Consider the following 72,089-nt stretch of genomic DNA (forward strand, 5'->3'; position numbering starts at 1 on the left):
GTAGATTTTAAATGAAACATCTTCAATTTTGGTTTTGTTTTTGCTTCTTTTTTTTTTCCACTTTTGTTTTCAGGTTGACAACTGAAATGCCACTGCCAATAAAAGATCTGAACACTCTTGTGATGAGTTCTTCTGGCCATTGATGTGCATGACATACTTTTGGCTCTGTCTTCCTGTCATTTTGTATGAGATTCTGGTCACCACTACCTCAGAATTATCCCTCTGCACAACACGGCTGACCAGCAAGATAAATCTTTGACAACTCTCTCGGGTCTTTGCTCTGAGGCCACAAAGCTGATGTGTCTCAGAACAACAAGGAAAGCTTTCTACAGCCATCTTTATAGTGAACCAAGTGAATGAGGAAGGAAGAAGGAACTGTAAAAATAATTTCATTGGGTTTTCTCCTATGTCTCTGATTGTCCACTCAAACCTCTTTTACTGATGCTTGTTAAGCACTCACAACACACTTGAACAAATTTAATGCATGGCTACTCAGCTCCTCTTTCCACATAACTTATGACACAGATTTTCTCTAAGTGATTCCTGACTTTAGCCCTGTTTTATTTCTTTCTGACAGCCTCCTCTGATTTCATCAGACACTAGAAAGACTATGTTCTTTCTCCACAGAACACATTTCTGGTTTAGCTTACATGGCCCACAGCAAGAATTAACTCATCACTGGAGTTTGTTCACAGAAAAGATATACTCAAGAGTGACGATACTTTTCAGATACATTTTTAAGCTGATGGCTCAAGGAATTATGCCATGTATGATGTCCCATAAGTCACTGTTTTCCTTCTGAACCAGAATCCAAGTAAATGAATGTCATTATTTTATGTGACTTTGTGGCTTTTATATGAATGACAGGCATTTGCATCATCAAAGCCACTATATCTAATTGACACATTTGCTATGAAATTTGGAAGTGGTTGGAAGCTGAAGATTACTATTAACCACTAGAAATTATTATAATTGCTGAAAATCAGCAAATTTTGGCAGCACAGGTTTTCCACAGATTATTCTGCAGATGAACTGAGAACTTTGGATTTGAGATTTAGCAGCTCAGCATATGTCATAGGGGCAGCTCATTTTTTGAACATGTGATCTTTTAGTATGCATTTTAAACCCAATGGATGTCTTGTATCTCTCAAAACTTTTGTCCTGTAGGTACAGGTGCAGATAAGAATAGTACGGAGGGAAAGGAAAGGAAATTTGCATCTGCATCATTGCAAACACAATCATAAAGAAAAGGATGACCTGCTCCACAGCTTGTAATTGTTGAAATGAACTTAGAGGCCAATTCTTTCTTCCTATGTGTTGTGCTCTAACCCCAGCTAGCAGCTAAACCCCACACAGCTGCTCACTCAACCCCCCTCTGTGGGATGTGAGAGAGAATCAGAAGAGTAAAAGAGAGAAAACTCATGGGTTGAGATGCAGTTTGTTAAGTAAAGCAAAAGCTGTGCACGCAAGCAAAGCAACACAAGGATTTCATTCACCACCGTCCATCGGCAGGCAGGTGTTCAGCCGTCTCCAGGAAAGCAGGGCTCCATCATGCGTAATGGTTACTTGGGAAGACAAACACCATCACTACAAATGTCCCCGCCATTCCTTCTTCTTCCCCTGGTGTTATTTGCTGAGCATGATGTCATGCGGTATGGAGTATCCCTTTGCTCAGTGTGGGTCAGCTGTTCCAGCTGTGTCCCCTCCCAACTTCTTGTGCACCACCAGCCCGCTCTCTGGTGGTGGTGGGGGGTGGGGTGGGTGAGGAGCAGAAAAGGCCTTGGCTCGCTGTAAGCCCTGCTCAGCCATAGCTAAAACATCCCTGTAATAGTCAGCACTGTTTCCAGCACAAATCCAAAACACAGCCCCATATCAGCTAGTGTGAAGAAAATTAACTCTACTCCAGCCAAACCCAGCACATTCTCCATCTCTTATTCCATACTATTTACATCATGCCCAGTTCCCACGCTATCCAATACATCCTCACTAACCACCACTCCTCTTCCCATCCTTTGATACAATACACAGACATAATTCCCTCAGTCTATGGACCACCCATATGAAATGCCTGTAAAATGTCCATCAATGTCCACAAAATATCCATTGAGTTTGGGTTCCATCTGTTATGGTGGTAGCTCAGGACAGCAGAAGTGTTGTGTTGTGTGGAGTTATTGTCACCAAAGCCACCTCAGGTTGTGTCACTGCTGCACTTTTCTGCTTCTTGTAATACTTGTCCTCCACTGATTTGGGTGGTTCCTGATACAGTAATTCCTATAACATGCAACTCAGATACTTGGTTACAAAACTTTAAAGGTATATTCATTGCAGTCTCCACTCCTGGTCCCTCTGGGCCAGGTCATAGAGCTTAACTTTGCACTGAATTCTTCCCTTGCTCTGAGTCTGGCTAACAATAAGAGGTTCTTGCTATAGTAATTCCCATAATATGCAACTCAAATCACAAGTTACTACAATTTAAAGGTATTTCTATTACAATTTCCACCCCAGTCCCTCTGGGTCACACCATAGGTTTTAACATTGCAATGAACTCCTCCCCTTATCCCTGTTCTGGCTTGTATTTATCCACAGACTGCAGCCCCTTAGGGATGTACCTGCTCCAAGTGGAGCCTCCTGTATGTGCCACAGTCTTTTCAGGGGTTTACCTGCTGCAGCATAGACTTATCCACAGCCACAGTCACTCTGAGGTGCACCTGTTCCAACACAGCCTTCTCCGTGGGCCACAATGCCTCCAGAGACATACCTGCTCCAGCGTGGCTTTATCCACAGCCATAGTCCCTTCAGAAGTAAATCAGCTCTAGCATGGCCTTACCCATGGCTACAATCCATCCAGGGCTGTACCTGCTCTGTTTTGGATTTATCCATGGCCACATGCTTTGAGATGCTCCAGCATGACCTCATACACAGCCACTGATGTTTCAAGGTGTAGCTGCTGCAGCATGGACTTCTCCACAGCCACAAACGCTTTGAGCTGTACCCTCTCCAGCTTGGACTTGTCCTTGGGCCATAATCCCTTCAGAGGTATACCTGCTGTGGCATGGACATAACCACAGCCACAAATACTTAGAGATGTACATCCTCTAGCATGGGCTTATCCATGGCCACATATGGTTTAGGGTGTTCTGCTCCCATGTGGACTCATCCACAGGTCACAGTCCCTTCAACTTGAGCTCACACTGGAGTTCCAGCCTGTCCAGTACAGCAGCACAGAAACAGCAGCAATGCCCTGGCCACCTGCCAGCCGAGGCACATCGCCATTGCTGTTATCAAAATGTTCCCAAGCATAACAGAGTAAGATGATAAGCAGTACAGCAGTCCAGCAAGCATTAAAAGCAAAAAGCAGACACTAACTCTAATATACAGTAAGGCAAGTAAGTCCCATGGCAAGCACAGAAGCCTGCCAATTAATAGCTAAACACCATTGACAACTATAAATTCAATCTAGCACATTGAAATAAAATCTGTTGTTGTCTTGAATCCTTCATGCCTCACGTTAAGCACCACAAAGAACTGTTCTGGTTTAATTCCAGCTGGCAACTAAGCGCGGCACAGTCACTTGTCCACTCTGCACCCCCCACAGTGGGATGGGGGAGAGAATCAGAAGAGTTAAAGTGAGAAAACTCATGGGCTGAGAGTAAAAGTAAAGCAAAAGCTGTGCATGCAAGCAAAGCAAAACAAGGAATTCATTCACCACTTCCCATCGGCAGGCAGGTGTTCAGCCGTCTCCAGGAAAGCCGGGCTCCATCACATGCAATGGTTACTTGGGAAGACAAACATCATCACTACAAATGTCCCCCCCATTCCTTCTTCTTCCCCCAGCTTTATATGCTGAGCATGATGTTGTATGGTATGGAATATCCAGCACACCATAGCAAATCCATGCTTGCTCCATGTTTTCCTTTTGTGGTTTTCTGCTTTGGATATGACTTGTTATTAAGATTGGCTGTATTTTTCCATGAAGGAATGACTTTGTTAAGTGAAAGTTAATCTTACAAAAACAAAAACAAACATCCAACCAAAAAGACCAAAACCCCAAATCAAGGATTTTTCAGAGGTAATCAGCCTATTTCCCTGTAGTGAAGCTTCTCAGGCTTGAATGAGTGTAACTGCAGACCTATAAAACAACGAAGGAAAAATAAACAGAAAAGAAAACCAAATTAAATCTTTTCACTTTACAGACCTAATATTTTAGAAGTCTGAGTTCCATATGACAAAACTAGAGGGAACAGGTGTTTTTCTCCCAGAGCCTTGGGTCACATGTTATTTGTTATCAGATGTTGTAGACATATTCCACTTCTATATGCTAAGCTGGCTCATCAAAACAGAGCACCCTTATTATGATGCCTGGAGTGGTTTATCTATATGAAATCTCTCTCAAGTATGTGTCTTAGCTGCATCTTTTTCTCTGGCTTTAACAAAGTCAGTATGGCCTCAACCATATTCCATCATAAACTAATTTGTGTAGTATTTCTCTCCACTTCTAATAGTTTTCAAATAGTACTGTACTGTGCCTAATGGGTAGAGTAGTGTTTATGAATATATCTTTTTCTTATCTGTCATTCTTGAATATCTCCATATGGTATTCCAGAAGCTGTTGCTTTTCACCTGTGGTTTAGTACAACACTTATATTTTGAAAAGTGACCTGTGGTTGTGGCTATTTGACTTGAACTGGTGTCTCAGAGATGAATGATCTACTCTCTAAAGTACCCTCTCTCTCTGTGTGGAAAGGGAGCTTGAATAAGAAGTTCAGACAGACACTAAACCTTCACAGAACTGAAAATAAATATGATGAATGCCACTATATGCATCTATATCCTACATATGAGCACGTTATAGAACAATGCAAATGAATACGTGTTTACAGGAGTGATATGCATTCCCAAAACTGGACTCTTCACAGACTAGGCATGTGACCTACTGGACAAGCCAAGTTTCTCCATCTCTAACTTTTCTTTTTCCCTTGCATTTGTGCATACGTGTATTTGTGTCAGTCTGTTGCTTTTATTCTAAACTTAGATTGCAATAGTGAAATTTACCTTCTGATTAAGAGACCTACATTTAATTGGAGTTGACTGTACTAATAACTTAGGGACTTGCTTGCAGGCAGCTATGTGAAGACAAGTAAGGTATCTGCCCGGGTCTGACTCCTAACCAGCAGCAAACATATGTTTTAGCCCTAGTGTTTTTCCACCACAAAGCTCACTCAGGATTCAGCTCTCTGAAGTGTTTGCTAACTTCACCAAATTAGAAAGACAAGTATCCCTCTAAAACTCTTGGAAGAAGAAAGTGGACAAAGACTTTTTCCTTATGTGGCCTTTTGATATATCTATTTATACATTACTATCCCTCAAATATCCTTTGGCTTTATACTCGGGTTAGAAGGGCACTGGATCTGGTAGGACAGATGGGAACCTGTTAAATATGATACATATTCTGAGTTAGTTCATATATCTCTAAGTGATCATTCAGACAGAATTAGAGCTCTAGGTGTGCAGAGATTTTGATTGCTCTGAAGTATTATATTTCCTACTTACACCATAATAGACAAAATGACCCCTGGCGTTCAGTGGGAATGAATTAACTCAATGATCCCAAGTACCAAAGCAGTAGGACCGTGCTTGTCAGTGTATGTTTGGAGGTTTTTAGACAGGAATTTTTCAGATCTTCATTTCTTTCTCTATCAGTAATTGTTATGACATATATTTAATGCACCAAGTTGCACCAGGTGACTTAGAAATGTATATCACTGACAGTCAAAGCTGTCACCGTGTCCTTTCATGGAACTGAAAGACCTGGTCAAAAGAGAAGGTAGCCTGAACTGAAGAAAGGGAATGTGAGGGGTGCTCAGTAGGGGCATCATATTTGCCTCTACATGCACAACACATATCACATGCAGACACATGCATATTACATCATATCATATCATATTGTATCGTATCGTATCATATCATATGGCATAAATAGAATCCTCTGAAATCCCATCCAGCAAATCAAAAACTGTTTTTACAAACTGTATGTAGAAGCCAAATCCTTTAGAAATTACTGTGTTTTCTACACAGGATAGGGGCATACTACAGAGATATCATAAACTAGGCTGTAGCAGTCCTGTATTGTACAAGTTAGAAAATAAATTGCACATTTTCTAGAAAGCAAATTCACTGAAAAGAGTTGTGATTTTCATATTGAAAGGTGAAATGTCCTATTTTTAGCCAGAATTGCAATTATGGCTGAGAGCCATAGCTGAATAACTGACAAGTAGATATATCACAAGCAGATTACTATGGAAATAGCAATTAGACCGACAAATCCTTTTTTTGCCAAGCAGCGTTCATGGTTTTTTACAAGCATTCTTCCTTCACTTCCCCACATATCTATTTTTAGGTGTACATATAAAGAACAAAGAAAAAAAAAAATTATACTTTTGGATGTTCTACCATTTTTCAGAGAGAGACACTATGTACAATCATAAGTACACCAGGAAACCCCTAGGAAGTCACCAAGCAGGATGTAAATGGCTGAACTCCAAGGCCAGGAAGCAAATCAAGAAGCCCTTTTTCATTCAATGAAATATTTTTTCTTTCTTAAAATATTGTTGGGCTTTATTTATTCTGGGATCAATGCACTTATATTAGGCATGAGAAGAGAGAAGTTATTATTTGTCCTAATTTAGGAGTCTCTCATATTATTCTTTTGATTTTGTTGTTGTTGTTGTCTTCATTATCATCTCCAGCAAGCTAATCCTCTTATGTTTTCATCTTGCCTTTGTCCATGTGGTACGTGTGCAATTAATACCTTCTTCGGTGCACAGCAGCAAGGCAATAATTTGTTCTTGACAGATGGTGAACTGAGAGCCAAAAGTGCAGAAAGAAGCTTCAATACCATGGTGCTGAGCACTGGGACAGCTAACAAGGTGACTGGCTTCCCTAGACCTGGGCGTGTCTGAGAATGAAATCGATCCACACACAGTGGCTTGGCCACTGCACAGTCCTGGGCATGGGGTAGATTTGAATTCTGCCCCCCTCTGTAGGGTTTAGACCTTAGTCCACAAAACACAGCCTCAAGCCTTTTCCTGAAGGAGGAAATTTGAACCTTTCTTTTGAAAAAACAGCATGCGCTAGAGGGAAGTGGAAAAAGGAAACAGGACAGAACAAGAGGAATATTTTTTCTTTTAAAAGATACTGAGGGGAAAGTGTTTCCCCACAGATCAATAAGAAAACATCCACTTAAAATTCACAAGCCTGTGTCCAGGGATCATTCTGTGACTGAGGGATTTCCAACCTGTATTTCCTAACTTTTAAGATAACTATAAAGGCATAGATTCAACTATGAGACCACACACATCATGGCTACTTTTGAAAAGTTGGGTTATAAAATAATTTGTTACAAGACAGATCCAGGAATGCCTTTCTGAAATTATCATGAACAATGAATAGATAATAAGGATATGTATTCAGGTATCTCAGCCAATCTTTACAAACAATATAATTTTGAAGGGATAAGGAATTTTGTGTAAATGGCCAAATGTCAATAAATAAAATATAATCTACTCAAAACAAGTGATTGACTTGGTAGCCTACTGGAAGTCTTACATCTGTACTTTATTCTCCATATCGATACAACTAGGACTTGTACAAAAGACAGTGGGTATTTCTGTCATAGGCTTTTCACTTCAGTTTCTGAACAATACCTTTCTATATCACATCTTGAAGTATGGAACAGACTAAGTTGTAATTATTTTACTTTGCAAAGTCACCCAGAGATGTCTTTGTTAGCTGAGTCTTCATACTTAGACACATTTTCAGGAATTGTTACTTGAAAATGAAATTACATGAATCCTTTCAGAGGAAGTCTTCAGGCTGTTACAGCAGAGTGGATTGTTACTTAATTTTATGATCCATGATGCTAATGAAGCAGATGATTTTAAGTAGTACTTCTCATACAGTAACAATAAGAAAATCCCAGAAGTATAAATGACTGAGCAAACCATCTTCCCCAGAAAGCCATGTAACTTTAGACCCACAATTACGTTTCTTCTGTAAGCCTCCACACAAGATAAAATTCCTCCAAAGCCAACACTTAAAGGCTTCCAAGGGAACTAAATGTAGAAGTGTTTCATTTGTTTTCTCAAACTGCACTTGCCCTTTTCAGGATGCAAAACCATGAGATTGACAATAATTCTTGGTAATTAAATGAACTACAGAAAGTACAGAATAGATTAAGGAGAGGATAATAGTTTCTGCTTTGTTTTCACAAAGCAGTGTGTCTTCAATTGCTTTGTTGCACACTATAAATCCTCTACTTGCTGTAAATTATGTCACATTGTGGCTGCCATATAAGAACAAGCATGCATAACATTGCAACGACACCAGCTACTATCACTGCATTTATAGTGGCTTGCGTATCTTCATTACAAAATCCATTTTAAACTCCTTATGTATTTCTTAATAAAATACGTATACCTCAAGATCTGGAGCTTTGCCGATTTGAGGAACTCTATAAATTCAGACAACTGTGATTAAAGAAAGAACACATGTATTTGGCAAACCATTATGTTTTTAATGGACTCACTTGTGGCTTTGCCAGAAGTTTTGTGGAGGAGCTGGCTTTGTAGTGCTGGATGCCTGGACCCTATGGAGAAAATATAAAAGCACAACCAGCTTCTTAGGTCCTCTTATCTGAGTGGGAAAGAAAATGGAGTTTTCTATGGATGGAGCCAGCAGTACCTTGCGGTATTTTCCCTTGGCTCAGCTCTGCCCTCAGTGAGGGAGGAGACAAAGTCCTACCTGCTCCCTGATGCCATCTGCATGCCTGGCTGTGAAGTACCTGCTGACCTCTGCGCAAGAGCCCTACACCTGCTCCCAGGCCCCAGAGGAGAGGCAGGTCTTCCTCTTGTGCTCTCTACCTTGCTTGGGTAGGAGGAAAAGGAGGGAAGGAAGGGAGAAAGAAATGAAGGGAGGAAGGAACAAAGGATAAAAGGATGAAAAGATGGAAGAAAGGATTCAAGGATGGATGGAAAGGAGGAAGGGAAGGAGGTTCTGGGATTCCTAGCAGTCTACCCTGCAAATAAAACACAGCCATTTTCAGTAGATTGAGGCAAAGATAGTTATTATCAATATTGTTTTCTTTAAACCTTCCTCTGTGTTTTGTTAAACACTTCACAAAGCATTTCCTGAACATTACATCTAAGGAATTATCACATCAGAATATTTCTGAGATTTACTATTTTTATTTACTGAGTCATCCAGATGTCACAAGTGTAATTTTAAAAACGAGAAGAAAAGAAACATAACAACAGTTAGCTCCATCACTACATACACGCAAGCTAACTGTGAGAGTCTCCAACACATCCAACAACCCAATGAAGAGTGTCAGAAGAAGGAATCCTCTCATCCTGAGATAAAAGCATGAATTAGCATTCTTCCTTTAGGAGATCCTTGCTGTTGTACACTTGATGTTCTCTGGGTTGCAGAACAAGACAGGTATAATCTAGGCTCTCCTCTACCTTTATGTCCCTCTGTATTACCTTTGGTGCACTTTATATCTCTGAGGAATAAAAAAAATTAATTCCTAAGAAATAGAGCAAGAAAAATAGTAATACTACTTAAGATGCAAGTATTCTTGTATACTTTTATATACAAAATATAAGTTTTTTATGCCAGCTGTGATTATGCCTCTGGACACAATATGGTCACTGCAACTTAAATCCTGTTTTATAAACTACAGATGATATCCCTGGGGTTGCAGCCGTTGGTAAGGATGATTTTTTTTTCTTTGCTTTCTGAATCGTGTATAAGTGGTGTAGAACCCACTGGATAAATAACAGTTCTGTCGTTTTGGCAGATATATTCTGTATGCAAAACTGTCTCTTAGTACTCTTGATTTTAAAGAAGCACATTGAACACTGAAAACGCTGAGTCAGCAGAAGCCAAGTCAGCAAATGAAGCTTTAGTGCCTGTCTGTAATTAGTTTAGACATTCAGACAACAAAGGATGCTAAGTTATTCCTCTTTGACAGTATCATAAAAAGGGAGAGTAAAAGAAGCCAGAGCAGGTTAGTGTACTACATCAAATGATTTCCATGGGGAGAAATGCAGTCATTGTGCAACATGCTATTGAGACACCTGAAAGTTACTGGTCAAGAATTCATTACTGAACACATACTTTTATCTCAATGAACCCATTGCTAATTATGTCTTCACCTAATCCATTATGACATGGCTTCAAGCTAATAAAACCATTTCCTTTGGGGTACAGCAGTTTAGGTACCTCAGTATTAGTTTCCTAATAGAAATAAATGGGTTAGCTTGTTCACTTAGCCACACCTAGTTGTGTTCACTAGAATAAATGAGAAAGATGTGTATCTATCTCCTTCATCATCCATGCAGTATCAGCTTCACAGGCACATAGTAATTAGAGATCATAGAGCTTGCTGATTAATATCTAATTTTAAAGCTTCTCACGGTGAAGCACCTCACACTCAGCATAATGCTCGTATTCCTGTGTAAGCGGTAGGGCTTATTATAGACAAAGCATGTGAGCTGATTTAAGGGAAGCTGAATTTTTTCATGTTTATGGACTTTCATTTTAGCAGAGGACAGAGGTAGAAACTCAGGAATAACCCTAAATTCTTAATGCCGTGCTAGTAGAATAGAGGGAGCTGAGTCTGATGCATTTATATCTCCTTGCTTTCCTGCCAGTTATGTTTCAGACACCTAAACTCAACGCACACCATCAATATTTAATACTTCAGTTCACCCAAGAGCATAGGATCTGCAGATCCCTAGTGGCTCAGTGTAGAGCTAAGCGATGGCTGGTTCATTTTTAACCCCCACTTTGGGTGCACAAACAAGGCATTTCACTGCCACGCTCATCTGGGCAGCTTGTGCCAGTAGGTGTCTTGGGAGTCTACTGAGTAAAAACACTCAGTGAAAGCCAAAGGTGGTTATCAGTGTGTCCTTCAGGTATCTGGTTGGCACTACAGCTGCAGAGTTGGGGGTCTGATTTAGCATGGGACAGGTATGTCTGCTTTATAGACTCTTCCCCATGAGCATTTTCTTACAGGCACCCCTACATGGCTCGCCACTCTGCACATTAGCTGTCAAACAGCTTGTTAGGAGGTGTATAATACCCTTGGGTGTTGTACAGGAAGCCCTTATAATTGTATTTCAGGGATACAGACTCTAATGCAGAGATCACATCCTAAAAGCCAAAATGCAAGAACGTTCCTGTGGGTTTTTTTTCTTAGACCTGGGACAAAGTTGCTGTTTATTTCAGTGACAGTGCATAAGGTATCAGGGGAATAGGGTCCAAAGTAATTGCACCCCCATCACCATAGGCCGTTGAAGAAGTGGTAGAAGAAAACAGCCTTAAGTTATGCCACGGGAGGTTTAGATTGGGTATTAGGAAAAATATCTTTGCTGAAAGGGTGATCAAGCATTGGAACAGGCTGCCCAGGGACATGGTGGAATCGCCATCCCTGGAAGCATTTAAAAAATGTGTAGGATGTGGTGCTGAGCAACATGGTTTAGTGATGGACTTGTAAGTCCTGGATAAATGGTTGGACTTGATGATCTTAAAGGTCTTTTCCATCCCAAATTATTCTATGAAAATGCATGTGTCCTGAAAATCACTGTAAGTAAAGATCTTGTTTCTCTGAGCACAGACATCTGAAGACACAAGGGTCTAGGCAATGCCGCTTGCATCTGCTATATGGAAACAGATCCTGGGCAAAATCACATGAAGTTGGTAGCTCCTTTTGTAATTATTCAAGAAGAAAGTAAAACTTTTTTTGAGATGATTGTTTCAGTATGCTTGTTAACTCATTTAATATAAACTAGGATATGTGATCTGCTCACCAAAGAATATTTAGTTCATACGTAAAGCTTTTTTGCCACATAACCAAATCTAATATTGGGTATTCATGAGCAAAAACCATTGATGTCAGAGATTCAGCTGTGGGTTTGGTTTTTTTTATTTTTATTCCCCTTCGTATAAACAGAATAATCAGGAATAAAACAAAAGAGCCTAATACAAGAATGAGAAAATAGGAATAAGAAATTAGTATTGTTCTTATTACCTATAAAGGAAAAGCTTTGACAAAAACTTCTTGTAAGTAAGGCTGGAGGGAAAAAATAAAATTATTGTGGTATTGTTGTAAATTATCAAAATTGTGTAGGCAGAAATTAAACTGTGTACAAAGCAACTGAGGGATACATTGTCTAGTCCACAGAAATATGCTCTCTTGGACACAGGAAGCAGGCTTTTCAACTCTGGTATTTCTGAGACTACTATTTAAGGGAGCAGGGATTACCTTTCCCATAGAAGAAGGTGTCAACCTACTTTAGAGATAAAGGACTTCTATTAAAGGGGTCATTGATGTCAGAGTCCAAATACGTCCATCACATCAGTGACTCTTTTAATCATTAGTCCCCATGTTCTAGCTAGACTCTTAGGTCATACAGCTTGTTATGTCTAAAATAATTAGGATTATAATTAGTAGGTCTCATTACCATCATAGACCAACCTTATTGGTTGCAAACTCAGGCAGGGAGATAGAACAGGTAAGACAGTACTTGTTCTGCCTATAGAAATTTATATTTGCTTCCTTAGCAGAATTTGGGGACAGTTGTTTTGTCAAATCTTGGGCAGACTTTTCACACTCCTACCTTGTATGTCACCCATGCTGCACAATATTTACAGATGGCTACTGAAGAAACTAAGAGAAGAGTATATATTTCTGCGATGGAAAATTTCCCTATCCTCTCACTTGATGTGAGTCTAAGGGTCCTTCATACATATGCAAAGCATATAGGAAAATCTGCTTCTCAGTGCTACTAGAATTTACATGTCCTGAACACAGCGCTTGTTCCAGATTAAACTTGATTCTACACACTTCAGGCAGGAAAAGCTTCCATAAAATATCACCTCCAGCTCCTTTCCTCCCCCCTTCACTTTATTTAGTCTTTGCTCTTTCTTATTTTTCTTTTCTTTGATATCTCTGTTTCTACAATGGCATAATAACAGACTCCACACAAGGTATCTCTTTAAACATATTGCAGAATAAAAGTGTTATTTTCCTTGGTTTTAACCTGGTCAACAAAATTTCCAGCTCTGAAAAAATCTTTCATCCACAATGCATCGTTCTGCATGTGATTTCTTGACGTGATGAACTCAAACAGTAAGAGACTCCAAGACTGATCCTCTACTAATGGAAGTGTTTCCCACTTGGTTGAGGTTAAGTGAAGCTATGGAGTTTACAGCAGCAACAGATTCTGCCTCATAGCTCGAATGCATCAAATGTTATTTTTCTGCTGATTTGTGGCTGGGCTTTCTTCTCTAATCCACAGTGTAGTGAAGATCAAAAACTGTATATTAAGTGTTGTTCAGTTTTTTGGATTTTTTTTCCCCCCAAGTATTGCTGTTGGTTTTACTCCTTGCATGAGAGCAATGCCCCGAGTTCCCAATGGAAAGGAGGGACCCTGCTGTGGCAGACACTGTACAAGGCTATAAAGAAAAGATAGTCCCCACCTCAAGGGCTTACTTAACCTTTTTTATTTACTGATTCATTTTAAGATTGCAGTTCTCATGACTTGAAGTATTTTCTCTCTCTCTTACTCAGTCTTTTCTAAGAACAGAAAGACTAGACTGTCCTCTGGCTTATAAAATGACTAAGAATTTTTCTGTAATGCTCCTTTTTCATCACATTTTACATCAGTCATTTCTTATATGGGTTAGGCCTGAAACACATATATTACTCACCGAAATAAATGAAGACACATGACACAATACTATGAATTCACTCTTCCCCCAACAAAACCCAAGCCATTTGAAATGCTTTAATTTCTGCCAATGAATTGCACAAGCTCAGGCATTGAAATAGGTCCTGTGAACACAGCATGCCTTGCAGAGTGTTCGTATTGCAGCACAGAAACCAATGGGGTCACTACTAAACCAGAAGTGTACTCCACATATAAAGGACTCTTCTTCTTTTGTGTCCTTAGAGACTGCAAAAATATTACTTATCTGAGGTTAACAACCTGGCTTAGCCTTATTTTAATAATTCAAGCTTCATTCCATTCAGAATTAGGAAATTAATATCCTACTCCTCTGAACAGAAAATTGAAGGGAATTACTATTATTTCACATCTGAAATATATTTCAGTAAAAAGATCTCTGTGTTTGGAAATAATGAATAGGTTTGATTTTGGTTTTTTAGAAAATGGCAGGGTATTTTCTCCTGACTTTCACTGGGGAAAAAAAAGGAAAATTTCAAAACAAATGAAAATTTCTATTTAGACCAAAAAAGAAATTAAAGGGTGTCTTCACTAAACAAAACAAAACTGGTATTCATTCCTTTAAAGTCATAAGCTGCTCTACCAAACCATTACTCATCAGAATGTATTGTTTGCTGATATTGCAAATATAAGGAATCTTTGTCTGAGTGTAAAACTTGCCACAGGGAATATTTCTTTGTCTTAAACAGCATTGTTTTAAAGATCCATTTAAAAATTATTTTATTATCTGTGCATTTAATTAAAACTAACATTTCACCCTTTTAAATGGGAAGCTTGAAGGGGAACAAATATAACTACCATTTCCTATCCCTAGGCCACTTATTTTTGAAAAGTGGGTTATACTGAGGCACTTCAGTCTCAGTAGAGGGATCTTGGATTTTAGAGTGTGGACAAGACCAAAATTTTCATTAATTAAAAACAACAGCAAGAATACCCACTATAAGCAACACTTTCTTAGGTTTACCACTGAAATGCAGCTATACCTGGAGTATACAGCATCAATACACCTGGAGTATACAGTATCAAGCTGTATCAGTGTTAAACAACATGCTTTTGGATGCCTGGTTCAGTGATCAGTAATTTTACGATGTTCCAGTAATAATGTATTTACTGGAGGAGGGGAAAAGCTAAGGAGGTAGGCAGACTCTCCTTGCTTCCCCTGTATTATCACTGATGAGTGCACAGACCAAGCTACGGTCCTTACTGACAGCACATTTCAGCCAAGCATTGAACCCATTCTAGGCCTTCAAGCAGTGGTCTGAAGCCAATCTTCCAAATGTCCTCTGTCAGAGCAAATATTGATTGATACAAGCCATGGAAACGACAAAACAGGCTGAACAGGCTGTCTGTTTGATTTGCAACATTTTTCCACTACATCTTTGCTTAACCTCCCCAAGCACTTTTACCAGGGGAAAAGTAAAAGGTTTACACATTAAGATTTATCTTCTTTGGTTCTTGAATATTTGTGGCTTTGAAAAATGAGCAGCTACAATGTCAAAAGACTGCCATTTGTGTTTTAGGGCAAGCTGCATTTTTGGCATTGTCTAGTTTGTTTGACAATAGGAATGTTAAGCACAGTGCAACTGCTGCTCCATCCTAACAACATACTCCATACATCACATTTTATAGCCTCCCAATGCTATCAGAAGCAAACAATACGGATTAAGTAGCTATGTGGTTAATGAAAAGCCATATAGTAACTCCGCTGTCCCTGAAGATGGCATTGGGTTATAACAAGGCCTCTAGGGCCACCAGGAGTTGTTTTGGGCCTTCAAGCAAGTAAAATTCTTGCTGCTGTTCACTTCAGCTATTTTCTTTCTTCTCGTCTTCAATGTTGCTTGCTGCCAGGCTCGACACTCCCTCCCTCCCAGCAGCATGCAAGCCATGCCCAGGTGGCAGCAGCTACCAAGGAACAGAGGAGCGGGGACGGGCAGGGAGTGCAGCAGTGCCAGCACAGTGACCAGGGCAGAGGCACCCCTGGTCCAGGCACAATTCTGGTCCAAGGGCATTGCCTGAAACCACCTTCTCCTCTCCCTTGCTAAGACCAAGGTTAAAGGAGTTTGACTACAGTGTCTTGCAGGATATGGCACTATAGGGTTAATAAAACAGAGGGATATGCAGACATCCCAGAATATTTTTTGCTGGTTTTGAAATGGCAGGCTGGGTGGGGAGCTTCTTGTCCTCCTCTTCTCATCCTTCTCCTCTTTTGATCCTTCTTCTGTGTCTGTTTCTTCACACCCTACACACATGTTCAGAGTGAAAGCTGAAAAACAAGTTAATAAGTAAATTCTGTGTATTTCTCTTTTCCTGAAATATTCTTTGCCATACATAAAAAGATGACTGCTTATGCAACGAAACTCTCAAAGCAGCAGCAAATATGGCAAACATATTAATCTTGAAAACAGGTGTGCTTTTCTGTTATTCTTTCTAATCTAAAATGGGTATTTTAACCTTAAAGACAACATAAGTCACTTTTGGAATACCCTGGTAAGTAACAAAATACATGCTTGCACTGTCTTCTGAATCATGATGCTACTATACAAGGCACAACACATACCATCTTCTTTCTCTGCTTAGCTTCATAACAAAGAACTGTCAAAGCTGGTAAAACCAAACTGTGAATGATTTCACTGTCCTGCATCTGTTTATAAATTAGTGCATTTACTTTGCCTCATGGCAGCCAATGACATGACAGTAAAGGCCACATTAAACTTTGTAGGGCTTTGAATCAGGGCTTTGTGCGGAGAGGAGTGTAGGGAACTGGGGCAGGGTGAAGTTTCTAAGTTTCTAAGAACTAGTACAAGTCAGTGTGGCCTCTGGACTACTTTAGCTCATTTTGCTGCTGAAAGGCTTAGCATTTGGGTTCTTGATGAGTATGGAGGAAGAAAGGAAATCTACTGATATTGGATAAGCTGTCCTTTCCAAAAAAAAAACCAACTCAGCCCATCTTTAACATTCTTTTTGATTTGCTGTTGCTTGCTGATGCACAAGGGAATAGACCTGGCTTCATTTGATGCTGCAAAGGGGATAGTCTTGAGGACTTGCCCTTTTCATGGTTTTTATATTCTTTCCTTAAGCATTCACTTTTGCTAGGTGTTACAGAAGAGATACTAGACTAGATGGACTTTGGTCTCATATATTATCACTGTGTACTTGGAGGCTAGCAGCAGTTCTACAAGAAATAATCATGTGTATTCTAGAAAGCAATTATCGTGCAAAACATGGTTTAGAATGATAAAGACACAACAGTGAAAATTAGTCAGTGAAATGTTTTCAAAATCCAGTAGCTCTTCCTTAAGAATAGCCTCATTGTTATCAGTTGCCCTTAGCAACATTAAAGGCAGAAAGGTTATATACTATGTTGGATGCTGTAGGACAAATAAATAGCACATGTGTAACTGCCTAATTGGAAATTCAATTGCAGTTATATATATATATTCAGTGATAAAAACAAGTGGAACCTGATTGACTCCAAGTAGGTATGGCTCCATTGACTTCAGTGAGCTACACTTACAGGAGCCAGCAAAAGATCTGTCATCAATTTCTCGGTAGTTCTATCTAATTTGTATCAGTGTGTAAAAGGAATAGGATTAATTTTATCCCTACTATAACTCCAAAGACTTCAAAGAGGTTTTGTGAAATATCCAGGAGAAAATGAGATACTCCCAAGCATATATTCCTCTCAGAAACTCACTGGATTCCACTTGAAAAGCACTGCACAACTCCGAATGTCTTTTTAATGGGGCTGTGCTACAATAAAATATGCCTGATTAAGCGCTCTAAGAAACATTATCATTAAGGCTGTATGTCTGGTGAATATCATTCTCAAGGCTTTTCCTTCCATGATTGTGATGAAAGGGACATAATGGTCAGTTAGAAATGAGTTCTGAATGACTGGGCCTGATTTACTGTTGAATCTCTGCATTTAATGTGAGCATTAAGTCACATTTTATTCTGCTACATATTTTCTAACAAAAAAAAAATATAATAAGACTTCTTGGTTTCTTTGGTGCTTATACCAAAGGAAAAATACAGACTAAAATATCTGCACTATCTGATACTCTCTACATCAAGAGGTTGCTAGCAAAATTAAAGTTGTAGTATTTTTCACATTCCCGTTAGCTTAGATAACAAGCAGGATGAAATAAAAAGTACGATTCATTACTGTAGTCTTTTAAAATATCTTTAGACTGCCATCATAGTCTGCATATAAACTCTGGGATTTCTAGTTTTAGGATCAGATATGTGTGCTACCTACCTCTTGGCTTTATGTCAAACGACGTCCAAAAAATTATCACCTTCCCACTACCATCCACGTTGGTTTCCACTGCAAGGAAAATCAGTCATGCCAGCAGGAAAGAAGCCACAGCACACTTCAACACCAGGTGCCCTCACCTGGCTGATCAGAAAAACTGACGACTTCACAGAGCACTGTGTTGCTGATTGTGTTCAGAAGCAGTCCCAGCCTTTCAACACAAGTCCAGGCTATGAAAATCATCAGGAGAAGGTTCACTAGAAACATGACTCAAGTGAAAAATTTCAGGTCCAGGCTTTCTTTATGCACAGAAAAAAATATGTTCTTCCGAGTTGTAAAGGTGAGTCCAGCTCGGTTTTCAGACAAATTTGAAACCTGGAATTAGAGGTGCTTGACTGAAGTCCATGACTAACATATGCAGAGCTTTTAGATAGTATTCAAGTAGTAAAGCTCCAGCTATTGCCCTAGAGACACAAAATCTCTTCAGAGTTTGCGTGAGTACCTGAGCATGTCTGATAATCTCTTACAAGGCTATTGAGGGAGTACTAAGTAGGTAGATAAACCAACCTTAGCCCTCAGACCTGTGGATAACCAGGGTACTAGAAAATCATTATAGATTAACTGGAGGAATAGTTAAGAAAAAAATATTTAGATCCTAAATCAACTTATCCTCAAGTAATATTTTTAGTTAGATCATATAAATAATCGCTGTCCATTGGCTGTAATAAGGAAGGACTGAGGGCTGTGCAGTCCTTTCTCCCCACGTCACACTCCAAACAGCTACAATATAATGAACATGTTCATCTGTGCTAGCAGCCTCTGAAGTGGGATGTTTTGCAATTAGACAATGAAGCCTTACAGATGTCACCAAGGAAAGATGAAGCAGTGTCCCACGATGACGGGTGCACCTTCCCAGAACGGCTGCCTCTGTGCTAGACAGAAGCACTGCTTGTTTCTCACAGGCACTTGGTGCCCACACGTGTGTATGTTCATTGTGCCTCCAAACCTTTTCTTAGCAGAAGACAGGAGAGAGACAGAAGTGTGATTTTGAAGTACTCCATACCAAGAGCTTATCTAATTTGTAGGGGAAAAGAAAATTATTTGACGAAGATTAAAAAAAAAAAAACAAAAACAAAACAAAAAAAACAAAGCCAGAATGCTTTTGCCTGACAGAGTAGTAAAAAGAACGTCTTTGTCCAGGTTGTATTCCAACAGTGGTGTGAATAATTCCATAAAGGCAAACTGGTTAAAATATGAATAAATTCTTCTGAGGAAAGGCTTAAACCTGATGACTGAAAACAGGAAATGGCAAATGTTCATTATGATGGAAGAAAAGGCTTTATAAAACAATATTTAAAAAAAATAATTGTGATATAAGGCCTATATCTTCTGAGTTGCAGTTAAAGCCATCAGCACAGAATTTTCAGTCATGGTGTGTTTTGTTTATTCCAGTCAAAGAGCAGCTTATCGAGACAGGACGTCTAGGGCAATGTTACTGCCTGAAAAATTGAGAAGTTTAGTTTGTGTAACATGCAAAAATTCTACAAGAATGAATGCTTGCTACCATAAACCATTTGTAACTAAAGGACAGGTGAGAATTTATTAGTAATTTTGCATGTAGTATATTAATTATAAAAACAATTTGTACTTTTCAAATTAAAATCATGTGTACAGCCACTGATGTCACTATTTATGGGAAATACAAACTTCACCAGATTCACAAAATACTTGAGTCAAATGAAATGGAAAGACCTTAAGGATGAGGTCAAAAATACAGTGTGCAGAAATATTTGGCTAAGAAAAATAATATAATATCTGCATGTAAATAAAAAGAAATGAAACTACAAACAGCACCTGTAATGTGCCTGTAGCCTGAAATGAAATGCTTCTAAAAGAAGAAAACGGTTGATAATACTATTTGCAGCAGGACTTCTCCAGAAGTGTTAATGAATTTCTGCAATTCATCAAATCCATCCATAAGGCAATTTTCAACCTCTTCTAATTTGACAAGCATGTAAAATTTTACAGCAGATAAGCTAAACCTTCTGAAGAAGTTTAAGCTTATTGACACTCCTTTTGCTTTTTGTAGTTATTTTACACAAATCCCTTGGAAATATATGACAAATGTGAAAGTATCCATGGATCCTAGCCTGAAAATTACTGTTCAGTACTCAAGGTAAGTTGATTCAGTTTAGTAGGGGCGATGGTGAAGGAGGTGATTTCTCTCAAGCTTTTGAAAAAGTTATATTTAACATTCTAAATGGAGGAGCTGTGTACAATACCATATTAAACATATGAACATGGGTCATTCCTCTCTGTACTATGTAGAAATATAGGGTCTGGTAATGATCTAGATAAGATATTCATGCAGGGAGTGGTGACCTGTATCAAAAAGTGAACAGCTGTGATTCTTACAATATTAGGTATTCCATTAAATAAAAATAAATACTTATTATATAGCCTTAATATTGTAAATATGGTATTTTGGGGTCTATTTGAAACATAATCTTGTTGTTTCCTTGATTTACACAAATGCATTTAATTTGTTTTATTGTGTCAGCTGAACTGGAAGTATAGATACTAGTTAAGCACAACTAATATTTCATGAATACTTTGGTGTCTTTTTGTGTTAGACATGCAAATGGCTTTAAGATATCTGACCTTTGGCATAAAACTGCTCTTCAATTTTTTATGGACAAAAATTTCAAATCAAAATAGAAATGAAGTGGTTGTATTAACAGATAAACCGATAAAAAATCACTTGGGTATGAGGATGTTTTCTGCTTTCTGCTGTTTTCTGAAGTGCTTACACTGAATACACTTCAAAAAATCTTCATGGCTGAATGAGAAACTGAAATTAAATTCCTTTCCTCTGCTATTACCCATATTAACAATAAATTATGCAAAATATATTACTGTAGGTGGTATGATACCAGGAAATTCCTGACCACCAAAATATCAGACAGATATGCATCTACTTGTAATAAAGGACTACCACAGTTTGTTGTAAAAGTTTAAGGTTACCATCAGGCAAAAAGTTCCCCTGAGTCTATGTGAAGTAAATCAAAACATATTCTTCAATGACTCTTCCAATCTCTGTGACCCTATTCTGGTTTGTCAGGGAGGTTAGAAAGTTAGAAAAGGTTCATTTTATTTTGTAATTCAATTAAAATCAGTTTGGATAGGGATAATTCTTTCATGGATCATAAACAAAAAATATGAGAGCTGAGTAACATGACCGTATTGACATAATGCTGATGGAATGTTTGTTGTTAAAATATTTTAAAGAAATAGTAATTAGATTGAAAACATTAAAAATGTGAATTTTATCTTCTTTGTTCTTTTTTAGCAACACATGCAATCCTATTATTGCTATCAACCATTTTATAATTAGCATAAATATGCCTCTTAAAATATGGCTAAGACTATTATATCTACTAGCATCAGTAAACAAACTAGTCTTTTGTTCATCATTTTTATTTCATCAAGGGCAGTTAGGTTATTTCTGTATATGACTAGATCTCCTTTCTTTCAAAATGCTGAAGCTCTTTCCTTTCTGATGCTGAGTACACCCACATTCTTCAATAAACAATGAAAATGTGAACTTTCAGGCCCTCATAAAATTCCCAGTTTCTGCTTTCGACCTAGATGATTACTGCATTTTAGGAGTTCTGATGCTGTATGATAATCATAGGAAACAATTTCCAAAAGACCTATGTTTTGCAGTTATAGCAATGGATGACCAGCTTCTGCTTAATAATGATAATAATTATAATGATAACAATGATGCCAATGACAGTGATGTAAATCAAAATAATAAAAATAAAAATAAGACATACATAATATGAAGTAGAAAATGCCCCAAGCTTTCTGATCTTCAGCAAAGCAGAAATCACAGAAAGAGAGAAAATAAGGCCTGGTATATTAGGAACGGTTCAAAACTCCTTTATATCATTCTCAGTGAAATACAAAGGAACTGTTCAGTAACATGAAGGTAAAAGGGAGCAGGTAATATTCACACACCAAAATTATGCAAATTTGGAGACTGGTCTCTTCACAGTCCTCTACCAGCTGGGGTGACCCATATCCTGCATCTATGAGTCATATGCCAAAAAATTTCCATAACTTAGACCAATGGTGTACAAGCAATATGTCTTTCAGAGGTAAAGGGAGATTAGGAACAGCTCATGAGTTGAAAAGGACAAGAAGCCATTTCTCCTTAATGAGATGGAGTTGGTCTCATTGCCTGTACTGTCTTCCTGACCCCTATGGCCAGGAATTTGAAGCACCCATCATCACCCTGCCAGCCTGGTTTGCCAGTCATGTAAGAGTCATGCAAGAGCTGCAGTGAACTGCCTACTTTATGACCAAAGAGCTGGGGACCCCTCTGCTACCCTCAACGAATACTGAAGGTCTTCTCCAGAGTGCAAATCAGAGAACGGGGAATATGCCTCTGCCTTGCACTTCCCTCTGGATGACCCTATCGCTTTCCGTTGCCTACAGAGATACACCAGGCAGACTAGTGTCCCAATCTAGGCACAGAGCTTAGATACCTAATATTAGTAGCACAAATACATCACAGACTGTGTCCCACCAAAATGGTTATACAGGTGTACTGCAATAAAAAACAGTTTGCCAGAGCATGCCAGAATTAGTGACCAAGCCAGACTAAGGGACAGAAAAAGAACTGGGAGGGAATGGCAGGGAGCTCTTCAGAATGCAGCAGTTGTGCAGTGCTTAAAGGCTTTTAAAATAAAATACCTCTTTCAATGTCTTCCCTCAGGAATTTTAATTGAAGCCGTATGTACAAGATGACTGCAATTGTTCCTTTGGGAATAATAATTGTTGGGAGTGCCCAAGACAATGAAGCAGAAATACTAATCCCAAAGGTGGTTAAATGAAGCAGTGGGCATGAGCCTGGGTCATAAGCAGAAAAGAGAAATGCCTTTTCCCAAAATGCTGCAAAAGGAATGCAGGAGGGAAACTTGTACAGTACTTGAAATTTCAGAATTATTTGCAGTACTTTGCAACATGACATTAGTTAGAAAGTGAAGTCAGTTTATAGCTAAAGAGAACAGCACACAACAGTGGCTTCTACAGTAAACACAGTCCCAGCAATTTTAAAATGGTGACTAAAACAGGTTAAGAAAAATGTATATTTTTTTTCTACAGGAATTTTGGAAGAAACTGCAAACATTTTCACTCTTCTATGTTTTTTCAGGGGGAACTTTCCAAGCTGCAATTATGTTGCAGAAATGTTGGTTGTTAAAATGAAAATTTGTTTTCCTGTTGTTTCTTTTTTTTTTTTTTAAGATATAAAGAAAACAAACAAACAAACAAGTTTCTTTTAAAAATACCTTGCTCTCTTTCTCATATGACCAGGACTTTGTTCAGACTCACAGGAATGAACTGTTTTCAGAGAGGAAGGGAATAGTAGAGGTGAAATGTGCCTCTCCTGGGCATTTTTCTTACCTCTACTCCAAAATCATACCTAGTCAGATTCTTATCAAGGATTTCCTTTCCTACTGTAGATCTGTTTCTGATGGAAATTTCTGTTGTTGCTGCCCGTTATCCCTCTATTTACTTTGCTGAAGTACAGGAACATTGGGCCATCCTTCACAGGCTGCCATAGGTCCAGAAATTGAGACATCTACAGCTTCTAGAGATTGTAACTTATTTTCAATACATTCATTGTAGTTCTGAGGCTTTCCTGGTACATGCAACAAAGCTGGTGTGAGCACGCACTGCAAATCCCAGTCTTTGGAATAGCAGCAGATTTATTGCATTGAGATTACCTAGTTAGTCTCTGCTTGAGCAATAGATCAAACTCTCCCTAGAAATTCTGGGCTTGGGGACCCTGAGCTACTCATGCACACACCCCTCCCCCATCATCTATGCACTGAGATACAGCAGCTCTAAAGAGTGCAAATGAACAGATTATTTTTCTCATGGAGGGAGGAAGGTCTCACCTTCCTATTAAGATTCAAAAGGAGTGGGAACTTACTTGCTCCCTTGTGATGTCTCAGTATATCTGCCTTTAAAAAAAAGGCAGATGTTTTAAGTCTCTTATTCCTTGTGACTTCCCTGACCATCCTGTGGCTGCAGAATAAAGGCTATTACTGATCGCTGGTCAATGACTGTTTGGGTTTGGAAGATGAAGGGCAGCACCTGTAGGAATTTTCCTGTTAGCTTCAGTATTGGCATGTTTAAGACTTGGATTTAAAAATTATTAATCTTTGGTTGATAGGAACATACAGCTAATCATAACTTGTAACCGGTGTTCAATGTAGATTAAAGAAGTAAAAGACTAAAGGAGAAACTGAATTTTACTAGAAATTATGGCCTAAAATACTTCCAGAAACCCACTTCAACTCCTTGTTTTACTCCTAAATTAAACTTAACCCTGTTTGGAGGCCAAACACATTTTGGTCAGAAAGCTTGTTGCAAGATTGATGCTATATAAATTCTGTGCTGGACCCTGATGCTGTATTAAACAAGGCAGCACTTGCAGGGAGAAGCAACATCTTTCATTACACCAACTGATTACCAGGCTCTGAGAGCTATAAAATGTTGCTATTTCTATGTTAAAACAGCTGTTGTGGCCTGCCATTGAAATTTGTGTCGGTCTCCATCTTCCTGTGCGTCTGCATTAATCACAAAGGCAAAAACCCACAAGTAAAACATTTCCATTGATTGAAGCTTTTTTCATTTTCTGGAAAGAAAAGATGAGCTTTCTAATATGCTCGTTGTTCTTGTTTAATGGAGCATTGCTCCTTGCCTGTGCAGATGAACTGCAAAACTGTAGAGTGACGATACATTTTCTGATTACAATGACACTGTATCATTTCCATTGAAAAAAAAATAAATAAAACTTAAAAGAATAAATAGTTTCTGCCACATGTGGCATGTCTTTCAGTGTTGTGGTTTTTTCAACTCTTGGCTGCAAAGTTATTTATTTTATTAGATTCTTATGATATTTGGAATATGTGTATATGCAATGACTCCTTGAAAATGTGTGACAGTTCATAATGTCAAGACAGTAAGATACAGACATATATAACCATTCACACAAACATATAATATCTATATATATATTTAAATATGACTATGTTTAACTATGTATTTGAACTTTTTGTTCTATAATTTATTCTATGGATCCATTCTTACTAACATCCAAATTCCATGCAATCCTAGCTCAAGAACTGGATTCTTACAATTTACTGTAATGGTTTCCCTTTTCACCCTGCCATACATAGCATAAAAGTGTCCTTGGCATTCTATAGCCAACTCAATAAAACTCTTTTAAAATAGCAGTAAATATCGCAGGAAGCATCGTACAGCACAAGACTCAAAGGAGGAAATTATTGCACTAAGTACTTCATAAATACATCCTTTCTTTTGCACTCTTAACACATCCAAAACTTAGGGAAGGCTCATTTTTGCAGGCAGAGTTTTTGCAATGTGTCTACAAGATTTTGGCATTGAGCCTGGGAAAATAGCTTAAAAGGCAATGGTAAAAAGGTGCAGCAGGTGATGATGCCACTCAAAATTCCAGTCTGGTGCACCGCTTCTTGGCAGACACTTCTGCCTGAAGCCTTCAAACCTCGCTTCTACATTTACAACCTTTGAAGACAAGGTAGTTGAGCCAAATACAGGAGAAGGAAGAAAGTATTTAGCCTTGGGAGAATTAAACTCCAACTGGGCAGGACGCAAACACACAAACTACAGATATGTATAGAGAACTGGTAAGAGAGTTGCACAGTTGGATCTGGGTCTGGTAAACAATTGTAAGAGAAAAGTATGTGTAAGGTGTGAATATCAGTGGATTAAAGAGGGAGATCTCAGTTAATTGCCCTTTCTTTGCTTTTCAATCTCTTTTCTCAAAGAACAAAATAATACACTGCAGATTAGGAACCAGATAGGTGATTGCATGAAAAACAACAGATATAAGTACACCCCCAGCAGAACTCCACTGAGATTACTGGAATTATTCCAAGCATGAACTAGGGTCATAATTTCATATTTATATTCAAAACTTGGAGATTAGTGTAAACTGTGAGACGAGTTGTGGAAAATCTGACAAAATCCTTTGTACAACCCCTTCAAATCCCACACTTGGCGTATTGTTTATGCTTTGGATGCTAAACCATACATTTAGAAAACACAAAGCATAGGTGATTAATGTTAGTTTTGTCACTGTACTGGAATGTTCTAAAATATTATTATAGTAAAGGTGATACATGAGTAAAACAGAATAGAATAGATGCTACATTTTAGAAAAGAGCCTCAGTTTTATTGCTCTGCAACCACAGATTCTGAATAGTTCTGTCAATGGTAAGTCTAATTTCCTGCCCATTTTCTTCTTTGTGCAATCTTTTCAGTTTTGTTTTGTTTTTTCTAAAAATTGCCTAATCATTTGCACATCCAAAACCGCTGTACACCATTTCAAGCAAATTCACATCTGTAATTTTGTAATCATTGTAGCATTAAAGAGCAGCAGGAATAATGTATTTTCCTACCTCTAGCTGGTATCAGTCTTGAAAGAATACAATAATGTCAGTGCCTGCTCATATTTTACTCTTGAAACACAAACAAGACAATGAAGCTATGTCAAAAGTGAAAGATGAGAATTTAATAGCTGTCCAGGGGTGTACAAATTAAAGCTGAAGACTGAATAGCAATTTAAGGAGCATAAAACCCAACAGAGAATGAGCAGACAATAGGCCTGTGGAATGGTTGGACAGCACAGAACTGTCGAACGTGAGTTCAGCTACCTGTGCCTCAGCTCCAGCGGCAGTGCGAGGTGAGCAGGGCAGAGCGGTGACTGTAAATGCCTCTGAGCTCAGAACATGCATGAGATGGTGCTGGTGCTGGGTAGTTTGAAAGAGTGCTGAGCCAAATGCTGAGGTAGGAGTTTAAGGCAATAATAAGGAAAATTATCTGCCTTAATCATAACAGACTGAAAGCTCCAGCAACTGGCCCTTGAATGGAAGTTGAATTAAAAAAAAAAAAAAAAAAGCTAAAAGGAAAGAAAAACCTAGGAGTGAAACCACAAATGTGTATTTTACTCTGGAACCTACTGAGTTTGAAAGCCGGCAAACACCTCATAACAACTTCGTTACTGACTGAAAATAGAACAGATCCAGTTTGATTTAGGTTAGTGGAGCACCGATGATTCATGGCATTAGTCAGCCATGTGCATTCCAGCAGAAATCAAACTTAGCAGCCAGAAATAATACCAAAGTTGAGCAGCTTCATAGGATTTGAAGGATTCAATCCATTTTTTGTCTCAGCAGAGAACATTACGCTCCGGCTTCTCAATTCACAGAAGCTTTTCATGAACTTCAAAACCCTGGGAAAGACAGCTAGGCTGCTAAACAATCTGTGCTTACAATTCTAGCTAAATCCATTGTACATGTACTAATACGTTTCCTCAAAACTGGACAACAGGCTTAAAGTAGAATAACTTACAGCTGACAACATTTAAATATTGACAACCCCAAACAACCCCAATTACTGTTGTTATTACTTACTGCTTGCATAAAGGATGGCAGGTTAGACACTAGAGGTTTTAAGAGATATACAAAAAAACCAGCAGCTAGTGGAAACTCATCCAAAAGATGACCATGCTCTACAGTACAAAGTTTTCCCCGCTGTCCATGCGCAGACTGGGCGCCAACAGCACTGTCAGTGCATGTCCTCAGTTATGGGGTATGCTGATTTATTGCAGTTGCACATTTGCACCAAAAATTTTTACTGACGTAATTAGTCCTACTGAAACTTAGAAAACCATTTGCAAAAACAGGCTTGAAAATAATAAAAAAAGATCTTGGTAAATGGTATTTTAGGCAAATGGAGAAGTCATAACGAATCAAGAGGCTAAACAAAAGTATGAAATAAAGTTGTCAGGTCAGTGTGGCACAGAAGTGACCATTGTTATTTCTTTTCCTACATTTTCATACTGAATCTGTTATTCTAGATACCTGAAAGACTGTAGGAAAAATATCCTTTGCAAAACAGTCTGAAAAAAGGAGAGGCAGCAGGGAGCGTTACTGAAAAATACAAAGAGTTTAAGGCTAGACCCCAATATAACTTTAGAGACCCTTTACAACCCTGAAGTACCCTGAGGAGGAGAATTCCACTCAGGCATACTTACAGTTTTGAGAGTAAAATCTTAATCATTCTACAGATGCACTAAAGATGCCAATTTGTTTTTTTTTTAAATATAATCTTTGTATGACTTCTGAACTTGATATAATTATATTCTGGTTTAATGTTCTTTTATGAAGACATAACAGAACATAAGAGATTTGAAAACTGGTGTATGCTTTGAATAACTTGTGTATTGCCAAAAACACAGCAGATATGTTACAGTGTTCTCTGGGTAAGGAATATGCAGCTGCTCCAGAAATAGGGTAAAAACTATGTGGCAAACCCAGCTGCTTCATGGAAATGCTAATGAAAGCCAGAACTAAAGTGGTTCTACACACTTCAGCCTTACTTATAGCACTTCAGAGACTGAATTAAGCAAGACTTCAAACTTGAGCTTGTTGGCCCATTGACGTACAGATTAATGGTTAATAACACTACCTACCTTGGTGATACAGCAGAGAGGTACTGTCTCCCTCCCTAATGTGTTTCCCAGATGCAGCAGCCTTTTTTAGATGAACACCTCACCCTTGAGATAAGCACAAGGCTCTGATTTGTAATTGTTGGGGTTGTAGCAGTGGTTGTGAACATGCTCATGACTTAGGGCGATATATCCCCCTTCTCTGCCAATGGTGCTGCACAACAGTAGGAGCAACTGCGTAGGAAACACATTAGCAACCCCATTTGCCACATTAACCTGCCAGCACACAGGGGAAACCCATATGGGGAGAGTCTCAGCAAAATTCATTCTCTGTGATTGTGAATCAGGTCCCTGATTGAAATGGACATAACTCAGGAAAACTCTGCAATGATGAAAAACCCTAAGAAGCACAGCTGGCTTCCCAGCCCTCTCTTCTTTCCTGGCAAAAGTAATCTCTACCCATCCAAAGCTTTGGCAGATTTGTACAGGTGGACCTCAGGTTGGATCTTTTTGCTCTCACCCTCATAACAAGCCTTGATCAGTGAAGGGCAGTAATCCCCATAAGTTTGCCCTCCGGCTTATGCAGTGCCTTTGCAGAAGAACACTTTTCTGAAGACTGAGATGTATTTTGCAGTGAATATTTACTCACGTTCATAGTTAAAATGTATGAAAGATTTTTGCATTAGCAGAAACAGTAAGGTTGTAACTATAGCAGAAGAAGGTTTCCTTTGGAAGGTAGGTTTGCTTTTGCTGTTTTTTATTTTTTTTTTCTCCTGTAAGCTGTATTTTAGACAGTTTGTGAGGAAGGCACAGTGTATCAATCAATTAGGTCTGTGGTGCTGTTCATGCACTATTAAAATTGATGTGACCTGTTGACTTCTATAAATACAATAACAAAATAGCCCAAATAGTGTATGCTTGCCTGGACATGTCCACTATATGAATGAACTCATGTTTTGCATTGGTAGTGATGATTTTAGAAGTGATACTGAGTGAAATAAAATAAAATAAAATAATGTAATGTAAAATAAAATAAAATAAAATAATGGGCTCACTTTTACACAATAATAGAATCCTCATTTGTATAAAAGTAGTTTTAAAATATTTCAGCAGAAAAATAAGAAATTTTATATATGCATATAATTCTGTTCATTATGCTAATACGTATGTTTCATGAATAGCTTCTACAGAAAGTCAAGAAATAATGTAGTGATTTTGAAAATATGTCTCTGAAAATAAAAAAAATATCAAAAATAAGCAAGGAAAGCTATGGTAAAACTACAAAATCTAGAAATCTGAGTTTTGCAAAAGCAACAACACACTTGAAAACCTCAATTTCTTGTTTTGTTCCAGTAGTCTCTTTACCAATGCACTGGTTTATTTGAACATTAATCTTCTCCTTTTATTCTTCTTTTGTGGAGTGTTATTGTCTTTTCCAGGGCTTCATACCATGGCCAGTTCTGGGTAGGTCTTGCTTGGAGTAATTTATGTCTGTAAAGTAGAAAAAAAATCTGGTGTTCACTTCCTGAGCTTTTATTTTAGAGCTAGAAGTTGTCATAGATGCAGATGACAGTGAATTTTTGTTATGCTGTTCTTGAGTTTTGATAAGTTAAAACAAGTAAGTGTTTAATTCAATTTGTATAAAAGACTGACAATAACAGGATTATACTGTTGTGATTTTAAAGCCAGTCTACACTAACTGTAACTTGAAGCAACCTACTGCTACTTCAGTGCCATTGCATTGTACCCTAATACAGCATTTTCAAATTTATGACTGCTGTATTATTGCAACAGTCATTGACTGATTAATGTAAGAATTTTTCAGCCTCTAATATTTGTGACATACCATGAATTGATGCTGCTATCACTGTTGGCTCTTTGTGAAGAAGGAAAGTTTTGTTAGTGCACAAGACATAAAAGACCAGTATATTAGAAAAATTGGTATATTAGAAAAAATTGGTATATTAGAAAAACGGTGCTGACTTCCTACACCAGCAGAGAAACTGGGCTCAGAACGCCTTGTATTATAATTGTTGGGACAGCATTTATTTATTTATTCTGCTGAGGACCTGGTCCAAGTCAGCAATGACTTTCACAGGGCCGCAGCTGCAACTTGTAAAGACATTAATTTCGTGCATAATTATGTCCCTCTATCTCTTAGTATTTTTAAGAGGTATTCCATTTGTGATCATTATGAAAAAAACCTATATCTAGGAGGATTTAAAAGTCTAGCACCTGGAAAGAATTTTTAAGCACATGCTTAACTTTTATCAGATCTGTCCCATTTATCTTTCCTAAGGATGGAAGCTCATGCTTACAATTTCTGTTGAATCTGACCACAATAAAAATAGATTAAGGGCTAATTGTGATGCAAGATTTTTCAGCTGCATTTCCCTCGAGAAATTTCTCTTTAGTTAATGTCAGGTTTCAAGACATATCCATCAGAATGATTCTTTTGTGGTTTGGGTTGTGTGGAGGTCCTGAGACATGGAGATGTGGATAAAGAGAATTTATCCTGACCCAGGGATTGCACACAGGAATTCTCTTCAACAAGATCAGTCAAAGAGAATAAAAGAAACATGAGAGTGGGAAAATCACAGCGCACCAAATATAAAATAAAGACACAGAACCCTAGTTATTGGCATGCAAAGCTAAACTATTTGTTTTTATCTATAGCTCTTATTCCTATTTCTCAGTGGAATATGGTGTACAGATCTAATTTTGTTTCTCATGTGTTTTCAAGGTATTTCTACAATTAAAATGATAAATGGTTTTAAGAAAAATAACTTGTCTTGCACCAATAAGAGTTCTAATAGTAAAATTGACAAAAATAGGTATTCTTACATGCTGTAATAATGCAACTAATCATTTCTGTACATCTATGAAGATCAATCGGTCACACTGTATCAAATGGATAATTAAATATCTAAGTTTATAATTGTCAGCATAATTATATCTGAGTAAGCAGGGCTATTAAAATTGGAAGTGGATTTATGATCAGACCTAGAATTTGGACCTTTCTGTATGTTTGAAGAAAAACTTTATCTTTAAACCAGAAGAAACCTCTTTGAGCTGAAACCATAATTCAATATTTCAGTATTCACCATTTAAGGATGGAAGGTATGCATCAGGTCCCATTCGTTTCCATACTACCAGACTATTAATCCTGTTAAAATGGAGTATAATCAATAATAACCCAGAAAAATTCACATTATTGAGGCAAGGTATTGAAGAAATTGCCAATGTTCATTTTTATTTATGTTTGAAATCATGAAGTTATAATTAAAAATATCGCTGTGTCATGGAAATACATGCAGACTTTATTTTCATGTGATGTGTGTCCAAGACACATGCAAGTGAGAAAAGTTTAGCAACTATTCTCTTAACCAACCAAATACATTACAAGAGTGGAGCTAGGCGAAAGTGCTAGTATGTTTATGGCTTTGGAGGAATGAAAAATCACTGAGGTAAAAATCAAGATACTGGAGTCACAGAATCACACAGGAAGCCTAACTGAACAACAACATTTTGGGAAAAGAATATGCAATGAACAAGAAGGGGAGGAGAAAAGTGATTAACAGGACAATCAACCATGACCAGAGAAAGTAAGCTGACTAAAAAAAAAAATCTCTGTTTTTAAGTATTTTGATCCCAACCCAAAGTGATAACAAAACTAAAGAAGGAAAAAGTATGTAGGAAAGAGTTTTGGCTCTTGTAATTATTTTTTTGTTATTTGTTACGTGATGTTCTGCTAAAACAGAGACAGCATTCCTGTGCATCATTTCATCTTTTTTTACCTTTCTCCTGACCCAGAAGGTATACACCAGAAGAATAGGTACCACTGGCAGGCTGGGAAGTTTGCCAGAGGTGGGCAGTTTCTGGGGCCAAAGAGAGTTAGTCATATATTGAGGCTAAGAAATCAGAGGATATTCTGTCTCTCAAGTGATATGAGATCCCCACCAAAACCTCATGCCTATGGGTTCAAAGCCAAAACTACTGTTGCAGTAAACTGAGATTGGCATTTGTGTGAGTTGAGTAGCAGAGTGAGATTCCACTAGCAGGATCTTAATCAAATTTATCATTAAAATGCATATGTAGGGAGCTAGCAAGCCCTTTCTTGATCAAAGAGTCATCACAATTTACAGGGAATTACAGTGTCTTTGAAATGCACAGAATACACAAGGGTTAAATAAAAGTAATTGCTTTTTTGCTAAGCCGTTTTGCTTTAGGTAAGGAAGTCTCAGTACCTGTCATTAGCCCTTCTGCCCTGCCAGCTCAGCACTGGCAGATTGTCCATTCCCAGTGTTTAGTTAAGAATATCTTTTGAATTACTTTCCTTCTGTTGCTGCATATTCTGTGTATCTGTATGTGTATGTGCAAGAGGTAGGGGGTGAGATGAGTAGGGCAGGGATGGAAGACATCTTAGCTTTCTTTTTCTTTCATGCTTTGAGTTGACGGATGTGGCAGAATGCCTACCTGTTTGGGCTGGGAGTTACGAAGCCAAATGACTATCCAAAGAAGGGAAAAGGCTGCAAACATTCAAGAAAGATACTGTTTCTGAGTGTATTACGATTGTCTAAATCTGAAAATTATGATAAGGTCAACAGAAAAAGATGGTCAAAACAAACAAAAGGAAGAAAGAGGAAAGGAAAAAAGAGGAAAGAAAATCTCTGAGTTTATCAAACTTTCTGAAAGGTTATATTTATTTTAGCACTTAATTAAGCTTTTTATTTCTACTGCACTACCTATTTATCCTAGAAGGGACATACTGTTGCTTTGGCCCTTTAGAAAAGTTCCTTCTTCAAAAACATTTGTAGCAGCAAGTACATTGAGATATGTTGCCTTTTAAACACCCCAAGGGTCTCTTTGCACACATACATTGAGTTATGGATCTTGACTCCTTACCCCAAATAAATCTGAATCTTTGGCAAAACTGGGGTACCAGAGGTCTTAATGATTTGGTATTAAAGTTACTTGTGCAAGTGTCAGTCAGGTAACATGTTTTTCAGTATGAGTGTCCTACCAGAAGCAACTATTAGCCGACTATTACTCACCAGGGTGAAAGATGATATGTCAAACCCTCTAAAAGTGAAAGTCCATGCTGCTTCTCCTGTGACAGGAGAGAGAGCTTCCCAGACTAAGGCTGTTATTTTGCATCCTTGCCATTTGACATGCTCGCCATTCAAACTGGCAAGCTTGAATTGTGATCATCATTTCTGAGTCCAGGACACTGCTCAGCCTCTCATTCTTTGGGTCATGAGTGTTTTGGTCCAGGCCTTCCAAGCTGAAGAGTTTGCAGCCTTTGTTCCAGGCTCTTATTTTTTCAGCGATAAATCAGTGATGTTGGAAATGCTGCCAAGTACCTCCTTAATCTCCTTGTTAACATACCCTGGCCTCCAGCCTGAGGCTTGGACCATACAGTCTGATCTATTCTTTGTTCCCCCAGGGAACTTCTAAAAATATCAAAGAAGAAAGCAATACTTTAGTGAAGCACTGTGTCATGAAGTTTATTGAGGATTAGGGCATCATCAGAATCTTTCATGTGTTTAATTCTCTGCAATTTGTGAAGAGAGCAATCCCTGAACCAAAGGAATACCAAAAAGCAAATGAGATGAACTACAGGGGACAATATAAAAAACATGAAATTTTGGTGGGGAATCCCTTCCCTCTATTTAAATACAGAACTGGGAAGAAATGACACAAAATTTGGTAAGCTGCAAACCCAAAAATGCTTCTTGCTTGTAATCAAACCTTGTAAACATATGAGCAAAGTGACAGGAAGTTCTTAGACCATTCTGTACTCATTTACTTATTCCGTCCAATGTAATCCCAGTATAGGCCTGACTTTTTTTAAAAGAAACAACTTGAGCAAATTAAAAAATGATGTTTTGAACAAACGTGTTTTAGAAAGGAGACTTTTATTTTATACCCTTTATTTCTGTGACTCAGTGAAGCAATTTAATTATGAAAACAGGGTAATGGAGGCAAAACAGATCAGAGACTAAAGTTAATAGAAATTGTGAGTGGAACATTAAAGATTTTTGAGGGCTTCCTTTTGTGGTAGCCATATAGATTCATAGAACAGATGTGTTAGTGGCCACTTAGCAAACATTTTTGCAATGTATTTAATTTTTGAGGTGGTAGCACCCCATAGGATTAACATATACACACACACCAAAAAAAAAGTAAACCAGCCCCAGGAAGCTTTGACATAATTGATGGTATAGAACATAAATAATTAAATAATTGCATGGAATCGTACATAACCAAATCACTGAAAAACATTTTAAAAGATGTTCCTCGTCTGTGTAACGATCTCTGGTGATTATGCACAAAGATATCTTGATTTATAAACTTTTCACTTATTCTTTCAAGGTGCAAGTTCTGCTTTTACCACCTTTAGAATTCAATTAGTAACAGATTCATATTTCTTTCCAGAGCCTAATCCTCAAACAGTTATACAGGTTGGGTTTCTAAAAGTATAAGAAGACAACTTTGGAATTACATTCTGCCTTTCAGTAGATCTACAGTGTTCAGAAAAGCTGAACTTTATTGCACCTATGGTTGTTGATCAGAGATTTCACGGTTTTGTACGAGATATTTCTGATTTGTGAACTCTGGGAAAACGAAATCAAGCAAGGAAACCAGCTATGTTTGCCTTAACTGGCAGTGATTTTGTAAAAGAACGCTTCTGTCTCCTATTGTTTACAAGTTACAATTCTGCAAGGATAAGTTAACAAATGAGTGCAAGACTTTTTCTCTCATTTTTAAAGGCTGATAACCCCTCTTTTTTCCCCTCCTATGACTACATTTGCAATAACATCTGACTCTTTGGACTTATGCAAAGTTTATATTCTATGACATGGAACTTGATTACAAATTCTGTTCACACAAAAAATAGCACTTCAGCTGTAATCAGTGCTTAAAAAATTATGAGCAGTTTGTGTAAACCTCTCTTTTTTGGCACTACTAGAAGTCAGCTGTGATTTCAGAGTATAATAAATGCATTTGGTTGAATTCCCCTGTTGTGCTGTGAGGAGAGCTTGTCTTTGGCTCATTTAGATTCTGAAGACTTTGTCCAGTGTCCAGATGCACTTTTAAAATGTAGTTAAGAGAATAATTACTGAATATATTGAAGAGCCATTCCTTCTTTTTTTTTTTTTTTTTCAGTTTATGCCCAGTAGATTTCACAATTGGCACAATTACTGCAAACTCATTTGGCAAAGAGCCACTATCTTCAATGGGAATAATGCCTACTACACTAGTTCTCAGTCTTATCCATTATTAACAATGTGCATTTAATAACTTACAACTAATGGTCTTCAAAGCAGACCCAAAATTGCTTAAGCTGTTTCTCACAGTGTTTGAAGCAAGTTAACAGATTCTTTAGCATGCAAAGACAGAAATACAGCTATCAGTGCGATCGCATTGATGGCTTTTGCTGTATATTTTCAGAAATAAGCATGGCTGAATAAAGCTGTGGCAAGAAGTGGTATGTTAGAACAAGCTAGTCCTCCCAGTCACTGACTACTTGAGGCAAAAATCTCTAGTGATACTGAATTGAATATGTGGTGTGTGGCTCAGAGAATCCTTCTTCTCACAAACAATTTTTTTTGCAATCGTATTGCTATGGAACTCTAGGGTGGTGGAGGTAGGTAAGGTATGAAATGTTGCATTAAAGATCAAATGTAAATGGGGATAGTTTTCTCAATGCAAAAGTCAGTCAGAGTCAGTCAGACTGCTTCAGACCAGAAACATTTGGATGGAAACTGTCCAAGAATATTATTTAAGATTTAACTCCAGATTGTTGAACTGTTTCCAAACTTTGGTAAAACTAAGGTGAATTTCAGTTTCATAACCAATCAAAAACTCAATAAAATGCTCTTTGCTACATTTTTTGTTAGAAACATATCTTAAACCCCCATGTTACTCATTAGGATTTTTGTTAAATTAAAGCCATTTGATCCCTCTGACCTTTGGCCAGTGTGCCTTCTTATTTTTGTGAATGCAATTTGAACAAAACATTTCTATGGAAATACCTTTACCAGGAAAGAAAATAGCTTATTGCATTATTGAAAATAGAAGGAAGCCATTCACTAAGATCAAAGACCTTTTATCCCTGTGAAAATTGCCTGCCAGCACATGAGAATCCATGAAAATTCAAAGCAACATGCCAACTTTTTGTTTTCATGGCAAGTCTGTCTCAAATATATTTCCTTGGGTTTTCACAAAGAGAAAGAATTTCTTTCACAAAAGCATATCTACTCCTAGTCCATTGCTGCTCGTAAAACAGACATATTTTAACATTATGGTGGGAAATTCTGAAAGATATTGTGGGTGCAGCAAACCTAAGCACATAAATAGTCACCTTTCTCTTCTTGTGTGGGTCCTTTCGTGTTTGGGGTTTATTTTTTATTTCCTCCTCTAGTCAGTGCTGCACTCTCTAACAATGTACAATAAGAATATGGAACTCCTGACAAGAGGATTTCCTTGCAAAGGAGTAGATTTCATCTTATTTAGACAAGAATCTTCATGAAAGATAGGAAAGTGACCACAGATAACTTGCCACCTCTGGCAGTTTGTATAGACTTTAATTTTTACCGGACTGCTGAAGGAATGTGAGAAAAATAGCATCCCAATTGTTGGCATTCTCATCAGAAAATTGGTCCTCAGTACCTAGAATGAATACAAATATTATCTCTTTGCAAAGCATTATAATTTTCAGGCAATTATACTAGTGCACTGCACTTTTTTGCTGCCACTATTCTAATTTTCTTGGCTGGTGACTACCCTGTTGCTTCTATTATGTCCTGCCTGAATTTGCAGTGAAGGGCAGCCAACAAGACCACTAAACTGCAGCTTTGCAATTCCTACTCCAGTGCTAAGGCAGAAACTCTGTGTTCCAGTTAATTGTGTCTCAGGGATGCTTTTAAGTACAGGAGTATTATCTCCTTACTCTCTGGTTAACCTTCCTACCTCTGAGCTCTCTCGGAGCTTGGGGATCATGCAGCTGGTTCCTTTCCCACTTACTCTTACAGCTTAGCCCATCTCTCTTTCTCTGCCACCCACAAGCCAGGTACAGACTGCCAGCCTTGCACAGCGCCCACCTAGCAGGTTTTCCTGTAATCTGAGGCACAGAGTTGAGGAAATTCTGTGGCATCAAGCTGCAGCTGAAGCCTCTGCAGGGAGCAGCTTCCTTTCATCTACAGCAGCTCACATACCCACAGCAGGACAACGGTCTGTACCCTCTTTTTGCCTGCAGACAGCTTGCAGAGGCACTTAGGAAGCCAGCCTGAGAGCATGCATCTGCTGGAAACTCCAGTGTTCCTCTCCCTACAGGCTTAAGAATTTAAATCTTCCTGGAAAAGAAAAAAAGAAGGGGGGGGGGGGGGGGGGGGGGGGCGCGGGGAGTGGGTCTTCTAGGTTTAGTAGGGCCAGCCAGGCCACCCAAACTCACTTCATCACTTCCTAGTTGATGAGATGCAAAAGACAAGAACCATATCCTTCCTGGACGTTCATTTCCCAGCAAACCTGCTAATGAATTAGTGTGATACAGCACAGAGAAGCCAACATAATAATTCAAGCAGAATAACAGTTATTACAGGTGATTTTTTTTTCTTCCAATCTCTTAGGGATTTAAATCTTAGTTCTGAATACACACCTGGAAAACCTGAAGCCAATTCTGCTGCATTTCAAAGAACACTGTGGGAGCTCAGATTTTCCAATTCCTGGAAGTCCATGATTTGTCAAAAATTTCTTCAAGATTTTTTTTCCACAAGAAAGAAAATCAGTTGCTAATACTCAAGCTACAGGGAAAGTCAAAACTCTATGGTTCAAACACTGATGAGAGAAATTAAAAAAAGCCCAGCTAGTGCTTTTGGGCTGTTATTTGTTTGTATTTAATTGCCATGATTCTTAAGCCAAATTCATGACTCCTGCAGACGAAATTCAAGGGTTTGGGTTCTTTTTTTAAAAATTGCAAAGTTTGCTCATACTTCCAGGACCATTAGAAAGGATTTGGAGGAGCAGTGGGTGCTTGGCTGCGACTGTTGACCCCTGTGTAACCCAATGTCTGTACCTGAAAGCATCTCATTGTGATATCTGAATGGGTTTACGATTTTCCGTAAATGATTTCTCCCCTTTCTGCTTCTAACCTAATGCCTTCAAGAATATTTCTTCTCTTCTTTTTCTTTATTTTTTAAAGATGTAACAGATTTTTTAATGGATAATGATGTCAGTTTCCCCAGACACAGTGATCCCATAAAGCTAAGAGACACATGATTAAATTAAGGGCTTAACTACATCTCAGTGTCAGGCTCTGACAAAAATAACAGTAAATTATATAAAATGGTCAATATAATCTATACCACCCAATGCAGGATGTGACATCCTCAAGCAGCATGCATTAACTTTTTAATGCAATCCACTGATTGCATTGTAAATCACATATTTGTGTATCAGTGATGAGAAAAGCCTATCCAAAAGGTCATCTATGCCAGGGTTTTTAAAAGAGCTTTCTAATTGGTTTCTGAGAAATTCACAGGCCATTTTGCATGGTGTTTCCAGACTTATTTACAAACCTGTGAAAATTAACCTACACTTTGTCTATTTTTTCTTTTATTTTCCCTCATTTTGTTTGTTTGCTCGAATAAGCAGGAATGCTTGTGTGGGCTTTTGAAAAGAAGTGCTTTATTATTTTCACAGTCTTTTTGCACATCACACAGGGTATACAGACCATACACTGAAACATATCAATTTAGCCTCTCTCCCTTTTTAACGTATTTGGTTTTATTTATATAGTGCCTTCAGCATTCAGTCTTGATATCGTCTGTAATGTGATATTTACTAAAGTGCCACCAATAGGACTGCAAAACCCTGGGACGTATCTTTCAGTATGATCTGTGTTCATTCTCTCAGGCTGGTGGCAGTTACGCTCCTGTCTTCCAGCTGGGTGTCTGATGGCCTGGGGCGGGGGGGGGGGGGGGGGGGGGGGGCGCGGTGCAGGGAGCAATCCTTTTAAACAAGGAAAAAGAAAGAACAACCCACATGGGTTTAGTATTAGCAAGTGCTAGCTTTTTGTCTGACCATAACCTAACATCATATCAACACTACACTCCTTTCCTTTCTTTTTGCTCTCATTTTTCAGTCCCCTTTCTGAGCCTGTCCTTTCACATCAAAACTTGCAGCAGATGGGCAGCTCCAGAGAAAATTCCCCTGGGACCTTTCTAGGTCCCTGATGTAGCTGCTCACACCTGACTCTTCCCACAGATGACAGGGTGCAAAATCTGTCTCCACGGAAGCTGTCAGGTGCAGATTAAAGCTTGCAAAGTCACATCTCCCAGGTTTGTTCAGGCTTTCTCCAGCCAGCAGGTACCACACTTTTTATTCTTCAGTTTCTTCTGCCCTTTCATTCTTGGGGACTCTTACTTCATCATGCTACGAGACACCCAGTAAATCTTTTAAGGGGCTCCCCGAAGTATTGTCCATGCCTTTGTACTCCTAAGCCTGTGCAGAGAATCATAAGCTTGTTATTAGTATAATGGTCCCCCAGCGCAACAAAGGCTCCCACCTGTTCCTCCCTGGAAGGGTGCCTTGGCTCTGTAACAATTAGCATCAGTTACAGCAGGGCTGGTCAGGAGCTGCACGCCCGGTCCTCAGTGGGCTGCAGGTGCAGGATTATCCCCCCGACCTTTCGCTCCCAGAGCCCCCTCTCCCCAACGATGGGAGCAGGAGGCAGTCAGAACCACAAGGCTTTCAGCGTTCGCGTAGCTTTAGCTGTTCATGTCATTTGCAGAGCACGGAGATTAGTTTCACAAAGCTACAGAGCACAGGCTCCCTCTCCTTGGCTCCGGTTTGCCCTGCTGGGTGCTCCCATGCTTGCACATCCTCTCATTCCTCAGTATCCATGCTCTTGCTGCAGGAAAAGTAAATTCATGATAGTATCTGTGAAGAAAAGCAGGGTTACAATAATAGTAATAATAATAATAGTAGTAATAAAAAAGAGACGCCCACAGCTGGCTGCCTGAGTGGCAGACAATGGCATGTGTGTAACAGACTTGGATAGAATTCTCTATTTCATTACCTTGGCTTTTAGGTGCAAATGTGATGTCAGACCCTGCTTTAGTTTCAGTGTGCACTGTCACAGCCGCTTGTGCAGGCAAGCAGCACAAAGCCAGGCATTGCAGATAGCATAGGTAGCACCCTGTCCTCACAGGCCATTTTGAAAAGATGTTAGTTAAGTCCTTTTCTAACAAAACTGGTGAACTTATAAGGTAAATTATACTTTAACACAGAGGGCACAGTATCTTCCAAGTAGCAAAAATGAGCTTTTTTTTTTCTTTATGTTTAAACATTGTTCATCTTTTTTATGCTTTCAAAAAAGTAAGGGTAGGCTTTCTTCCTATGGACGAGTAATGCTCTTTATGCATTGCAAGTCCTATATATACTGAATATTTTATAAATTCGGTATTTCTTTATCCATGTACCAACCTAAATACATACATATATTACATTATTGTCTCTATAAACATAATCACCCACAAGTAGGGGAAAAGGAGGGAGAAATGAAATAAATCAGTTACAGAGAAAAAGAAAAGATATTTTAAGCCATTGCTCATCCAGAAAAGCACTGAGGAGTGAAGCTGGGAATGATCCCAGAGTATCACAGCTCAGTTGGACCTGGGCTCGAAGCTTCTAAGGGAGAGAGGAATCCTTTGAGTATTCAAGTAAGTCCATCCCTTAGAAAGAAAGACAGCAAAAATATCGCCCAAACCTGTGTACATGACCCAAAAGTAATTATATACTAGGAGAGCAGTGTATGGTATCTATCTCCCTGAGTTGTTTTGGTTTTTTTCAAAGAGTCTCTGACATTCTACTTCTGGAAAAACAGGTTGTTTTATGAATAGCCTGAACTGAGGCATTGGATATCATATTGTCCATAGTTTATTTCTCTTTTTTGGTGTGGAAATTTGACAGGGAAAATAGAATTACTTGAAACTCTAAATGGTGAATTTGGCATCTGTGATCTGAAATGTTTATGTAACTTACCCCAGTGGTGCTACTACTTCAGGTTATATGGAGGATGACAGAGGCAAGGCATCAGGACAAGCGTCCCCAGTCGAACATGGGTTTTGTTTTAGGCAAAAGACCACAGCTCTGACCTTCTTACATATTTGTGAGTTAGATAGAATCCTGACAATACAACAGTGTGAAAACAGCATGAGTAAGAGGAAAACTGATTTTATGGTAGTTAAATTGGATACATTTAGTAATGTGTTACACTGATGATATGTCATTCTTAAAAAACAGTAATGTAAGGGCTTGGAATAATGTCTTCTAATAATTATGGTCTTCATCATGGAGCTTTGTCTTTTATATTTAGTTAGAAATAATAAACACCATTGCTCACAGAATGTGTGATTTCTTCAGCAGAGAGAAGACATGGTAGATCTCAATAAAGGATAAATAATCAGTCCATCATGCCAATACATACAGCATTTTACAGAGCAGGAGATGCTGTGGGATTGCAGTAACTTCAAAGTCACAAATGTTTTTAATGGCAGACACTGTAAGAGCTTTAGTTTAAAAAAAGCATAAACTTTATGCCAGATGGAGTATTGCACGTCGAAAGAGGGAAGCGCTAAGGAAGCTTATAGTTCAAACCTTCATGGTAACAAAACAGTAAACAAAAAGACACTACACTTTTCTCAACAGAAGTGGCACATCAAGTGTCACAAATCTTCCTTGAAGCTAATACAGTGGCTGAGAAAGAAGGCCATGTGTGAGGCCTGTGAAGGTCTTTTCTACTAAGATTCTGGAGCGGGGAGGTGGGCAGACCCTTTGGTTTTGGGAGGACAGGGGTGTTTTGGTTCTGTGCTTTATAGGAACCTTCAGCAACAAAAGATAGAGGCTTCCCACTGCTAGAGAACATTTTGCACAGATACAGGGGCATGGAAGTAACTTTTAACTGACTTGCCAAACCAGTCTGGGAATGAGTAATGTCAAAATAAAAGATAGAGCACCCTTTTTTGCTATATATGCTATAGTCTCACTTGTAAAGGCACACTGGCAAATTTAAAATAACTGAAACATGATGCTGGGAAACAGTAAAACTGACAGAAAAATACTGCCCATTGGAGGGGTTGGTCTCCTCTGAGCAGCGCCTGCAAGGATGCTAAAAATGCTTCTCCTGCATTAATTTCATCCCCTCCCAGCCAAAATAAATAAGTAAATAAATAAATAAGTCTATCTTTGAGGGGAGTGTAGCTGTAAATACAACATGGACAAAGGCTAGTTGTTAAATTACTGTTCCAAGCACAAAGAGGAAATTGAAGGGAAGGAGAAGGGAGGGGAAATCCCTCCTTGTTTATGAGCACACATCAAAGAACCACTTCTAGAAATCTGAACACTCAGATAGGAGGGGAGGAAACAAAGCCTTGATAGGAAACTTGAAACAATTCAATAAACGCCATTGTGCAAACCCGTTCAGTGGGTTCAAGTTACACATTTACGCAGGCATGGGGAGGTTGTGTGCCAATACTTAGTACACGTGAATGGTGGATCCAGGAAGCATCCTAAATCAGTACAGGTGCACTGTGCATCGGTCTGTACATGAAAATGTATTTTTCTGTTTCCCATTTTGCTAGAGAGAAATCATGGCCTCATTTTTTCATTCACTAGGGGTTTCCTTAATTAATTTTAGGTAGAACTGTACTTAATTTTCATTGCTTTTGGGCATCGTGTAAATTGTTTTTATAGGATATAGTCTGGTGTAAAAAAAGCATGTAATTTCAGAATATATCACATGAACACAAAAATATTAAAAATACACAAGATCATTGACTTAATGTGTCAGTTTTTCCTCAAGTATATGTGTGCATACACACCTACACATATCCATATATATGTGTGATATTTCTCCAGCATATAGTTAAGCATATTTTCATTACAGGCATTTCTGCCATTGGTCTTAATGAATTCAAAATGTCTTCTGCATAATACCTATGCACTTAGATTGGAAAGGTAGCAGTGACATTTTTTGTTATTAAACACAAAATACCATATGAATATCAAGGTAAATGGTTAACAGTTTTAGCTAGAAAAGTTCATGGGACTATGGGCAAAGACTGAAAATTTATGCTGTCTTTCTTTGGCTCTAATTAGTAACACCTATGAATACAGGAGCGCCTGGATCATATTATTATCTGCAAATATGACACTGAAGGGCATGAGTTTTGTTCCTGCTCATCAGAGCATTACTTTTACTCCCACTTATATTCAATCTTTTGCTATATAGAATAATACCAAAATTATAGTTTCCTTCTTTTGCTTTGAGACCTGCAGATCGAAGTAGTTTGTGATTGAAATAAGACACTCTGGTTCCAGTTACTGAAATCCATTCTTCAGCTGAGAGGAAGGAAGGAACAGTCTATTCATTAGCGACAAAAAAGCTGGATGTCATTGTTTTTCTTTTTTCAAGGTTTTTTTGTTGTTGTTTTTAATCAAATTCATCAGCTCCAGAAATATGTTTCAAAACTAAAATAGTTCAAGAGTTTAATAAATACCACTCTTCAGTAAAATCAGTGTTTTGTAATTATTTGCAAGACATGTTTATTACTCCTTATAAACAAACCAAGAAAAGTCACACTGCCCTTATTCAATACAATTTAAACTATTATAGATTCATAGGCATAGTTTATGGAAGTAGAAATTATGCTGGTGCTATATCTTCTACTGTCTATGAGCATTTCTGAAATTTTATGACTCTAGGTACGAAATTTAACCATTGTGAGAAGGCAAATATTGTCAATAACCCCGAGTGAACAATATTGTCCTCTACAAGATGGAATTCCTTTCATCACCAATGCCAGAGCTGTTTAAAACCTTGCCTTTTGGTTGAAAGGAACTATAGTAACACTTTGTTTACAGCTGATCCTCAAGTTTTGCTTCAAATTCCCAAAGCAGAACTCCATCTAAAACCAGTACATTTACTGATTTTGTTAGAAATCTGTGAATCATGGACCAGTTTTGTGAAAATAGGTTTGCGTTCTTTTGAAAGCTTGTGGCTATTACAGTCCTTTCCTATAAATGTAGTCTGAGTCACAGACTTGAAACCTTAAGTGAGTCCTCCCTGAAATGAAGTCTTAATGGATATATTTTTATTTGATTCTCTGCAGTTTTTAGTTAACATGTATCACCTAACATCTATACATTACCCAGTCATACCAAATGTGATCACTGGAATTGAATGTTTTATTAGAAGGTACATACAGATGTGCATCCACATATGTGTACGTATACACATGTGTATATACTTTTTTTTTTTTCATTTGTGTATCTCTGGCTGTTTTCTGTGTTAAAGGAGGTGGAGAAAAGATCCTTGCCCCTAGGTCAAAAGGTTAAGGTAAGGTAGCGATGCTTACTTCTACTTCCTGTTAAAGCCCATTCCAAATTTTCTGACCACCTTTGGGGGTGAATTGTACTCTATAAGGATAAACCTGAAATTCAATACTCTACAAGGATAAACCTGTAATTCATTACAGATAATTTCTCTGTGACAATAAAACATTGCTCAATGTTGCTCTTATACCACTTCATCACTTGCTTGTGAAGTTTCACAGTAGGATACAGCTCAGCCTGAGACAGATCTCTACATCAGTGTGAGAAGTTGGGTCCAAACTATTTGTCCAAGCTCCTTCTGCAGAGAATGGAGGCCTTCCAGAAGGTAAGTTCTACACCCTGTCTGAGACAGTAATCACAGAGTTGGGATGAAACACCTTCCAGTGACATTGATCTGTCCCCATTAGCTCTACAGGAAATTTGCAGGACTGTTAAATACCTGAGCTTTATACTGTACCTTCAAAAACCCTGAACTTCAGCCTTTCATTATCTTTAAAAAGTCTGGGGTTAGACCTATAATATTTCGTTGGTTTTGCCTCGTTGACATGAAACATCATTAGAAGACTGTATACACTTCAGGAACAGTACCTGTGGCTGGGATGCATTTGGGACTCTAAGAAAGCAAAGGAGGACAGATCTTTTATGTCCATTGCAGCCTTTGCTACTTAGGAGACAGATTAGAGACTTATACTGCTTAAATTTCCTATATGCACAGAATTTACCACCTGCAAAACCATGCCTCCAAGCAGAGGAATTGCCTTGTTCATGAATGCCATCTCCAAACTGATTATGGCTGCAGGTCTGTCCAAGCGCAGCCCCTTTGCTGAGTTTATTACAAGTTGGGATGAGCTGTGGTCTGACCTTGCAATGTACTTCCTCTGCCAAACAGAAAGAAAAAGAAGAAACAAGGGCTCCAAGAACAAGACATGAAAGCTGAGACAGTGAGGAGTCATTTTTGAGCAAGGCAAAGTGCTGATAGCAGGAAGAACATATTGCATCAAAAGCTATATCTAAATCGAATGCGTAGAATAAGGATTAGTATTCAACATATTCAATGATTTTTTTTTTTAGAATGGGATTCAGATCTTTGCACTGATATATCAAAAATATCACCCCAGAATTTAGAACAAAACCTCTGAAAATGTGGCAACGTCCAATTTCCAGGTAATTTATTTCATTTTACCCCTTTAGTGATTGTTTATCTTGAGATGCTTCCTTTATGAGCATGCTTATAAATCATAATCAAACCCTAACCTTTCTGCTCATTCTGATATACAGATTTGGTCTACTCATACATTTTGAAGTAGATTTCCAACGTTTGAATTATACCATTTTCTTTTCCAAACCCTTTCTAGTTTATCAACTCTCTTGTAAAACTATTCTAGTGCACATCAGCAGTGGACATAATAATCTATTGATGATCTTACTAGCTTGCATGCAGTGTAAGGAGAGCATCCTCCTTTTGTTTGAGATTTTCTACTTCCACAAATATATAAATTTACTCCCTTAGTCTTCTTAGTCCCCTGAGAAACCGTCTTTGGTTAGTTATTGAGTCAGCCATTCTCTCCTTGCTTTCCAGTCAGACCATATGTCAGTCACATACAAACACAACTTATAATTCCCTGTCCTGAGAGAACTTTCTGCCATTAAAATGTATATAGTTTTATGTAGACTGCATGGTGCATGGCATTACTTGACAGGCTCTTTATAGAGGTGCATGGCAAGAACGTGAGAGACACGGGCATAATAAACCACAACAGCAGAGGCTTGTACTGCATACAGGAAAAAGATCACTGTGCAGACAGTTAAGGGTGGAACAGGCTTACCAGAAAGGTAGTGCATCTCCATCCTCAAAGATTTTGCAATCCTCCCTTAATATGTCCATGAACAAGCTGGTCTGACCACACAGCTGACCCTCCTGGGCAGGACATTGGGCTAGAGGCCTCCGGAGTGCCCTTCCAACCTGAATTACCTTCTGCTTTCAGGAGAATAATGCAAGATTTATTGAAGTAAGCTGAGAAAGGGTGCACAAGCTTACACCTTTTGCTTGCCAACCCTTGACCAAATGAGAATTCAATGCGGGAGGACACTGACCCCAGGGAGCAGAAACAAGGGACTCTGCCACGGAGGCTTCTCGGCAGGGACCAGCTTAGTTGTAAACAGCAATTTGAGTCCATCTGTTCTAATCTTTCCAAAAGCATTTGGGCCACCATATTCTGTAGGGAAATGACTGTAATAAATTTAATTCTGTTGTGTGTTATACTAGATGGATTGCTGGAAACTTTTCCATGAATATTCATTCGAACTTGAATATGAATTTAATTCTGACCATGCTAATGACCCTGTCTTTCTAAAATTTGCCTAAAATAAGTGTGTACATTCAGATGGAAATTTTTCAATTTATGGTTGCAGTTCATATAAGTTATTTGCTTATAATTATATGTTTAGCTGAAGTGAAATGCAAATCAATATACTTTCAATTACATAAAGATGATAAAGGAGCTTTTAAAGCTCTGAAGAGGCTTGTGTTGGAAAGATCTTGTGTTTAAAAGCAATGGACAAGAAGAGATGACAGAAAACACTGGCATTTCACACCTTGCAATATTATTGGTGATAAAGAAAAAAAAAAGGAAGGGATAGGAGGCTTGAGAGAGTAGTTAAATATTTGATATATGAAATGTGTGGTGGCAGCAAAGTGTCCGCTGTAAATGTCACTGTAGGACAGACTTGTTTGCTTAAAAAGTGAAAGACTATCAAGGAATAAAGAAGTTTTGATTTTAACAACATAGAAAAGCTACCTGAAACAATGGTAATAAACGAGACCTGCCTAAAACCGTTGGACCTTTAAAGGACCTTGTCAAATAGGTTGAGCTTAGAGGCTATGTTTATTGCAATGAGATAGAGAAAAAGATGAAATACCCAAATACATCAAAGTAGCAGTCCAGTTAAAGAGCTTAATTCCTTATTGTTTTTCACACATTCACATCATTGACTTGGGTGGAGATAGCTTACATAGTCGTAAACCATGGAGGGAGAGTAGACAGACAGGGGTGTAAGTAAAGGGCAATTGGCACATCTTTGATAACATTGTTTGAGAAACTGGCCCTTAAATATTGACAGTATAACTGGTGAACTGACTTTAATCTGTCTGTGCAAATGTCTGGTGATAAAACCAGATCCACACTTATCAGCTTGAGCTGGTGTCTCTCCAAGGCACTGTTGCTCACTTTAGACCTAGATTCATCTCACTGTACAAAGAATGCCATACATTTTAAGACAGTGATATCTGAAGCCAACTTTTGTATGTCTGGTTTGGATATCAAATTCCTACTACATGGTGTACATGCTGTAACAGGAACGAAACGCCTCACTCTAACATATTGCCACAATTTAGTGCACTATGTTAAAGGTAATGATAATGTGTTTATGAAACAGTATGATTTCATTGTCCTTAATCCCTCTGTTTCCCCTGTAGCTTAATGAACAACTTTATTTCAAAGTCGATTCAAATAGCTGCATGAACATTACCAATGCCTCTATGTGAGCTATCTCTTGGGCGAGTAATAAATACTGGAGGCAATTGGGAAGCAGAGCTGCCAGGAGAAGGCTGGACTGGTGCCCTCCTCTGATGAGGTTATGCTGTTGCACATGCACTGCTGGGATGCCCGGGAAGGGCTGGGATGCCAAAAGGGAACACTTGTCGGCATGAAGCAGCGCAACCTTCTAAAAAATCTTGGAAGCATTTAAAGCCCAGTAATTGGGCGTATTCTAGCTTGGTTTTCTTCCAAGTGGGTTCTTCTCCAACTCTTCCTAGCTTGGAAATATTAATGAATTATCCTTATTGCTGAGCAATGCATTTTCCACAGAGAGCTGTTCCAGTTGTTTTAATGCCTTTGCTTCACATTCATCCACACAGGAATACTTTTTTTTTTGCCCACTTTCCACAGAGAGTCTAGCAAACAAGCTTAGTATCTGCAGAAAAGGAGTCCTAACCTCACACACTTTTAGAAAAGGCTATTCAAATTGGGAACTTAATTAAACTTGGCCAGACAACTTGTTTAATTTTTTTCATCTGTTTACACAATGAAAGTGTATTGTTGTTTGTAGCCACATAAACTTTAAAACTAAACAGTGGGATATACACATCATAATGTCTCTTCCCTGATCCCTGACCTTTAGGAATGGAACTGGAGAAAATAGATTAAGTTTTGTTCTGTTTTCAGGATTCTTGTGTCAGATGTTATGTCCATGAAATATCTGACACAAGACAGAAATAGAAGGCTAACAATGCATCTTAGTTTTTGGATGGTTGGAAATGAACTGTAAGCTTGGCATGAAAGAAATAGAGACCAAAAGGGAATCTCTGAGGAAATACCAAGGCATTTTGAACAAATCAATAGAAGCATTCACTTTTTCTTTATTGATAGTTTCTAAAGAAGAAAACTGGAAAATGTATTTTCTCAAATTATTGTTGACAAATTAGTCACTGTTTCTAATCGGTATCTGCTGAGTGATGTTCTCCTCGTTTGGAACTCCCCCTTAGACTGGTCTGTGCCTCTTCAGGTACAGATTGCCCACAGGGGGAGACAGAAGTAACCACCCACCACCACAAAGTGTCCAGCTTTCTAGCTCAATCAGTTTAACGCTCAATTTCTTCATTCACATTTTTTATTATTATAGTAACAGAGAATCCAACAGGCAACTAGTTTACCAAATGCTCTCCAGTAAATGTCTGAATTTCAATGCTCAAGCTTTCAATTAATAACTACTGGTGGCTATTTGTAGGACTTAGCTCAGGAACTCTATTTGAGATGCCTCCCAGGAACCCAAATTACAGAAATATGAAGTGTTGCAAAAGAAGCCTGGTATTTTATAAAGCAGAATGCTTACAACTTCACTAAAATTGAAGTAACATTTAGCTGCCTGAATGGCGTACAACAGTTTTGTTGTGGTAACAACACATACAAACCCAAGTCACATGAAATGTGCGATGCTTAGACAGTTGTCAAGGCCCATAAAAGTACAACACCTGACCCCATCGTGGTGATTTAAAGCCCGTAGGTCTCTTCAGAAAGCTGAAGAAGATTTGTACATGTGAAAGTTTATATGCTAAGCACACCAATAGAAAACCCTGGAAAGGACTGCATCTGGGTTACTTCCTCCTGACAGGTATTAGGCAGCCAAACCATTAGGTGGGTTTTCATACGAGAAGACCCATGGCATAGGAGCTATTCCTGCAGTGTAGTGCCAGACTGAGCAGTGCTCATGCTTTCTGAAAATGGCTGCTATGGAAAAAGTGCTTATGGCTTGGGCAATAGCGTGGTTATTGGGTCACTTGTCGTGAAAGTGGAATATCTCTTTTCGTTTCCTTCTTCACCCTAGCATTTGAAACATAGTTTTTTCCACCGTGTAGAAGACTGACCTCATAAGTCAGCATGGTGGGTTAGAGTATTTTGGGAGGGAAAATCAGCATGCCTACAGATGCAGGGACATTAACTAATTGAGTACCAGCAGGCCTGGACTTAAACTCTTGTAATGGGAAAATCTTAGCAAGCCACATGTATTATAGGCAGAGCAACAACTGCAGATTGTCATTTGCTTTCATTTTTATTTCAGAATAGGAAAAGGTTTAAAAATAACAGATTCAGCATGTTCTTACCAAAAAAAAAAAAGTTATGTGTGTCAGCATCATGTGGTAGGAAACTTTTAGGAAAAAAAAAAAAAAAAGGTGGCAAGTTTCTGCCCATCTGAGAAAGAGAAGGAAAAGAAGTACTGTCATATCAGCAATTGCCAGTAGTATTTTTAAAATGCCATTATGGTAACATTTTTGTTCTGCAAGCTCATCTGTTGAAAGACTGGTTAAATAAAAAAATAAATAAAAAAAAAAAAGATTGCCAAATAGTCTGAGGGAGAAAGTGGAAGCAGAAAAGACTGACTAGCATGCAACCATCAAAAGGTCAGAAGTTCAGATCTTGCTATTGTTTTATTATTCCTAATCCACCTCTATACAGATGAGTGAACTGAAAACTGATAATTCCCAATATGGTTTCAAGATGGAAAGCAAATAAATTCATGAGATAAAAATAATTTCACAATGACAATGCTGTTGAGTTATCACTGTAAGAGCTCCAGAGTGTGTTAGAATCTGGCTCCTGGATTTTTCCAGTAACCACCTTTTCTCTCCTGTTTTGCTTTCCCTTAATTAATCATTTCGAGCTCTCCTGCATTTAGTGTCCATCTTTGAAACATGTAGCTTAACACATGCCTCTCTCAATTAGGTGTGATAGCAAGGGAGGCTTGAAATAAAAACACGAAACCAACTACAAGCAGCATCTTAATTAGCAGTAGGGCTGGACTGCTCAGTATAGCCCCTTTCTTCTCCATGTTGAAGCTGTGCCTGATATAAGGCATAACGATTAGAAGTAGGTCATATGAGTAACTCATGAATAGTTAATAACTATGTAGCTACTGTCTTGAGTAGCTGTTGGGAAAATGGGTTGGGGGGGAACAACCACAAACATTAATCTATAGCAGCAAATAATGCATTGCCTCAAATGCTTTTAAATGGGCCAATGGACAGCAGCCCACTTAAAAGTGTAATTTTTAAAGGAGCACATTTCTGAAAAATGCAAAATGAAACTCCCTCAGCTGAACCGTAGTTAAGTAAAACAGCTTTTATATGTACAAAACACAGGAAAAAAGAGCAGGAATATGCTTGTTTTCTGGAAAAGGCCATTATCATTGAAACCATTAATGTTTCCAACTTGGTATTTAGTGGTTGCTCAGTCAATGACTGACACAAGGAATTAAATGAAAAATATGACTGTGCTACTGTTTTGCAAGAGAGTCAGTTGAAAGCTAACCTGTCATATGCCATAAATATTCATCACACTTTTCTTTACCTATTTTATTTTAAACTGGTGATTAATAATACTAATACATCTGAACACAGGTGCAATACATGCAGTAGGTAATTGCATGAAGGATGGACTAGACACTAAATTCTGTCTTCTGCTCCTGCCTCTGCCACAGGTTTCTCAGTCATCTAACAAGCCATACACTGGACATGAGGGAATTTTGTTGTAAATATGCAGAAGAGGAACCAGTAATATGTACAATGCTGCACATATTACATAAAGGAAGGTGTGTTAAAATTTTAAGAAGAACCGACTGCATAGCTCTTACTGAAATTACAAATTCAAAAGTGTCTGTAAAACAGAAAAAAACCCTAAACATTTGCTAAAGTGAGACTGAAATTCCTAATGAATTGTGTAGCTAAGTATCTCCAAAATTTTTTGCCTGATTTACATAAGTTATCAAGTAGTACGGCATGGTGTAATTTACAGCCAACTGTACTCTGCAGTAATTTCCTTTATGCAATTACCTATGTCCTGAGTTTCTCCATCTGTAAAGTGAGTATTGCAAACCTTAACTCCCCACTTTGCAAGCTTTCCTAAGGATTACTTAACTGTGAAGACATTAAATTCTGAGTCAGTCCAAGTGGTAACTCCCCCTCTAACATTTGTTTAGAGCTGCAAAAGCATTTGTACTTCCACTCTTCCCATACATAACTCATACATATCTGTGTTGGAAAGCTACACTGAGACCAAGGGAAAAGATCCTTCTTCATGAAGCTATAGGGACACAACAGGCTTCTATAAGTCCCCACTCATCTCCAGAGAATGGAGTAGAAAATCTGTAGCTGATTAGAAGTCTTTTTTTTACACACATTTTGGCCAGAGCCAGTATCTTATCCAGCTTTTCCCCTAAGCATACTTCCATCTTAAACAAAGAGAAAAAAACTCTGATGAAGATCAGACGCTGTTGCAAAAAATTCTTCTATTTTGTTCCAATGAATATCACATTGATTTTATTGTCTTATGTCTCTGCTTAGAGAAACAGAAATTTCCCCTAGGTATTATTGTTATCATCCTCTCTTATGAAGTCTTTGTCAATAATTGCACCATATTTTTCCTAATGTAACATGACACTATTAACTTTTTAGGATGAAATGAAGAGAATACCCAAAGAGATACTGTATATTTCTAGAAGATATTAAAGTTGCTGCTGAATTACAGATATATCTATTTAGTTAATTATCTTAGTGAAAATAATAGCTCTGAATATTGTCTCTTACACAAGAGAAAACCAGTAGCTGTTATACGATATCAAGGAAATTGCACATTTGTAAAACCACTGTGAGGTAAGTGCCACTTAAAACATGTGTAGAAGACTATTGTTTCTGGGTTTTGTTATGGAGCTTGGGTTGGGTTTGGATCTTTCTTTTTGTTTGGGTTTTGTTGGGTTTTTTTTCCAAAGGTAAACTAGGATTTTTCATATTTGGAGAAGAGACAGGTGAGGGAGGTTTTGACAAATGTTTTGAAACTGTGGAGGTGGTCGATGAGCCCCATGATATAAAACTTGGTAGGAGCTCCCACAGCACAAAGGAGCTGAGAGAAGAAATAAGAACAGTACTTCTTCCCATTATGGGTAGTGAATCTCTGGAGAGTGAGGTCCACAACAGGTAGCTGAGAGAGGCAGGTAAGGTCATCACATTCAAATAGGTGCCTTAAAGCATGGATATTAAATGGATGAGGCAGGGACATATGATCCTTGGCATGGCAGACAGGAATGCCGAAGGAGCGTGAGGCAGCGGACTGCAGGAAGCAACCAGGCTCACATGGTCTCCTCAACAGCTCCTACAGCCACTGCTAGAGACAGAGCATTGTGCTAGAGATACATGGGACAGATTTCTTAAGTTCTGTTCTTAAAAACATTTAACTTCATCCTTCAATAAACAAGATTCTGTGGAAAAGGTGAAAAAATAAAGTTGCGTTTAGATATGGTGAGATGTGACAAACAAGATCAAGGGAAATGAAGTATTTAAAAACATCACATTTCTGATTTAGCTTTACTCTGGTACAGACGTCTGTGGCTTTTGACCACAAAATTACAACACAGCCCTCTGACATGGTATGAATTTGTGCTCCTTGTCAGATTTTACCTGTTAATATGCAGAAAGTGTTAGCTACAGCATACTCTTAATTTTATATGAGGGGGAAGGAGGAAGGCCAGACAGCAGAAAGAGATGCAAAACCAGCCAAAACCCAGTGTGCTGGGCATCTGTAATGTAGAAGCTATCCAGGTCACCTTTCTCCTCACGTACAGCCTCCCCCGATGACTCTGGAAGCATTCAAACTCCAATTATGCCTTTATCATTCCCAGTCACATTAATTTTGGATGTCCAACCAGTAGAGGCAGATTGAACAAGCACCTTTGGCCAATTCTGGTGCTGTCTGTGCTATCATTTTGTCTCTGCTTTGTTTCAGTATCCTAGCCCTTTGTTTATCCACACTGTCCCAGGGCCAAAGCAGCACTGCATGGGTCCTGGGGCAAGTGCTACGTCGTATGAATGTGAATGAATCTGCCCTTCCCTTCCCTCTTCTCACAGTTAAAACAGGAAATTCAGCCTGCAAGAATTCAGTCTCTCACCTCCATGCATGCCAGAATATGCTCACGTGTTGAGTTTGAGTTCTGCAAGACTGCCAAGTTCAGTCTTGTCAGCGCTAACAGACAAAAAAATGTTATACTAGCCAGAATTCAGACCTTTACTCCAGAGTGAAATTTCAGCATTTCCATCAACAAGCACCAATCTAGCCATAAAAAATATGAAATTCACAATTAAGATTTTTTTTTTTTTAATGGATTTGTCCCAGGCTGGACGTTTTCTATAAAATGAAAGGCTTTCAGAAGGGAAGAGCATAGGATGTTAATGCAGCATAAACAGGAAAAGGGGGCTTCAGCAAAATAGATGCCCTCCCTGATCATAATCTCATAAATACACTTGAAACTTCAAATATTTTACTGCCTAGTTTCAGGGCTGATTAGCTTTATGCAGTTGGCTTGGCAAGATATATAGTCTCCAGGTAGATGAATAGATGGAACAGGGAGTCAGCTTGTCTTCCAGTGGTTTGCAACAGCATAGCAAAACCTACTCTGCATCCCTGAAGATTTTCCTGGTTCATGTTCAGCCATCTATCCTGGCATTTCATTCTTATTGCAACTGGGCAGAAGTGGGGGTTTGATAGACCAACATGCCACCGAGGGATTGTCTTGAACATTTCTTATAATGGGGGGAAACCCTGGGGGTTTATTTGTGCAGGAAAAAGAAATAGAAAATGCCCTGAGCAACATTGCTGGAACATGTGACATCCTGTACAGGAGTGAAACGTGCAATGATGAACTTGCTGCTCTCTCCAGAAAAAAATGTCTAGCTAGCATCAGCTCAGAAGAAATTCACAACCGAAATAAAATGGCAGAGTACCAGATAGTGCTTCGGTGCTTAAGGCTGTTGTAAATTTTTTATTAGGGATGTCTGTGCATCCCAAAGGTCAAAGCCATTTCCAATGACCTAGCTGTCATGAGTATATGGCAGCTCCCAGGTTTGTGCAGTAGCAGTGGAAAGGCCAGTCACCGAGTAACATTGTACTGTGTGCTGCTACTGCTATTTCAGTCTTCCAAAATTTATGTTAAAGGATTACTTTAATAATTTTTCTATATGGTGGGCATATATAAAGAACGGATACTCCACTCAGTGAAAGTCAGTTATGATCTCCCTTTGCTGTCATGATAGATCATGCTGTTTTATTTTGTGGCAGCTATCATTTCAAGGAGCATCTAAACCTGAGTTCCCATCTTGACAATAGTTTTCCAAGAAGACTGTTGAATTTAAGGATTCAATATCTACCGATGAAAACCATACCTCTGCAAAAGAAGGAAAAGCAATTTAGTACCCCATTTGAAGTTTGTAATAGTGGGCTGGAGAGGATGCCAGTCCGAAGAGGAAAGGTAGCAAGAACGCTGTAGTTTACTAGGTAATCGAGGGACCACACACATACATGACACAGAAAGTTAATGAAGTGAACCAAGCCAAAGTTAACTTAAGCTTCCAAATGAAACTCAGCATGTAAGAAACCTACTCTACCATCTTGTCTTCAGCTCTTCAGCACAGCCACACTTGGGTTTTTTTCCTTTGAGCTCACTATTTCAAACTGCGGAATACTTTCTGGAAGTCATCAGCTACTGTCAGATTTTACAGACTGGTAAAAGTTTGTGTCCCCTGCAAACTCCAGCACTTGAAAGGGTCGGAACCTTTATCCCAAAAATAAAAATAGTCCGGAAGTTCAGCTCTCTGCTAGGAGTCAGAAGTACCATGGTTTCAGATTATGGGCAATATTTCATAAAGGAAGAAATGACAGGATTTTTTGTTGCTGTTGTTTGCTTGTTTGAGCTTTCTTTTTAAAATTCCAATTTTTAAAATTGCCCTGTTTTTAACTTTTAAAAATTCCAATTTTTAACAATGCCCTGTTGTGAAGCCTGCAAGAACCCATGAGTGGAAGCTGTGGATGATGAGAAGCAGAAAGTTCTGTAAAAGACTATCTGATAAGCCCTAAAGTAAAATTGAGTTGTACTCACTTCAAGGTTATCTGCAGAGATTCTACTACTGAAAAACAAGTTCTCAGGAAATTGTAAATATAAAAGCCAGGCATTTGTGATGATTTTAAGAACACATGTGTGCTGTCATGAAAGAGAATCATTCCATCTTCATGAAGTCACAGACTTTAAAGGCCAGAATTTACTTCCTGAAAAATACAAGCCAGAAAACTTCACCCAATATATTTTGTACATGGTATTTCCTTTCTTTAAACGAATTGCCAGTAGTATTAACTTGATAGGGTGATTAAAATAGTTCCCATAAACATTTTTAGGGAATGTTATTCTTTGAATGAATACATACACGATTGGTCAAACTCTTCTCTGGTGGACCTGCACTGAATTGGAATTACAGATGCCACACAGCTGCCCCAATGTTATGTGCTGGGAAAAAGGACACCAATACAGTATGATTTGTTAGTACCTACACCCAGTAAACACTGGGCTTGCTTTGAAGCAGCATCAGCTCATATTGGAAGGAATCTGTCTTTTGCAGTAATGTTATCTTCCCTGTAACGGTGGAGTTGCCAGATTTACATCAAGGGCTTGTGAAACAAACAAGGCAGCAAACACAAACAGACCCACACAGTGTATTTCTAAGTCAGTGGTCAGCACATCAAATGGCAGACAGGTGAGGAAGACAACACGCCATCCAACAATCTGAACCAGTACAGAGAACAGAAAGCAAGGCTGTTAGTCTTAAAATCTTATCTTTTCTATCTTAGAAAGATTTTCTGGGTCTTATCTAGCAAAGCAGATTTCTTTTTTTTCCTCAGATTATGCTCTCGTCAGTTTTCTAGGGTTTGTTTTGTTTTTCTGTGGGTTTTTTTTTCTCTGAAACAGTTTGCATTTTTCAAATCGCAACATCTCCAGTACAGTGGCACTCAGAACACATCCTCCTTTTGCTCTTTTACTGCTTTGCTTTAATTACCAGTCTGTTTGTAAAATGGAAGGGTCCTTTCCTCAGCTGTCAACATACCGAATTGGTACAGTCTAACACTGATTTTCCCTGCTTTTCAACAAGATATAACCTGTGATACAGCTGAGCAGTTGCCTGCAAATGGCTACAACTCTCCATCTTTTTCAAGACCTGATGTAAATCTCAGTTGGAAAGAATCCAAGAACAAATGTCACTGTACAATCACATAAAGGCTGCACACTATGCGCGCTTTCCAATGCACTGTCTGTGGGCCTAGTATTATACCCCCAAAATCCAATGTTTTGCTTCCCAGTTTTGCAAGCAGAGCTCTCCCTCATCTCATGAGCTGCTGTGCCAGAGCTTCGTGCAGCAGGATGGTGTGCACCCTGGGTGCAGGCAGAGCGGAGCGATGAGCAGAGCCGCCACAGAGGCTGCACATTCCCCGTCAGTGCCTTCGCACATGCTCAGAGCAGAGGAGCTCTCCCCCAGAGATTTCCATGCTCCCTCCTGTAAAAGGCTTGTAAACTGTTCCCAGGCACAAGAAGAAGAAAGTGGGGGGGGAGGGGGGGGGGGCGGGGAGGGGGGAGACCCTAATTAGCTAGATGTTTGGGTTAACTACTCTGTGAGCTGGGATGAAAGCTTTATTACTTTTATGGCTGGCTTTACATCTAGGGAAAAGGGAGTCTAATCGTGTTGTGAATAGTGGTTGCCATCACCTCAAGGGAAAGGCACAAAAAAAAATCATCATGTGTCTTAATTTCCACATTGTCTCAGAGAAAGGTCAAATGATGTTATTTATTTTGAGAGAAAAAAGTTATGGGGAGGTGAATAAACAATTATGTTACTTTCTCTTTCCTTGTTGTCGTTTCCCGCCCTGGAATGGAGGGGTATCAGCTGAGCCAGAGCACACCCAGCACAGATACTGCAACATTCATCTTGGTGGGGATGAGATGTTTATGTTAAGTCAGAAAATGTGCTGTTTATTTAACTCAGGCACAGCCTTATGACCTTCAGATGGCAATATCATGATCAGCTTTGACACAGGAACAGAAATGATCAGACAGATGTAAAAAGTCCAGAAAAGTTCTTCTAATGGGGATCATTCCTTTCACTAGAGGTTTATTTACTGTCCACAGTTTGCAGCTGCAAAATTGTTCTGTTTCAAAATGTTTCTAATAGCTGCAGGTGAGATGCTGTCCACTCAATGACTGATTAAACGGCATAATACATTTTAAGAGAACTAAGGTCAGCTGTAGCATAAAAAGTATAAAATCTTTGTTCTTTGTAAAATAAGTAATTAATTTAATGGCTGTGTTCATTTCTGTCTGAAACCTAAGAGTATTAAAAGTTCTTCTTATGAGTCAGAATATTTTCAGAAATCAGAAAAGATATTAGCCATCTTAGGGAACCAGGAACTAGTAATGATTATAATTATCTTATAGTGCAGCACTTTTCCAGTATGCATTAATATGATGCTCCAAAGTGCAACTCATCATTGTGAAATGAAAAAGGAAAATGCAGCAGCAAAGAACATAGACATCGATTTGCATTCTGTCTGAGTCAGCACCTACCTAGGCAGGCATATATATCTATATGTGTATATTTATGTATTTTTACTGTCACTATATATAAAAAATACACATACAAGTATATAAGGGTTCAAATGGGAAATTATGGCTGAAAGTTCAGCACCAAAAATGTGTCTTGCTTGCATTGCTTACATAGATCGGGTGAACAGAAATAGGTACATTTGGCATTTTAATGCTTTTTGTAAGCAAAACTCCTAAGAACAGGGAGCTTTATAAAAGTTCTCAGAAGTCTTACTTTTGTTCTTTTCTGGATTCCCACTCTATAAAGACTATGTGCCAAATTCTCTGCTGTGACAGCTAGGCAACACTGTAGGCCTAGAAGCTGCCATGATTTCTCTCTGGAGGGAATTGGCCCTTTCCTGATTGCTCTTGATTATCTTCATTTAAGCTTTCATTTGCCAATGTTTCCAGCATTTTGAAATTGAAGCCCCAGCTTTAAATCATGTCAGTTGCACCCTCCTTGGCCTTTAATATTTAGCATTCCAGATTTGGTCTTCTTTCTTTTTTCTTTTTACGTTGAATAAAATGAAGATGAATTTTCTTCTGTTCTGTCTGTACATTTCTCATTTTCATGTTATGCTATGAAGGATATCTGCAGGAGGTCAGCAGAACTTGGTTCTGATTTTAGACTTTGTGCAAACTCAGGACATTGCTGTTTTGGAAACAGACAGTTCATAGCTGAAGTCATAAACAGAGCTTTCTTTATTAAGTGAAAATCAAGGAAAGCAACTGTGAGACCTAGTATAGCCTCATGTTTCATATACATATTCTCAGAAACTGCACCTTAAATGGAACATAATTGTTATATGTATATGTGTGTGTGTGTGATTACATCTACATACACATGTATATACTTAGCTAGCAGCTGAATGTCATAAACAAAAAGTGGATCTCACTCCAGTCAGCTGAAGTCCCAAGAAACAGAGATGATGGATTTAAGTGAAACCTTAAAGTCACTGGGGCAGAAAGTGCTTCCCAGAGTACTCCAAGGGAGAAGTACAGCCAAGAGGCTGCCCTCTGCAAGCAGCAGGAACTCCTGACTGCCTCTGTCTTCAGGTCTGCAGCAAAGGGAGGAACAAAAGGCTTTGCCAAGGTGGCACCTTCATACATCGTTGATGTTGCACCCTTGTTCAAAAACACCTGACTTAGCAAGGCAGGCTGGATGTTTAAAGCTTTTATTACCACTCTTGATATTCATTTTTCTCAACTGCCAAAAAACAGTGGTGTCCTGTCTGTACGTGAAGTTGGATGTGGCACAGCCTCAGAAGTGTGAAACGTCCGTTTTCAGCACTATGCAGGTGGCAGTGCTGGCCACAGATAATCGCCACTTCATGGTTCCTGTCGCCCGTTAGACAGAGTGACAGTAAAGCCTGCCTATTCCTATTGAGTGCAGCCTGCCAGATGCAGGGTGTCAAAGAAACCGGCATGTCTGCTTCTCTATCTGCTTTCCTAAAGTAGCCCTACTGTAGCTACCAGGCGTCTCATAGTGAGGGGGGAAAAGGCAGCATTAAAGAGTTAAAAGCCAGGAAGATATTAATGCCTGAGCATTTTAAGTTCTTTGCCTGCTTTATAGACCACCAAATAATTTTACATAGCATAATACAGAGGATATGTAGTTGGGGTCAGGCTGATTACAGTACAGTTTCACTAAAACCACAAGTGTGTGGCATATTTCTGTGGATTAGAAAGCCTCTCATTATGGGACAAGCAGTGCTCTTGGCTGAGGTGCATCAGCAGCAGCGTTGCCATTGTCACAAATTATGGACCTGGAGTTCTTGAAATCTTATTAGGCTTGACACTGGCTGCACAATCCCTAACTGGAGTCAGTAATGAGAACCTCTATTCCTATCCGAAATTTATGCCTTTCTTCTGCAATAGACAAGCGAGGGCAGAGGCTTCAAGAAATTAACTGAAAACAGAACTGTATCTAATCTGTTTATCTAATTTTTACCAGATGTGCTAAGGTAATCTTGCAGAAGGAATCAAATGAAATCAGCACAAGCACCACTGCTTCACTGAACTTTGGGGACTGCTGAGCATAGAAGTGTTCAGAGACCAGAACAAAAGGGCAGTAGATTGTAAACCTTTTTCCCTGTTATGAGCAGGGCAATCAAGTGAGACTACATAGTTTTTCCCAAACTTTTTTTTACTTACCTTGCTGGGTGATCTTACAATACGAGATCAAACAGCTTGTTCAGTGCTGTGCAGGTCAATTTGCTGGACGTATGGTGTACAATTAGGCATTTCAGAATTTGAAATTATGATGTATAAAATAAAATATCATAGTCCACTGCACCAAGAACAGAGGGAATGCTGCATAGTCACTAGTAGTAACACTGACAGATTGATGAATCCATTTCAGCACAACTTGTATTCCGTTCTTCAGCTCCTACAAATCATATGGAAACTCTTATCTGACTAAACCCACTTGGATTCTTTTGGTTTTTTTCTTTCTTTTTTTTTTTTTTTTTTTTTTTAAGCAAAAGAAGACTAGTAGAGAGAATAGCTGACACTTTTATTCTGAAAAATGTTTTTCCTACCCAGAACCATTGCAGAGTGTTAAATGCCTCGCCCTAATGCTGTATTTGAACAACGTGTTCCAATTACATATTACCCTTCAATATTAAATTAACAGAATTATTTTCACTTTCTGTGTCCTCTCCATTACCTTTTAGCCTTCCAGATGTTTGGTGGCAAACTTCATATCCTCTCATGTCCTGCCAGAATTAGGCCATACCTGTTGCTGTAGAATTGGAAGAGAAGAGAAAAAAGACCGGGAAATGCACCATTGGACAGGGTGGGGATACTAGAGTCCACAGAATCAATTGCCACAGACTGGTTATGCTAGATAAACGACTTTATTTCCTCCAAGCTATTAAAACTGAAGGGTGAATACGTGGCTTACAATCAAATATCCCCATTTGTGCAGGTTTCTTAATTATTCTGGAATTGCAAAATATGCATGAGAGGTGGGTTTAGATCCATACCCCAAATCACTTCAGCTAAAGATGTGAGTAAAGGAAGTTTGGCTTTTTAAAACTTGTTGCTTTTGCTTTTCTTAGTCATATCACCACCTGTCACATCTTTCTGCCACCTTGCCAACACAAAATGTTACTGACAGTGACAGTACCAAACAAGGGTTATAAATATGTCTAAAGACATAAGAGAATTTCTTTACAAAAGATGCAAAATGGGATTAGTCTGTAAAATTACTTGATTGATCTACCAGCAGATTGAAAGAATACTATGAAAGAAAAATTTGTGTCCATTTGGTCTGATACAGTAACATCCGTTTCCTCAACTTCACTCACACAGATTCCAATATTCTATCATTAATTATTTTCCCCAGGTGGTAGGTAACAATTAAAACAAACTTTGCTCCTTAAAGTAAAAGTATGTCATTTTTTTGCAAGAAATTTCCTCTTTAGCATGTGGGGGAAAAAATATTTAGATTCAGACATGACTTGAAGCATGGTGGTTTGGTTGCAGTTATGTAATTTTTTGACTAAAAGAAAAAAATTAAATAATCGAAAATAAAATTTTGTTTGGGAATAATACTTGAAAGAGAAATTATTAGGTAATTCTATCATTAGAAGAAAAAGAAAACAAGATCGTTAACAGTGCTGAAACATTTCTTGACAGGATAACAAAGTTTTATTTTGGAAATGCTGACACCCTTACTTTCAATGTGCAATTTTAGAAGTACTGGTTTTAAATTATCTTGCCTTTCCATTGAAAATCAGCCTACACTACTTAGGAGAGGGATAACAAAGAAGGCTAAAAAATTGATAATGAAACCTTATTGTGGGATGACATAAATTTTTCAAGGTTATTTTTTTTCTTGAAAACTTGAATCATCAGTTTGACTAAGCAATTGCTAGTTGTTCACCTTAACTGCTCAAAATAAATACACAGTGCTGTGCATTATGTGGTGCTTTTCACAAAACAATGTGTTTTCAGTAGTTCAAGGAATTTCTGAAGGCACTGAAGAGACTTCAGGTATATTCACTTGTTTTTCTGTGTCTATTATTGCATCTGTGATATGGATATTATACACATAGCATATTGATGCAGTAAAATTATTCAGTGGCCTCTTTTCCCACTGGAGTTGTAGCTAAATTAGAAAGAGTAATGCCTGGCTTTTGTATCAGATGTGGAAAGACAAATTAGCACTTTTCTGCCAGAAAAAACACAAAGAAATAACTTCGTCATTACAGAGTGGTAATTGCTGTATATTGTATTTACAGATATTGTATCTTTTTACAGCAGGAGTTTTCGTTTGTGTGGAAATTACAAACAACATCTTTCAGAGCATTTTCATTCTTTATTTTGGCCTTGGAGCTTATTACCTTCCCCATATTTTTTCTGCTTTCTGGTACTTGTAGCAGTGTATCAGCTAAAAATCTTAGCTCAGAAGGATTAATGTAAGAATGGTGTAAAAACCTGATCCAGCCCCTTTTTTTATCTGCATCAGAATACACATAAAAAGAAATGATGCTTGATGAAACATTTCTTTTGTCTATAGAGTGTTTGAGGTTGTTCAAGTGATTTTTCCCTACCTGTCATTTTTTATATTACAGAAGTGTATTGCTTTTTTATATCAGAAAAAGATAGAATAAATAAAAAGAGATAGGTACCATTTGGTCAGAGTTAACTGTAATAAACTGATCTTTTTAAGTGTGGACTAATTTTATTGCCAGTAACAAGATTAGTGGGATGTCATGCTAAGACAAGGGCAATAAAAAACTGATGATCCAGGATGCATGATTGACAAAAAGATCACAGAGGCATTTCCCTGTTACTTACTTGCATTTCATATTACATGAATGGTCAGACACACTATAGGATTTTGGAAGCTGTTTCTGAAACACTGAGTCTGATTTATTGCCAGAGGCAAGATGCCAGACTAGATGCATCAAGGATCTTGTCTGCTAAGAAATGCTTCAGTTTCCTTCAAAAGACTGTCCATATGCACATTCATACCATAAGCATATGTGTACTTCTCTGGGTTGAAGGCAGTTTCAGCAGTACCCACAGGATCACCATCATGTCCTGTCCCTACCTGACACAAACTGACTGAGGCTGCATCTGCTCACTCAGGAGTAATTCATGGATAGGTTCTGAACAGCCACCTCGGCAACTTAGCCTTCTCTTTCAATCCACTTTATTCTTTGATTTGTTTGTCCTGCTTTCTTTTCTGAAAGCAATTTAGTTCTTACATACTGAATTTACCTTGCCTCCTTTCTCTACCCACCTGCAGGCAGGAATTTTCTTTGATTTTTATTCTTAGCAACTGTGTTGCAGCTTGTTCACAGTTTTGAGGAGACATGTTCCCTGAAGCCAATTATGACCCTTTTTCCAATGGACATACAGGAGGGCTTCAAACATAGGCCAGGCAGATGTGGTGCTCACCACGTCAGAAGTGCTCATGCCTCTCTATCACCTAGACATTCTGCACTGCAGGTTGGCTAAATTTGCCTAGGAAGAGACCCATCTGAGGTGTTGATTTGCCTAACTGGAGCCTCAGAAAAAGTCGTGAGCTCTTGATGACCTAGCTGGGATCTCTTACGTACACATTTGCCATAGCATTTCTTTCATGGTCACTTGAGACGGCTGAGGAAGGCTTTGCCCAGCGTAGCTGGGATTTCTCTATCCAAATAAGACAATTCTAAATGCATGCCCCATTCTTCTTTTGAAGTATGGAAATCCTACACCCTGCCATGTTTAGACCAAAATATCCTATAAGATACACTTTGTGTGTCATTGGGATCCTCCTTCTGTAAAAAACCTGTGCACATGTGTGTGTGCACACATAAATGTCTGTGTATATGTATCCCATTTCATCAGGCTGTTCCTATCCATTTCTGGGGTTTCAAACTTCTGTCTTTAAATTGAAAAATGAAGTGTAAGTGTTGAAAGATGGTGGGGAGATGTTTAAAAATAAAGAATGGCATCCCATGTATCTTTCAGTATCTCAGAGGTCTTATGTGGAAAGATGAGAGTGGAAGAGGTACTTCAGCCAATGTTACTGCCACTTCTAAAAGCAAGGGACAAAGATGGCAAGGTAGTGCCTTTATATTCTATTGCATCCTAATTGCAATTATGTCTATAATAATAGAGCTGCCATGTTTCTGCAACATTCGCATATGCTGTGCATTTGTTCATGTCCAAAAAGTATGTGTTCCAGCACGTATGTTATGTTCTGTTCATCTTTAAATGACACAATCCTACTTTTTTCCCCAGTTTTTTGTGTGGAAAAAAGGATGCATCAAGGGAAGCCTAGACATATGGTAACCTTAGTTCTCAGAGCCATTGTATTTCAGTGAGACCAAGATTGGCTGTGTCTAGGTTTTTTTCACTCCTACTTTAAAACTAATGTTATTTTTTAGTCACTGATATTTATAATCTAGTAAGATTTTGTCCATCTCCCACCTTTATTTCTAGGGTTTTTTTCTTTTAGTCAAATCCCATGGGTATTTTGTTACAATCCTTTGAAACATAGATTGGTTAAGCATTTTGTTTTGGTTTTTTAATCACAGACTATCTCAAAGGTGAAATGACCTCTTTATTTTGGAACAGTTCATTATGAGTGTTAAGGAGGAATGTTTATATAGTTTAACTAAATCAGTGACAATTGAAAGTCTCTAGATAATCCTCATTTTCCTTTGGCCTTCTAAAATGCATTATCCAAGAATGCTTTCCAAAAAATCGTTATGGTTTTAATCCAATCCAGTTCTACCAGAGCTGCACATTTCTTTGATGAATTGTTGTTTGCATTAATGGACAAAACAGAGTCGTTCTTCAGGCAATTGTTGAAACTCTTTTCAAAAAAGTTAGAACATACTGTCCATATACATTTAATGTGGGTCTGTAGGAACAAGATCCTGAGCAAATGTTATTATGATGACACTTTCTTTTTAAACAAGTGCAGAAAAATAAACACTTCACAGTTCTGCTCTTAATACATTTATATAGTAATCTAGTGGTCAGTTCACTTTTCCATGTATCTGAAAAATCTAGGTTAAACTCTCTCCTCTGCATTTGAGAATTTACATCTTCTATTTTCCAGGTGACTATGCAAGCTACTACATTATTCTGGCTTGATACCGGAATATAAAGATATTTTCAAGTTCCTATACTGCACAGAAGATAACTCTGAAGTAATTAGGGCAGGAGTAAAGAGCACAAGTTGAAGCTAAACACCCTAGTTAAATAATTAAAAGAACTTCCTTGGAAAAAAAGAAAAATCTCATCTCCCAGCTACATTAAATCCAAGGTGAGATTTCCTAAGGGCTGTTTAATATGAGATGCATAAAGTGTTCTGGAGTGGAGAATGTCTCTCAGGATGCTCCTACTAGAACTTCTACTTCTTTATAAAGGAAGTTGCTACCAATACTGAACTTTTTTTTTTTTTTTTGTAGAAGAGCGAGCCCCCTGCCATTTTTGCTAGTATATAGAATCATAGAATGGTTTGGGTTGGAAGGGACCTTAAAGATCATCTAGTTCCAACCCCCCACCATGGGCAGGGACACCTTCCACCAGACCAGGTTGCTCACAGCCCCATCCAGCCTGGCCTGGAACACTTCCAGGGATGGGGCATCCACAGCTTCTCTGAGCAACCCATTCCAGTGTCTCACCACCCTCACAGTGAAGAATTTCACCCAGCATACTCCCAGACACAATACAGGAAACCAAATTGCGTGGTTCTGTAGTCCACTCAAAAGAGCCTAAAATTTAACTAATGACATATTGCAATATTAATTCAAGTCAACTTCTAAAACATAGTGAAGGTAGTTTTCTTAGGCTCCCTCTGTAGCCATAAGCTGGAGATAGTTTCCTCCATAGCATTTCAGAGCAAGAGACTGACTTCAGTTTTCCTCCCATGAGGAGACTTTCTGCTTATATAGACGGTAGGGTGACACTAACTTTCTTTGGCTAACGTTTTATTTTTATACTGTTGCTCAACACTCTAGTCCTATTTTTGGATTTAACGTCTGCCTATTTTTGCAGTTACCAATGCACCAAATGTGCTTCCTTACAGGAGAAGCCTGTTCCAGAAGTAAGGAAGTAGAAATGTCTTACTCCATCCAGTTTTAGACCACTCATTCAGGTCATGATGTCTCCTCTATCATACCAGCTTCTAACATGCCTTTGTTTAGTGAACGTACTGCAGCTGCATGTGTAGATCAGTCATTTACCAGCTGATTAGAAAGGGGTCTAGGGAAAGGCAACGCATGTCCCAGTGAAAACAGAGATATTTTTTCCTACACCACCCACACATTTGGAATGGGGATATAGGTCATTTTCTTATTTCACTTTCAGTCCAAAAAAAGTTAAAACACTTAATTACAGGACACTATATGTAACTAGGGAAATTAATCTAAACCAGAGAACTCTGATATGGCTGGGAAGAATGGGAACAATCAAGCTAAGTGTATGTAAAGAGCACATTTTATAGTGTCGCTTCTCAACTTGTGAGGCGTGCCTTTCCCAGTGAGGTGGATGGAAATACAAATGAGGCATGTGCTATGATGAGGTACAAAGGAGATGCTAACTGGTTGTGAGTGAAGCATAGAATAAATTAGTTGTGATGTACTGTTTGGCAGTATTTAAGTTCAGGTGAAACTGAGGTTTTTTCATTCCACCATAGTCCTACACACTAGCATTATATTCAGTAATTGTGTAAGAGTATTATTTTTTATTATATCAAAAATATGATAGCTTTTGGAAGGTCTTTTTGCCTAATGGCATTCATCCAGACTTCAAGAAATGTTCAGCTTCGGGGCTATGCAGCAATTTCCACAAAAAAAACAAAAAACCAAAAAAACCAAAAAACCCAAAAAAAATATTAAAGGCTGTTGCAGGTTTATCCATATTGGATTGAGTGCACCTCATTTTCTCTAAACCTGGAAGCTATAATCACCCCTAGGTTAGTCTAACATACAGGTGGGAGACTGTCTTGAAATACTATGTGTTGTAGGCACAAGGTAAAGAGCTATGAATGAACCCTCATTTGCAGAAATTAAATTGGTTTGTCCTTGCTAATAAATATGGAAAGAAAAGAGGCAAAGGTTTATACCAAGCATAAACTCTTAAAAATCTTGCATCTAAGCACAGGTTTAAGGGTTTGGTTCGTGCTGTTTCGAACATTCTTTAATAAGATGGCTTGAATCTAAGTAATTAAACAGACAAACTGGACTGCAGATCCAGATTTTATATTGTTGAGTTTGGAATCTCATAGAGCTTTGGTTTTAATCTTGCTGTAAATTTTGTAACTGGATCAAAGCACAGAGTTTGGGACAAGATGATTTCCTGTCCTAAATTCTTTTTATGGTCTATAGTTTCAGAAATAAATCTTAAAACGAAGTATATCTATGTCCTACACCGCTCTGTTAGATTCCTGCTCCAAATTAAACGACACATTGTCTCCTTTCAGCCTTCAGCTGAAGGTACAGTTTGACTTCTTGCTCCATCACATTTCCAGATACTAATAGTGATTTTGGGAATAGTGATGTACAAGAGTCAGTTTTTTGCATTGATATGCGTTAGAGGTTACCTGCATTTTCATACATGCAAAGCAAAATTCCTTCTGATTAAATCCCTTGAAGTCCTAACTTGTAGCAGTTCCCAAAAAGCAGGAAAGGTGCAAAAATCAAACTAAGAAGTACAGACTACGCACATTCATATTTCTTTGGTGCTCCAAGTAGCGATAACTCTTTACTCACCCTTGTTAACATGCAAATGTAGAATATTGAGTCGTCTTCTCTATTATTGCTCTGTAATTCTAGAAAATGCTGTACTATTTGTGTGTTTGTTTTCTTAGCTTTATAAAATTTATGAACTGTACATACCTGCTTTTTTCCAAGCAGTGATATCATTTAATGGAAGAAAGACAACACTAAAGCTGCCTTAGCAATAGTGGGTGGTACCCTGTTCTTGTACAAAAAAACAACTTGACTCCAGAACAGCTCAGTGAACCCTAGTTCTGGAAGAATTCAGAACTACAGGAATTTGTATTTCTCTTCAATGCCAAATAGCAGGTATTGGAAATTTTCTCAGCAAATCATTTCTTTTCTGAAAGTTGAGTTCTGCCTCCTTGTCTCATACTGCTGTACAATTTACCATGTAGCTCCATTAAAACCAAGGTGAGGTTTCACACTACAGTTGAGGTGACAAGTTGTGCCACCAAAATGGCATTCCCTCTTGAAACCAAGGCCCTTGGCTGTGTGCCTGTCTTTCCCTCACACCAGCTGTGGTCCCAGATGACCACATGGTGAGCTGACCCAGGAGGTACAGGCAGCAGAAAATGATCCCACTCATTATCCCTCCCCTCCCCTTCCCTCCCCCCCCCCCCCCTTTTTTTTTTTTAATTAGCTCAGTTAGGTTTAACTCTTGAAAATTGTTCACCTGTTAAGATGGTTTTGCTGGGAACAGAGAAGCAGTGTGGGGGTGGGTGGGATGGGTACCACTAGAAAAGTGCATGTGAAATTCCACCCTGAAAAGCAGAATAAGGAACTGGTCATGGTAATGAAAGACAGGCCCTCTGACTTGTTTTGTTAATCTTAACAAAACGGGCTCAATTGTGAACCCTTCACTGGGGCTATATTCAGGAATCTATATGCTTTGAAAGGATACACACATGGGGACAGGGTTGCCCACATCATTCTCGCAGACACCCAACGCAGAGAACTGGCAAAGTGGTCCCTTCTTGCAAACACAGTTACTGAAGCTCTCCAGCCACGCTGTGTGTGTGCTGTCAGCTTCAGGCAGCTAGCCCTAGACTTGGGGTATGCTGGCTGTGTGCCTGCCCTCTGCCCGGAGAGGGGGCTGGAGCTGGGGGTTGAAACACTTGGCAATCCCTGCTGACAGCAGTCACATTTGTTGGATGGCAAATGGCAGTCTGCTGTTAGAATACTCCCTCTTTCATTCAATAACAACTCTCTTTGTGTCAGAGACGTGCTTTTATGATTTAATGGCTAAAATATCCCATAGTATAATAACATTCTTATTCTCAATTATTTGCAGAGTTTATTTCTCCTGTTTTTAGCAGAAGGGAGGAGCATGCATCCTTACTTGCTAAGCACTGCTATTTGAAAGAAGAATAAACACTGCTGAATCTCACTGCATGGTACTGACAGGTTTAGTATGCCCACATTATACTTCTTGTAATTCTTTTTATTATTCTCCCTGATGTTGCTGAGGCACTTAAAAGTCCCAATAAAAGTGATATTCGACTGTGCTGACTGCTATACAAACAAGACAGTCCCTGTTCATAAAGAATTCTTCTGCAACTTCTTCTGTCTCTGCATGTTACAATTTATTCACATGCCTGCTGAGTTTCCAGTCAGTGACACTTCTGCTCTTCTATTAATATCTCAAGTCTTGCTTGAATGTTTAGTCAGAGTTGTTTTTAATTCTATGTGCAGAAGCTGCTTTTTGCAAACATTAAAGGTGATTTAATGTATTAATATAAATCTCTATGATGTGTATTGTTCACACACTTTTTGAAGAAGTGACCGGGGTAGAATAGTTAGAAAGCAGAAACAGTGTGGAATCAGAGAAAAAAAAGACTTATTTTGCAACATTTCTGATGCAGACAAATCAGGAAGCACAATTTTTTCTAAAGAAAGCGTGCTGTTATTAGGCAATCTTCTGCTTTGTTTCTGAAGCATCTATCTACTTAGTAACCCACAATTCTCACTAGAGAACAGATGAGAAAAGAGATGTTTTCCTTAATTGTTTTCTGTCTGTGAAAAAGCACAGACAGACATACTGAAAAAATCCAAGAAAACAACAAGGAGAGGATGACTGACAAAGCAAGTAAAATATGTTTCTGTAAGGCATCTATACATGATAAATATGAAATATCCTTAATGACCATAATATATATTTTCTAGGTACAGCATTGACTGGTAAGTACTGGTTTATTCTCGGCTGTTTTGCATTTTTAGAAAATTTCTGCATGTGACAGATGAAAGTCAGTGGGAACCCTGTTCCCATGTAGTTTTTAAAGTACTTTTTATAGGAGTGTTGTAAGTTCTACAGAACTGTGATTTTCTCTCTATTAAATTTCTTCACAACATCAAAACATTTATAGCCTGTATTTTAAAGGGTGTGTAATACCCATCCAATAAACACTAAAATTTCTTTCAAAATATAGTTTGTAATAATCATTTTTCACACATTCTCAGAAATGTGTAACTCAGTCTGAAAGAATTATTGTTTGTATAACTGCTTCTCCTCCACGCTATATTTCGTTAAGATTTTGTCCTTAGTGTTAATCATCTTTATTTTCCGGAATGCCACCAAAACCACAACTTTCAATTGCATTTGGCTTCAGACATGTAAAAGAAACACATGTTAAAGCAATTAATAAGATCATGACGTTCACGGTTCTCTGAAAGTTAGTTCCTGCAGTTTCTTGGTACAAGAGCCTAGGCTGACCGAAACAATGAGCACAAATCAAGATGCTCACTTCTCACTCTGAAGAAAGTCACATGAAAATGTCATAGAACAGGCTGTACATTTTTCCAGAGTAATTATTTTCATCCTTTTCCCCCATCTCTTTTTCATTCAATGTATGATTTCTCTCTGGGCACTTGGCTTTAATGTGCTCCTATATCAAAAGACTTCTAGTTGACTTAGCAGGGCTCTGAATGGGCCTGGGCTGCTGTAAGGTGGGAACTAATGAAAACTGAGGCTTGTTGTCCCTGGTGGTCTCTCAATAAAGTCTGCCAAGCTGCATAAAAAGCAGCAGCTCCTTTTGCACAGGGAAGTGAGCCCGTGCAGAGTGCCACTACCAGAATTATCTACCAAAGTTCCGGGCAGGCTGGCCAGCTCTGAGACAGGATTTACCTCCTAGTGTGTGATGAGAGATGAGAATTCAATGCTTTTCTTTGCTTTTTCTGCTTTCCTTGTGTTAAAAAAAAAAAAAAGAAAAAAAAAAGAATAGAAAAAAAACTTTAAGTCTTTTCACTGAACGAATTATATTATGAATGTGTGTTGGGGGATGAGGAGGGAGAGACGAACTAGTTATAAGTACATTCAGTTTTACATC

The sequence above is a fragment of the Falco peregrinus genome, chromosome 7, assembly GCF_023634155.1.
Source record: "Falco peregrinus isolate bFalPer1 chromosome 7, bFalPer1.pri, whole genome shotgun sequence".
Classification (NCBI taxonomy): Eukaryota; Metazoa; Chordata; class Aves; order Falconiformes; family Falconidae; genus Falco; species Falco peregrinus.